This window comes from Paralichthys olivaceus, chromosome 14 (genome assembly GCF_024713975.1).
Source record: "Paralichthys olivaceus isolate ysfri-2021 chromosome 14, ASM2471397v2, whole genome shotgun sequence".
Lineage (NCBI taxonomy): Eukaryota > Metazoa > Chordata > Actinopteri > Pleuronectiformes > Paralichthyidae > Paralichthys > Paralichthys olivaceus.
In genome coordinates this window covers 3,373,293-3,445,381 of record NC_091106.1, presented here as the reverse complement: position 1 = coordinate 3,445,381, position 72,089 = coordinate 3,373,293, and the positions used below count along the sequence as shown (strand labels likewise).

General features: G+C 40.5%; 1 protein-coding gene, 2 long non-coding RNA genes and 1 pseudogene across 5 annotated transcripts; 1 reads left to right on the top strand and 3 right to left on the bottom strand.

The window, feature by feature from the left end:
- The first annotated feature begins 2,272 nt into the window (after positions 1 to 2,272).
- LOC109630469 (intraflagellar transport protein 80 homolog pseudogene) lies at positions 2,273 to 5,913 on the top strand (annotated as a pseudogene).
- A 5,370-nt stretch (positions 5,914 to 11,283) lies between these two features.
- On the bottom strand, positions 11,284 to 12,336 carry LOC138413693 (uncharacterized). The gene is made up of 2 exons (XR_011246111.1): positions 12,003 to 12,336; positions 11,284 to 11,787 (listed from the first exon to the last, which is right to left on the bottom strand). It is a non-coding gene; the product is annotated as an uncharacterized lncRNA (long non-coding RNA).
- Positions 12,337 to 12,584: 248 nt separating this feature from the next.
- LOC109631957 (uncharacterized) lies at positions 12,585 to 19,356 on the bottom strand. Its single transcript, XR_002202884.2, has 4 exons — positions 16,951 to 19,356; positions 15,235 to 15,333; positions 14,846 to 15,102; positions 12,585 to 14,637 (listed from the first exon to the last, which is right to left on the bottom strand). It is a non-coding gene; the product is annotated as an uncharacterized lncRNA (long non-coding RNA).
- Positions 19,357 to 44,991: 25,635 nt separating this feature from the next.
- On the bottom strand, positions 44,992 to 71,785 carry LOC109630460 (coiled-coil domain-containing protein 85A-like). Of its 3 annotated transcripts, none has more exons than XR_011246073.1 (4): positions 71,066 to 71,785; positions 68,531 to 69,622; positions 54,646 to 54,703; positions 44,992 to 52,174 (listed from the first exon to the last, which is right to left on the bottom strand). XR_011246073.1 is itself a non-coding variant. In XM_069538907.1 (4 exons), exons 1-4 carry the CDS (start codon positions 71,300 to 71,302, stop codon positions 52,159 to 52,161), a joined length of 1,392 nt encoding a protein of 463 aa, XP_069395008.1. In that variant the 5' UTR covers positions 71,303 to 71,785; the 3' UTR covers positions 44,993 to 52,158. The 3 variants fall into 3 exon arrangements, 2 of the variants coding, with proteins under 2 accessions (XP_069395008.1, XP_069395009.1); XM_069538907.1 differs by having other exon boundaries at positions 44,993 to 52,174; positions 68,542 to 69,622; XM_069538908.1 differs by lacking the exon at positions 54,646 to 54,703 and having other exon boundaries at positions 44,993 to 52,174; positions 68,542 to 69,622.
- Positions 71,786 to 72,089: the final 304 nt, after the last annotated feature.

Below are 72,089 nucleotides of genomic sequence, written 5' to 3'. Positions count from 1 at the left end.
TCTATCGGCTGTAATTGATTGGTACATGTTAGCAGTGTAATGTATCAATAACTTAAAGGGATATGAAATGAAAGTTTGTATCCTTTTAATGATGCCATTTAAAGACGAATTTGAATGTCTATGGGAACTTAGACGACACCACAGGAAGCCACAACAGTATGTAGGCATTTTATTTATATTATTTTAAACCCATTTGCTGAGGATCAATGTGTGTTTCAATGTTGAATTGGGGGATTATAGATTACACAATGTGAATGTTAAAGTTCTGGGCAATGATGGTGTGTAATATATAATTATTCATATTTAATGTCATAACGGTCACAGGGATAACAACTTAAATGTTGCCCTATATTAACTGTTTAACTGGAGTTTGTCATTGAGGCTAACCTTATTTGTTAATGTCAATGCTATTTATATCTGGCAAGGGTAGATGATAATAATAATTATTATTTGTACTATTTAATCATAATGTATATAATGAAAACATATGTAATATTTTTTTCACTTGATGTGTCATTATGTGTGGTTTCATTGAATACTAAGTTGTTCTGTTGCAATGTTCTGAATTGTCCACTTTCACACAGTAACACCTATTAAACATATGGCACTTGTGTGTTACAAATGTGAATATACCATGAAATAGTATCCATTTGAATATGAAATAACTTCAAATAGTAAGAAAGTGTAAGAAATAAGCCCAAACTAACACAAAAAGAGGCAATGCACTGTGATATCTACAAAAAACTGAGTTATTAATTATTGTTTTATTGATTACATATAAATAAGTCTGTGAAGAAGATAAACTGACAGATAAATTATTTTACATATTTTTTGTCTGTGTAGTAGTCCTCTGGATGATCCTGAGAGGTTTGACCTGTGGATCCTCAGTATGAAGAGACAGAACTGGACTCCACAGAAGAATTCTCATCTCTGCAGTGAATTTTCAGAGAGATCACTTGAGCATTGACACAAGGGTACACAGAAATGTTTTAATGACTTCTGAGACAACAAGCAACTTGATGGTTTAAATTGACTCCGATGATAAAAAGCCCAACTTTAGAGAAGAATTACACCTGTTTACAGTCTGGTTCAAAGAACAGTTTTAGTCTCAATCACTAAGTTCTTCATTTTTTCTAACTCACTAATTTAAATTGTATAGAGGTTTGAAAATATGCATAATTAGGGATGTGGTCTCTTGAGTGACACTGTCCATGGATGCTGCGACATTTGTCACTAGCTGCTAGCCAGTAGCCACCTGCAAGCTGCAAGGCTCACTCATCGGTTCAAAATGACTTCATGGCTTAAGTGCAAGATCCTATACCTGATAATCTTTTTTTTCACCCACATGTCATGTCATGTTTGTGACATTTTGTTTCTCCAAGTGAGACAGCCAAACACTGTGCAAGCCTAAGTAATATTTGAAAGTAATTATTAATATTTACATAGCAACTACAATTTTAGCATGAACTGTGTACAGAGATTTTTATCTACAGAACTTGTATTAATGACACTCACTCACACCCTACCGTTTTCTTACACTCCAAGGGCAAAGAGGACAACCCAGAGGGAGAGGTTTGTTTATTTGTAGGTATGAATGAGGAGGTAAATGACATTCCTATTTCTGTTGGAAATAACACTAAGGAGGTTGCAGATATAGACAATGGCAGTCGTGGAAAAAATCTTACTGCCGATCAGGGCAATTTTGCTATAATGGCAGACACAGCTCAACAGGCTTTTTGTAAACAAGATGAGACTGTAGCATCTCTGCAGATCCCGGATTTACTGCTGCTTCATTAAAAGATCATGTTGCTGAGCAGAAGAAAGAAGGAAAAGACACAGTTTGTCCATTAATGATGGACGAAATGTACATTCATACGCAAACAGAGTTCAGGGGAGACCAAATTCATGGCTATGTCGACATCGGTGCTGGTGAGATGGAAAATGTTGTGGCAACACAAGCATTAGTTCTTATGGTTGTTGCAATCAATGAGTCCTGGAAGATTCTGATTGCTTACTTTCTTATCAACAGCATGACAGGAGCGGAGAGAGCAAACCTCATCCGAGAGAGCCTTTTTAGGCTCCATGAAATTGAAGTTAGGGTCCTTGACATGTGATGGTCCTCACTCAAAACATCAAAATGATCAGAGAGCTTGGACATGAGATCTTACTTTATCCATCCTCAGGATAACACACAAAGTCTTTGTGCTCTTGGATCCATGTCACATACTTAAACTTCGAAATGTTTTGTCAACAGATAAGGTTCTGGTTAGAGATGGCCAGCAGATATAGTGGCAGTACATTTGAGGAGCTCCACAAACTTCAGGAGAAGGAAGGCTTGCGTCACGGCAACAAATTAAAAATGCCGCACATTCAGTGGTGCAATCAGAAAATGAAGGTCCATCTTGCGGGCCAGCTCTTCAGTCGCAGTGTGGCTGATGCCCTTGACTATTGTGAGCAAGAGCTAAAATATTCACAGTTCAGTGGATGTGCTGCCACCGCTCAGTTTGTGCGCACAATTGATGCAGCTTTTGATGACCTTAACAGCCGTAACCCACTTGGAAAAGGACAGAAAGCCCCCATTAAACCAGCAACAAAACACCATGCCAGAACCATTCTTGATGAAACTGAGTCACTTCTCCGAGGGCTCAAAGTTAAAAACAAATGCAACAGACTAGTTCACTTGTATTCCACCTAGAAAAAGACACCCATCTTTGGGTTCATTGCTTGTTACAGAAGTGTCATGGGCATCCACGAAGATCTGGTAGAGCAGCCAGCTGCCCCGTGCCGATACATTCTTACCTACAACCTCAGTCAGGACCACTTGGGGCTTTTTTTTCTGCTATCAGAGCACGTGGAGGTTACAACAACAACCTCAATGTAATGCACTTCCGAGGGGCATTTAAGCGCCTCCTTGTGAGGCACCAGATAACTGTCTCCTTCGTGACAATACCACCATCCTTGACTCAACACCTGCAACCATTAATATTGCACGCAGGGTGGATGTGGAGCACATGGAAGTGCTTGTGCCTGAGAATGATGTGTTTTCTCACCTTCCAGATGTGGACACACTGTCTGAGTTCAAGGAGGCAGCCATCGCTTACATCACAGGCTTTATTGTTAAAAAAATGAAGCAGAGGATCACCTGTATGCCTTGCTCAGAAGCACTCACCTCAGGGCATCAATTTGTGACTTTGAAGGACAGAGGTGGTTTACAGAAACCTTTACCAAGCATAACCGCAGTTTGTCAAGCTACAGAAAGATGCTTCCTGTGGCTTCTAAAAAGCAACGAGGGCAAGACTCCACATGGAAAGGGAACAACAGCATCAATTTTTACCCAGGATTGTTCGGAAAAGAATCTCTTCCCACAGCTGCACAGCCACATGCTTGACATGTGTGTTGAAGCTAATCATGTGCATGTTCTTGTGAAGATGGCTTCTGCATGGTATTGCAAAATTAGATTGAATCACATAGCAAGGCGAGAGACAGAGAAAATAAAAGAAGGCAAGGTGGTTCGCAAAACACGGACAAAATTAATCAATTTTTATCGAGATTAAGTTGGTTGGCTATTTCTGAGGCTGGTGGCTTGCATCTTAATGTGTGATTGAACCATATAATGTATATAAATGTTGTGATATGTATGTATGTTGAAATGATAGAACATACAAAGGATATTCCTTATCTTGTCCTAAACTGGGACATCCTTTTACTTATTTGCCTGAGACTTTAGTGATTTTAACATGTCATATTTGTTGCAAGGGACATCTGAGTTAAAACATTGAGGCCAACATGATGTGTACCTTAGGAAAAGAGGTTGAGTGCATCAATTGTTCCAGAAGACATTGAGATTTAATGTGGAAGAACTCCATACTGTACATTCATTGTCTTGGTGGGGTGTTTAATCCAAAAACATATTCATATACATAGGCGTATATCCACAAAATATAAGTTGATATATGATATATGTTGATCTGTACGCTACAGTTACTCTGCTGAGTTTCTTAGTGGGAAGTGACGTTTTTTGTTCTGAACAAGAGCAGTGACTTTCGTAAGAATTCATTGCAATCCAAGGGCACATCAGGGGGATGGTTATTTATTAAGCCTTTGCAATCCAGCAAAAATGTCATACGGTGGAAGGCTCATAATGGGATCGTCCTGAAGGTGGACTGGAATTCAGCCAATGACCTGATACTATCAAGTGGAGAAGACTCTAAATATAAAGTATGGGACAGCTTTGGCCATCTGCTTTATTCCTCGTCAGCTCATGACTATCCAATCACCTCTCTGTCCTGGGCACCAAATGGAGAAGTGTTTGCCGTCGGCTCCTTCAATTCCCTGTGGCTCTGTGAAAAGACTAGATTGTGCTATGGGAAGGAGAGACACAACATGGGCAGTGTGATCAATTTGGCTTGGTCTGCAGACAGCACCCAGTTGGCTGGGGCTTGTGGTAAAGGGCATGTCATCCTTGGTCATGTGGTGGAGCAGCACTGGGAGTGGAAGAACTGTGTGGTCACTCTTACCAGTAAGCACACCATGCAGGTGAGGGATGTGATGAACAATGCAGTGCATGCATTGGAGTTTAGAGATCGAGTCATCAAAGCCTCACTGGCATATGGTCACCTGGTTGTCGCCACATCCCTCCAGTGCTATATTTACAATTCAAGTAACTGGAATACTCCCCTCATCTTCGACTTGAAGGAGAGAAGAGTAAGGCTCATCCTGCAAGCGGACAAACACTTTCTGCTTGTGGATGGAGCAGGGTTGTATGTGTTCTCCTATGATGGTCAACTGATATCTTCCCCTAAAATCCCTGGTATGAGAGCTGACAGCCTAAATGCTCAGTGTATCTCACTGAGTAATGACACAATTGCCATCCGGGACCAGAGTGATGAAAAAGTCATCGTTCTTTTTGATGCCCTGAACGGAAAAGCCCTTGGCAACAAGAAGCCCTTGACCCACAAGGTGGAGGTGGTGGAGATCGCTCTGGACCAGTGTGGCCCATCCACCAAGAGGATGATTGCCTTCATAGACAAGCACCGTGACCTTTATCTGACTTCCGTTTGTCATACTGGACCAAAGAACAAAATCTGCAAAATTGGCAGCATGGTTCACAGTATGGCATGGAATGATAATGCTAACATCCTGTGTGGAATCGAAGACAATCAGTTCAAAGTGTGGTACTACCCGAGTGTTGTCTTCACCGACAAGGACCTGCTGCCAAAAACACTGTACACGAAAGACAGCAGTGAGTTCAGCCGAGGCCCCCGCATTCTGAGCTATGTTGGCACCAAGGTAACGTTACGCCAAGCAGACGGTTCACTAACGTACAGTGCCGTACCTCCATACCCAGCCTTGCTTCAACAATACATCGCATCTTCACGCTGGGAGGATGCACTGCGCCTCTGTCGCTTTGCCAAGGACAAATCTTTGTGGGCATGTCTGGCTGTTATGTCCGTGGAAAACAGGGAGCTAAACACAGCAGGCATTGCCTTTGCTGCCATTGGAGACTTACCAAGGGTGCGGTACCTTAAATTCATTAAGAACCAGCCATCTAAGGAGTTATCCATGGCTCACTTGCTGTTGTTCAGTGGTCATATCCAGGAGGCTGAGACCACTCTGTTACAAGCTGGACTCATCTCCCAGGCCATACAAGTCAACATAAACCTGTTCAACTGGGAGAGGGCCATGAACTTGGCTCTCAAACATAAGACCCATGTGGACACTGTGATGGCCTGTAGGGAGAAGTCTCTTCAGAAATTTGGAGAGAAGGAGACAAATGTGTTATTCCTGCAGTATGCTAAAAAGACTTAGATAAACTGTAAGACAATCCAGGCGAAGAAAAAGATGGAGTTGTCCAAAGAAAGACAAACAGCTGCAAATACCTCTGTTGGGAGTGTTTTGGCCACTCAACATTAATGTTGATGTTATAGTCTCTGTTTAGGGCTCACTCTCTCTGTGTGTGTGCATATAGATGTATATCATAATATGACAACATACAATAAACATTTTATAATAAATGATATTTTTACAAGTTTGTAATAAAAATCTGTTCTGATGTAAGCGTTTTGTATGAATTCCGGTTTTGTGTTGTGTAGTATTGACTTCAGCTCTACTTCATCCCTCTTAATGTTGGCTAATTACCAGCCCTGCTTGCACACACTTATATATACTTATATATTTCTACCTCTTTTAGGGAATGCTCGCTAATTCAATGTTGCTTACACACTCTTCTTGTCTGTTGTTAGCTTTGCTAAGCTTGTTTATAAGATGTTTTGACCTGCTGTTGATGGGCTGCACCAGGGTCTTTGTACAGACTTCATGTAGGGAGAGCGTGTACCTCCAATACGTCCCTCTCACAACAGAGCATCAGGAAGGGGAAGATCCCCAAACGTGATGCAAATCTGCCTACTTGCCACTTATCGCCTCCCTTACTCAATACTGAACTATTCTCAAGAATTGTTGTCCCCATTAGTGATTAAACACTAAAATGTCTACAACACTGTCCAAGTTGTAAAAAAATTGTTTTATAAAATATACAATACAAAGCCGTAATTACACTACAACAGACCAATGAATTACCAAAAACACTTAAACCACTGGTGAACAAGGGGCTTTTATAACAGTTACACCTGGAAACCAGTCACTTCACTGACCTCTGCTGGCCTTTGTTTATAGGGGCTTTTTTCAGCTTGTAGTCTTCCACTGGTTTCCAGCCATCATAGGCTTGAAAACTAGTGCTGTCAGGTGATTAAAAAAATTGATCTAATTAATTACAGGATTTGCAATTAATTAATGTAATTAATCACATTTTAATGTCATATCTGCTAAAGATCCCCAAATAAAGTATTAGAATTCTAGGACATTAAAAATTTGTAGTGCTGACTAATCAATTGAATATACTAAGAAGAGAAGATTTGAAATCCAATTTTTTATTGGTCAAGTCTGCTGCTTCATAAATGAAATTCAAAAGTAAAAGGTCAAGCACATCAGCAAACCAATTAGGCCAGGTGCGTTCCACTGTTACAAATCACCACGTTCTTATCAATAGTCCCGTCTAAGTTCTTTTTAAAAATAAACTTGCCTCAGTAACAGGAGATTGTATTGTGACATGAAATACCATGTAAAACAGATCCAGTCAGTGGTTGTATTATAGTTGTGTTGAAAAAGAATATTGTTGAATGAAAATGTATTTGTAATACACAGCTCCCTTCATGTTTGTGTATTTGTGTACTTCAGATTTAACTAGTACTAACCACTACTACTAACAAGTAACCAGCAGGAATGTGGGTCATAGAATGAAACACATTGAAAGGCAAAGATAAATAAATCAGAAATATTGTCGAAGTTTCAATGTGTTGCATAAAGTCACTTAAATATCATCAACCCATCATAAACCCACCATTTCCGCTCCACCAGCTCCTGAATGTGTTTTTATGTTGACCTGGGGTCTCGTCACAGTCACAATGAAACTACTGAGCATAAAAAAAAGTTAACTTCTGACAACTGCTCATTTGATTAATTCATGAATCGAATCTATTTCTTTTTAAAGCTTCTTTCATCAGTTGAACGTCACCAGATGAGGAGCCTTTGGGGATTTTTGGGACCTTTGTGGCTCAGCAGGTAGAGGCGGGTGTCTGCTAAGAAAGTTTGTGGTTTGGTTCCCGGCTTATCCACCCTGCGTGTCGAAATGTCCTCGGGTAAATCAGTGAACCTGAACTGGCTGCTGTGTGAAAAGGTGTGGTACATAAATGCAGTGTATGGTATGTATGTGTGTGAAGGAGTGAAGGGCACAACTGTTCCGTAAGGTGCTGTGAGTGGTCATCAAGACTAGAGAGGCTGCTCTATAAACAGAACATTTCCTCAGGACTCTCTACTTTTATCAGTGTCCCCATGTTAAACAGCTCTACCTGCTGGACAGTTTAAATCATTACACTTGATGTTAAATCTCAGACATGAAACTGCACATGTGATGCAGGCGTGTGAAATGAGACATGAAGGAAACATGTATGTTAACAGTGTTCAGTAAAAACAATGAGATATTACTGAACACGGCTGATATGAATAGAATTTGTTAAAAGTATGAAGGGACAAAGTTTCGGTCTATGCAGCATTTGGTTTGGATTGGTCAGTGTTGTTCTGTCAACAGTGTTTTTAAATATCACATAAACTATATTTCTCCTCACAGAGAGGGCCAAAGTTGAAATTGAAAAATATATAAAATAAGTTTGTGAGGGAAAAAAGGAAATGGCACCAGGGTGGAGGGTTCATGGGGAATATTCTCATTCATCTCATGTCGAGAGCCAAACAGGGTCATCATTTATTAAACAGGATAGACAGGAGATTGTAAACAGAGATGAGTTTGTCATCATCTGTAGTTTAGACCAACATCAGTTGCATTTGGATGGAAGTTATTGGGATTTTGACAAAAACTCAGAATTACAACAGGTCTTAAGTTTAATCATGACTTTTCAGACAAATTGTTTATTTCATATGTTTTCATTCACAATCAAACTGTTTGGGAAAAGTTAATAAGCAACATTTCAAAATGAATACATCAATTAAAAAAAAGGGCAGATAAAAAACAAATTAAGTTCTTGACAGTCTCCTCACTCCAGTCTTGAGGTTTCTAGCCAAGTTCCACCCTCTTTCTCCTCCCAGAGCAGGTTTTGTGCACCTCCTTTTCATCCCTCCTCCTCTTCTTGAGGGAATGAGCCATTGAATTGGAGGGGGCAGACTCTGACTTGTTGCCTCTGACAAGGTCCATCAGCTCTTTTTTGAGGCTCATGTTTCTCTTCTTTGTTGAGGGGTTGCCATCGGGTGTGGGATCATGCCTCTTTCTCTTCCTCTGGCACTTTAGTGGGCCCGTTTGGCCACTTGTGCCTTTTTGAGTGGCTGCCAGTTGTTCACTCCTGATCTTGGCTTGGGAGTCGTCTGAGATGTGGATAAGAAAATAGTTTAACTCTTGATGTTAAAGCAGTGGTTGGACATTTTAAAAAATGTACTTGGTTGCAGCTCCATAGTTAATGAGAGTTTTATCATTCTTCCCATTGAACTATGAACAAAATAAAAATAATATAAATCATAATGTTGAACTATTCTAATGCAATATAAAATGATCAAGACAGGGAGATATTTCAAAGACCCACCTGTAGCCACACTCTGCATTCATTTTCCTTTTTTTGGCCCCGGTGATGGTGGAGGTCTGCAAGAAGGAAGGCTTCTCATCTCTCATCCCAGCGGGGCTGCCCTCCTGCCATCAGGGTCAGAATGGGGAGTGAGCCGGTCGTCAAGGAAAATTATTCATGTAGCGCTTATTAGATCTGTGCTAGACTATGGTTGTAATGACAACACGTTACGTAGATACATGGTTACGTAGATACGTGGCACTCCCATCCCGTATCCCATTCTCTTGCTTTTTTTTCCACGCTCTGTGCAATGCCCATGTGTGTAAGTTGGATTTTACGAAACATTTTACTTCAGAGCAGGGGTCTCCAACCTTTTTTCCTTCTTAGAGCTACTTTTACAAAATAAAAATGGCCGAGAGCTACTCATGTTTTGTAACATTTCGAACAAACAAACTCAATAAGCTTTGTTTCCTGAACATTTACAATATGTTACTGTCCACATCTCACATTCTGTATTGAAACATCACAACATTTTATTATTATTATGATCATTATTATTATTACTACAAATACAAAAACAGCCAGCTGGGCTGTATCACTGCGGTCCACAGACTCATCGCACTGAATAGAGAACCATTTGCACCTGTTCATGTCCGATTCCAGCTGTTTTACCGCAGACAGCGCAGACACTCTCCTTGCCATGGTATTGGCACCAAGCTGTACATCGGCAATAGCAGACATAATTTCCCCTTTATTTTTATGGTCCCTGTTTCAGCCACCGCGGTCATGGCCTCTTTTCCGATCACGCCATCGGTGAACGGCTTTTTCCGGGGGCGGGACAACTGTGAATTTTGATTGGACATAAATTTAAGTAGATTTGCCGAGGGACCAATTAAGTTTTCAAATTTATGTATGATTCATTTGCCCTTTGGCGAGCTCGCGAGCGACGCGTTGGAGACCCCTGGTTTAGAGAGTCTGCATCATCGTGTAACAGTACTGAGTGTAAAATGCCAAAAATGTCAACAGATGTAGTTACAGGACGTTAGCCTAAAATGACTAGTATATGTATGTTTTCCTATATGCCCAATTTTCTCTGTTCATACATACGGGCTCTGTCTGATGTCCATTCAACCCCCCTATAGTGAACAACCTCTAGTTATTCTCTATATAGGGATCAATAAAGTATCTATCTAACTATGTATTGTGCATGGGTATTAATGGAGTTTTCAGACATGGCTATTGACTCAGAAGGAATTTTAGTTTAGCCCATTGACCAGGATTATTCAATTACAAATTCAGAGAACTGAAATCACAGAACTGTAGCTGGGCCAGACATTTTGAGCGGCCAGTAAGCAGCAGGTAATGACACATTTTTAAACCAACACAACTGAATGTATAGGAAAAAAAAGTCATATTTATTCAGTTTTCTACAAAATTAACATTTTAGTCATATCTGACCTAGGCACAACTCAAACTGCATTAAAAAAAAACTGTGCTCAGTGTTGGCAATAACTTGTTTCCATTTAAAAATTCCACTCTAGTGAGTGGTCATCAAGACTAGAGAGGCTGCTCTATAAACAACATTTCTTCAGGACTCTACTTTTATCAGTGTCCCTGTGTTAAACAGCTCTACCTGCTGGACAGTTTGAATCATTACACTTGATGTTAAATCTCAGACATGTATCTGCACATGTGATGCAGGCGTGTGAAATGACACATGACGGAAACATGCATGTTAACAGTGTTCAGTAAAAACAATGAGACATTACTGAACACGGCTGATATGAATAGAACTTGTTAAAAGTATGAAGGGACAAAGTTTCAGTCTATGCAACATTTGGTTTGGATTGGTCAGTGTTGTTCTGTCAACAGTGTTTTAAAATATCACATAAACTATATTTCTCCTCACAGAGAGGGCCAAAGTTGAAATTGAAAAATATATAAAATAAGCTTGTCGGGAAAAAAAGGAAATGGCACCAGGGTGGAGGGTCGTGGGGAATATTCTCATTCATCTCATGTCGAGAGCCAAACAGGGTCATCATTTATTAAACAGGATAGACAGGAGATTGTAAACAGAGATGAGTTTGTCATCATCTGTAGTTTAGACCAACATCAGTTGCATTTGGATGGAAGTTATTGGGATTTTGACAAAAACTCAGAATTACAACAGGTCTTAAGTTTAATCATGACTTTTCAGACAAATTGTTTATTTCATATGTTTTCATTCACAATCAAACTGTTTGGGAAAAGTTAATAAGCAACATTTCCAAATGAATACATCAATTAAAAAAAAGGGCAGATAAAAAACAAATGAAGTTCTTGACAGTGTCCTCACTCCAGTCTTGAGGTTTCTAGCCAAGTTCCAGCCTCTTTCTCCTCCCTGAGCAGGATTTGTCCAACACTGGCACCTCCTCTTCATCCCTCCTCCTCTTCTTGAGGGAATGAGCCATTGAATTGGAGGGGGCAGACTCTGACTTGTTGCCTCTGACAAGGTCCATCAGCTCTTTTTTGAGGCTCATGTTTCTCTTCTTTGTTGAGGGGTTGCCATCGGGTGTGGGATCATGCCTCTTTCTCTTCCTCTGGCACTTTAGTGGGCCCGTTTGGCCACTTGTGCCTTTTTGAGTGGCTGCCAGTTGTTCACTCCTGATCTTGGCTTGGGAGTCGTCTGGGATGTGGATAAGAAAATAGTTTAACTCTTGATGTTAAAGCAGTGGTTGGACATTTTAAAAAATGCACTTAGCTGCAGCTCCATAGTTAATGAGAGTTTTATCATTCTTCCCATTGAACTATGAACAAAATAAAAATAATATAAATCATAATGTTGAACTATTCTAATGCAATATAAAATGATCAAGACAGGGAGATATTTCAAAGACCCACCTGTAGCCACACTCTGCATTCATTTTCCTTTTTTTGGCCCCGGTGATGGTGGAGGTCTGCAAGAAGGAAGGCTTCTCATCTCTCATCCCAGCGGGGCTGCCCTCCTGCCATCAGGGTCAGAATGGGGAGTGAGCCGGTCGTCAAGGAAAATTATTCATGTAGCGCTTATTAGATCTGTGCTAGACTATGGTTGTAATGACAACACGTTACGTAGATACATGGTTACGTAGATACGTGGCAGTCCCATCCCGTATCCCATTCTCTTGCTTTTTTTCCACGCTCTGTGCAATGCCCATGTGTGTAAGTTGGATTTTACGAAACATTTTACTTCAGAGCAGGGGTCTCCAACCTTTTTTCCTTCTTAGAGCTACTTTTACAAAATAAAAATGGCCGAGCGCTACTCATGTTTTGTAACATTTCGAACAAACAAACTCAATAAGCTTTGTTTCCTGAACATTTACAATATGTTACTGTCCACATGTCACATTCTGTATTGAAACATCACAACATTTTATTATTATTATGATCGTTATTATTATTACTACAAATACAAAAACAGTCAGCTGGGCTGTATCACTGCGGTCCACAGACTCATCGCACTGAATAGAGAACCATTTGCACCTGTTCATGTCCGATTCCAGCTGTTTTACCGCATCCGCAGACACTCTCCTTGCCATGGTACTGGCACCAAGCTGTACATCGGCAATAGCAGACATAATTTCCCCTTTATTTTTATGGTCCCTGTTTCAGCCACCACGGTCATGGCCTCTTTTACGATCACGCCATCGGTGAACGGCTTTTTCCGGGGGCGGGACAACTGTGAATTTTGATTGGACATAAATTTAAGTAGATTTGCCGAGGGACCAATTAAGTTGTCAAATTTATGTATGATTCATTTGCCCTTTGGCGAGCTCGCGAGCGACGCGTTGGAGACCCCTGGTTTAGAGAGTCTGCATCATCGTGTAACAGTACTGGGTGTAAAATGCCAAAAATGTCAACAGATGTAGTTACAGGACGTTAGCCTAAAATGACTAGTATATGTATGTTTTCCTATATGCCCAATTTTCTCTGTTCATACATACGGGCTCTGTCTGATGTCCATTCAACCCCTCTGTAGTGAACAACCTCTAGTTATTCTCTATATAGGGATCAATAAAGTATCTATCTAACTATGTATTGTGCATGGGTATGAATGGAGTTTTCAGACATGGCTATTGGCTCAGAAGGAATTTCAGTTTAGCCCATAGACCAGGATTATTCAATTACAAATTCAGACGGGCCAGATTTTCAAACCAAGAAATGTAGCTGGGCCAGACATTTTGAGCGGCCAGTAAGCAGCAGGTAATGACACATTTTTAAACCAACACAACTGAATGTATAGGGAAAAAAAGTCATATTTATTCAGTTTTCTACAAAATTAACATTTTAGTCATATCTGACCTAGGCACAACTCAAACTGCATTAAAATAAACTGTGCTCAGTGTTGGCAATAACTTGTTTCCATTTAAAAATTCCACTCTAGTGAGTGGTCATCAAGACTAGAGAGGCTGCTCTATAAACAACATTTCTTCAGGACTCTACTTTTATCAGTGTCCCCGTGTTAAACAGCTCTACCTGCTGGACAGTTTGAATCATTACACTTGATGTTAAATCTCAGACATGTATCTGCACATGTGATGCAGGCGTGTGAAATGACACATGACGGAAACATGCATGTTAACAGTGTTCAGTAAAAACAATGAGATATTACTGAACACGGCTGATATGAATAGAACTTGTTAAAAGTATGAAGGGACAAAGTTTCAGTCTATGCAACATTTGGTTTGGATTGGTCAGTGTTGTTCTGTCAACAGTGTTTTTAAATATCACATAAACTATATTTCTCCTCACAGAGAGGGCCAAAGTTGAAATTGAAAAATATATAAAATAAGCTTGTCGGGAAAAAAAGGAAATGGCACCAGGGTGGAGGGTCGTGGGGAATATTCTCATTCATCTCATGTCGAGAGCCAAACAGGGTCATCATTTATTAAACAGGATAGACAGGAGATTGTAAACAGAGATGAGTTTGTCATCATCTGTAGTTTAGACCAACATCAATTGCATTTGGATGGAAGTTATTGGGATTTTGACAAAAACTCAGAATTACAACAGGTCTTAAGTTTAATCATGACTTTTCAGACAAATTGTTTATTTCATGTTTTCATTCACAATCAAACTGTTTGGGAAAAGTTAATAAGCAACATTTCAAAATGAATACATCAATTAAAAAAAAGGGCAGATAAAAAACAAATTAAGTTCTTGACAGTCTCATCACTCCAGTCTTGAGGTTTCTAGCCAAGTTCCACCCTCTTTCTCCTCCCAGAGCAGGTTTTGTGCACCTCCTTTTCATCCCTCCTCCTCTTCTTGAGGGAATGAGCCATTGAATTGGAGGGGGCAGACTCTGACTTGTTGCCTCTGACAAGGTCCATCAGCTCTTTTTTGAGGCTCATGTTTCTCTTCTTTGTTGAGGGGTTGCCATCGGGTGTGGGATCATGCCTCTTTCTCTTCCCCTGGCACTTTAGTGGGCCCGTTTGGCCACTTGTGCCTTTTTGAGTGGCTGCCAGTTGTTCACTCCTGATCTTGGCTTGGGAGTCGTCTGGGATGTGGATAAGAAAATAGTTTAACTCTTGATGTTAAAGCAGTGTTTGGACATTTTAAAAAATGCACTTGGCTGCAGCTCCACAGTTAATGAGAGTTTTCTCATTCTTCCCATTGAACAAAATAAAAATAATATAAATCAAAATGTTGAACTATTCTAATGCAATATAAAATGATCAAGACAGGGAGATATTTCAAAGACCCACCTGTAGCCACACTCTGCATTCATTTTCCTTTTTTTGGCCCCGGTGATGGTGGAGGTCTGCAAGAAGGAAGGCTTCTCATCTCTCATCCCAGCGGGGCTGCCCTCCTGCCGACAGTGCTGCTGGAGGAGTCCTCGTTCAGGGACATTTGCAGGATCACCTGGTCTCCCTGTCCTCCGTCATCAGAGCTCTGATCCTGGAAGAAGTCCATCAGATCCTTCACACGATTTCAGCACAGCTTACACAGACCAAACTTTTGACTGAAATGAAGAATTGTTTCATTGAGATAGTTTGCTCCAGGCAGTGGATGGCACAGGGTAAAGAAACACAGACTGAAGGAAAGACACCATAATTAGTGAACTAGTGGAGTCTGCTGTAAACTAGTTTCCCACCATAAACCTTCCGTCCATCAAGTGTCTTGACCAGAACGCGTGTGGTCAGAAATATCCTTCACACAGTGGATCTCTAATGGCATTCCCAATTTGACTCATCTGTGGAGAAAACACAAAATTGTGAGAGTAAGTTCAAGTTTACAAACACATTGTTGATCAGGTGCACTTATATAACTGAGACATGGAGTGTCTCTACTTTCTCTCATTAGTAAAATAGTAGAAATCAGTGAAGTTTTACTGGAAACTCTCACTATTATAAGCAAGTGTGTGGATTTAAAAATACAAAAACTTCACAGCAGAAGTGTGTTTGTTGTAATGCAGGTGGAAAGGCAGGGACCAGCGGTCTGCCCATAAACAGCTCGGCAGCAATGCAGCCTAGAGACCATAGGTCAATGGACTCACTGAAAGGATTTTCATACAGAATCTCAGGAGCTTTTAGACGAGAAACACAAACGTATTGGTTTTAAAATCTTCTAAACCCCTTGTTACTGTCAATATGTTACTGTCAGTTTCTGGGACATAAGCCTGACATGCCACACTGTGAGAAAAAAACCGTGGTTGCCAGAATAATATTGTAAAGAATACAGCAGAGTGTAAAACACATTACAGAACAACCTGTAAATTGTACTATTTCAAACTGTTATCCTTTACAAAATAACATTATAAAAATGACATGCTAAACTGGTACATTCAACATCCATTTTCAGCCATATTAGCATGACCATGCCTTTATTAAAGCCATGCTTATTTGATCTAATCCCATTCAATTTCACTGAAAAACCTGAGACACAGAGCATTATTAAACAGTAGTCATTTGACTGAATTGTTCTGCTTATTTTAGTAAAGGTTGTGTTTCATGTAAGATATGTTGTAGTATTAATAGCAATGTTTTGTGGTCAACTAAACATCTACATGCTACCATTGAATTCTTTGAGGAATGTCTTCAGTAGTTGAGTATTAAACTCACAGACACACCAACACAAACAAAGATTTCCATCTGTAACATTTACTGTTAAAACTTAAAACAACTAAGCCACCTAAAAGAAAATGGCCTGGACTCAGATAAAAGGTTTCTAGATAGATTGACTGCTTCTATATGTGATGGTTACATTTAAACTGCACTTTCTTTTTATGTGTGACTTCTACCATGTGAAGAGAACTGTAGAATAAGTAAAATGATGACACATGAAAATATCTTTTCCAAACTCAAACTGTAACAACACTGTGGTCGTTGTATTGTGTTGTGATTAAAACGCTAATGTTCAAATGATTTATATGTTACTGATGAACGTAGCTAACTAGCGCTAGCTTCACTTAAGCTAGCTTAGTTAGCTTGTTTGCTAAAAAAAACATCACTGACAGACGTGCTAGCGTTAGCGCGCTAGCGATCTTTTACTGGCATGATAATCCAGTACTTTCACATAATTTCATGTCGCACCCCCCCCTCTCTGAAGATACACGACGTGATCGAACCCTTGCACAGCAGCAGTGTTACTGAACCTGGCTGCTCCTCTAACAAAGCGTCCTGGCAGGGTTGTCTCCTATGATTGTCTCCTATGGTTGTCTCCTGTGGTTGTCTCCAGACCACTGCTAGCAGCCTGAAGCTGTGGGCTTCAGACTCATGCATGCAACACAATTTCAGATGGGATTGATTCACCTGCATTAGCATAGATGTTATTTGGATATTATAAGTTTGTGAATTAACATTCATCTTACATATAGTGGAGTGGATGGACAGCCTGTTGCTCCTCTGCTCTCATGTCAGGATTCTCTTTCAAACAGCCTCATGCAACACAAGCCATATCAACAGTACTTGACTGTAATAGGCCGGGAGCCAGGTCCACCCCTCAGGATGTAGTTTGCTACCTTTTATTCACTATTATGTGAAAATATTACTATTTTTGGGAAAAGCTTCTGGCGAAATGATGTACTTGCAGATATTAGGGTACTGCAACTGCACACATGGTCAGATAACTCTGAAATGTTGCATGGTGTATCCTGACACATAGGGGAAACTATCAGAATAACATTCTGGGGCTTACTGCCTTTCTATTTTCAAATATCACCCTCAGTTTATCCCAATTCCCAAGATCATTTCCAAGCATTTGAGTATACATGTCACTGCCTTAGATGGATATGAAAAACGTCCCGCATTTGTAAGCCTCAATTTAAGCCCAAGATGACCTTTCTATCTAGAAGATTACACCTGCTATGACCAAAGTCCTCCAGTGTCCCACCTCAAATCAGAAAACGGAACTTTCAGCATTACCATTCCAAAAGCATGATTTCTTAAACAAGATTGGAGACTTAAATTATAGGCTACTACTGTACTATCTGAAGTTAATTACATGAAAAGTGAATAATGTTTCATCTGTGATGATCTGTTTTTGAGTATCTTCAGACAAATTGGGCAAAGTCTTGAGGATGATGACCTTTATTTCATCACCAATGGATGACATGAATCTAAAATGTTGGGACAGAATGATGAAGAGTTAGCAAAGACATACCCTAAACTGATACTCAGGCAGTGGGTAGTGATCAAGGAGCTCTGCTTGACTGACACAGTAGTAGGCATATATATATTAAGAGACAACTATGAGTTTGCATGTGCCTGACATGTGCAAATGTATTCCTGCAGGTTTTACCACATATGTTGCAAATAATCATTGTTTAACTACAGGCCTTCACAGCAAAAAAATCTTTAAAATACTCTCTCAAGAAAAAAAAAAATCATTACATCAACAACTGGTCAACTTTAGCTACTGTATATTACATTAGTGCATATTTGAAGCTACTTTTTTGCTTTTTGCATCAACCTGCATAACAAGCTTCTCCCTATAAACTCTCATAAACCAATTTACTTGAAAAAGTAAAACAACAAATGTTAAAATACAACCTTGTAGCCCACCCTAATTAGATCTGACAACAAATCAAATTCCCAAGCCAACTTATGCTTATTTAAGTAATGTGCTTCAACAGAAAGCTAAACTTTTGTTTACATGGTTGCGAAATGAGAGTAACTACGCTAGCGTGCAGCACATACTTTTGACCCAATCTTTTCGGCGTCAATAAAATGTTAATCCAACACAAAATCACATCAGCATTATGCTGACATTTGCAAGATTATATTTACCTTCTTAAGAAAGCCACGGAGACAGGATGGATGAGGGTGCGCTGCGCAGTGGATGAGAGAACGGTGAGGAAAGCAGCAGGTGATGCCTCTTGTGCTCCATCCAGTTTGGTGCTTTCAGTTTAAGAGTCAGGATGAAAACTAATTCTTCATCTTCTTGTTATTGTGTCCTCAATCTCAAATAAAAACACTGATGTGTAGGCCTATTTTTAATTTCATTAAATGTTTTATTTTGCTCAGATGAACTATGAAACGGACCGAAGATCAAGTCTGATTTAAAGTGAAACTGAAAAAGAAAAAAAATACTGTATTATACCGTAAGATTACAGGTAGCTTGCTGTAAAAAATAAATAAATACTGCTTTTTACCGTAAGATTTTACAGGAGCTTGCTGTTAATATTTTGTTCCTCAAAGACATCAGAATTTACAGTATTGTGTGCACGCCTCCCGTTCACTTCCAATCTTTGATTGCGAGGAGGCGAATAAAACACTTACTGCCTTTGGCAAAGAAAATCACAGTTCCCACATGTCTGTTGCACTTGTAGTTTGATTTGCTTTCACCTTTAGTCCAGTTGTTCCTAAAGCAGCTCCACGAGGTTCATGTCTGGACACTGAGCTGCTGCTCATCATGTGAAGCCTCCATCTGTTTGTCTTCGCATGTTTTCTGTCATAATGTTGCTGTAGGAGGAAGCTCTGAACAGCTAGAAATATACAACACTACTTCCTGCAGTGCAGTGTTGTGCTAATAATACATCAGCAGGTGCAGCAACACATTTTATTGACACATGCAGAATGTTTGTCATGTGACTTTACCAAGCAACCAGTGCACACTCACCAGCTAAAACGATCCAATACAAACCACACATAAACCCGCAACTTAATGTTTATACATCTTGTTTGTGTCCAAGCCGGCTCTTTCGTCCTAGTCCTTGTATTGAACAAAGTGAAACATTGTCCGGAAATGTTTTGCTGTCTTTGGAGGGACAATATTCTAGACAGATACCAGTTCAGTTGTGCATTCTTATCTGCAGAGTGTTATTAATCATATGCTGCTCTGCTATAAAAGCTGCCACATCCCAGGGCAGTGCGTACTCCAGAGTCACCAGTCCTCCCAGGTTGTACCCAGGCGTACATGGGCGGCACCCACAGGCTGCCGTGACCGTCCAGCTTCCTGTCTCTGGTGCTGCACCAGTCCAACACGGCAGTGATGGCCACCTCACAGAGGCATAGTGTACAGACATAGAGACGGACCAGAGCAGAGAGAGGACAACTGGAGCTTCTGCCAAGCTGCTCTGCTGGGGATTCAGTTTCAACACTTGCTCCTGTCTCATGGAAACAGAATTAATGTACAGTTTATGCCCACATGAAGAATTTTATCAGCGAGTCCAAAACTAAAATTTTTTGATTGGCTTTTGCAAAGATTCTTCACTAGTTTACAGCGATTAAAAAAAAATCTGGGATACATCTATACACATAATTGTAATAATTAAACAACAATAATAAAAACATTTAATACTATTTTTGGATTATAATAATTGTCTGCTTAGTTTACTGTATGCAGCTGATGTATAATTTGTTACAGTAAAAAAAATAGACAACAATAAGTGGGACTTGCATCGGAATGGTTGCAACATTTGCAAAACCTTCTTTCTTACGCAAACATTTTTTTGCGACATGTTCAGTCAGACTTTGTGTTTCACAGGAAGAGTGGACAAGTCATAGCTGATCATCACACCTGTGTTTCAATAGCTAGGAGACTTCAATTGCCATGAACTCTGAAAACTATGAACTCCATGCTAGAATGTCACTGTGTTAAATTATTGATGTGTATGGATGTGGATGTTAGCTGGACTTACAAGATAGTTTGATCAGTACGTCAATGCTATTAGAAATAAGTCTGTTGTTTATATACTTTGCATACGTGTAGCAAATATTTAGGCTGTGTCTGAAATCACTCACTACTCACTATATTGTCCACGATACTGTGAATTGGACATTTTGTAGTGCTGTCTAAATTTTGAATTTTATTCACTATACAGTGGAGTCATTGTATCCCACAATGCATTATGAAAAGTAGTGAATGACTATCCAAGCAACATATACCTTCCTGAATTTTGCTCAAACTTAAAGAGAGAACAACAAAGAGACGAAAAGTGATAACTGACTGATGTAAAAACTTATTTTTTGCACGTCAAACTTTCCCCAGGAGGGGGCATAGTCTGTTCATAAGAATCACTAGGAGACACTGGATCGGGCTGAGAATTCAAAATTGATGCATGTATATGTATGTATTTTAAATATAAATTTACATGCTGAGCATCATCTTCATCTTGTCAATTTGACAGCGTCTTGTTAGTTTTGCAAGATCAGCACGTCTCAGCTTTCGCCGGTATTCTGTTTCTAGTCAGAAATATTTGAGTGATTGTGAGAACAATGACTGACATGATATTATATATATAGATATTCAGGTACAATTGGAATCCTCATTATTGTTTAGATGTTAGAAAATGGAAATAAACTAGAATGACAAGGATAAAATATGTTAAGTTAAAAGTTACAGAGTGAATAAAAAACTCAATTGACAGCAAATAGAAAATACATGATTTTAAAGATCTGAAAGGGGCAGCAGAAATTATGTTACATATATTATAGAAAAGTTAGATATGTTTTGTTATGTAAAATACAACTTAAATGATATTAGTCATGTTGGAGTTTGTTCATTTAATACTTTATTCATACCATAGTCCTCAACTGGGGCAAATGACCCTTGCACCTCTCCTGACAACTGTGAGTCTTTCTGTTTCCACCATGTCTTAATTGTACTTCTTTGTCTTTTACTGTCATTTGAAAGGTGTCCACAGTGTGAAAGCTGAATGACCAGTGTCAACAAAGTGGAGACCACATGTTCGGAGCTGCGAATTTGGTGCCATTCATCTGGTTTTAGAGAGAGATACTGCATACTTGAAAACATCAGTAGTTCCCCAAGGGGGTTGGGATGACAATGCCAGAAAACAACTTCCAGTTCAGCTTCCTTTCAATAAATCACAGAGCAACTTTTCAAATATTATTCATATATATTATTCTCTGTCCTTCATCTGTTCGGGTTTGTGCCTTTCAGTTCATTTATTCTTATTCAGTTGTCACTTGAAACATTCTAAAAACCAGAATTGTTTTAATATTAAGCTGTGATTAAATGGTGGACCAACTCACAAGTGAAAGAATTTCCCAGAGTGACATCAAAAATGCCATCAGCATAAAGCAGCAGGAACGAACCAGAAGTTCATCCAGGAGCAAAATGTGATATCTGCTGCTCTGGGCTGTTGCTACGTGGATTAGCTGTAAGAGTAGAACAGTTCACATATACATTGGTAACTAATTATCGTAACCATGAACCCACTGAGAAACAACTGAGAATCCTGAACAATTAACTTATGAATGTGGAGCTAAATAACCTATTTACATGTTTTTAAAATGAAGGTTAAGGTGGCGCAGGTCCTCCTTCATTGTTGCAACAGGTTTGACATGTGGGCTGAATCCCATTTCACCCCTTCTCCCTACCCCTTGTTTTCAAGGAGCTGTTACATCATCAGTGGTCGTCACAAGGAACTGTTATGTCATCTATAGTCGTTGATGTAAACAGACGCAACAAAAGGTTTTGGCGGGGAAGTCATTGTAATAATATTGTTGAGATTCAATTCAGTTCAATTCAATTTTATTTGTGTAGCGCCAAATCATAATATACATTATCTCAAGGCACTTTACATAGAGGACCTTACAATCAAAATATAGAGAAACCCAACAGTTCCCACAATGAGCAGCACTTTGGCGAATGTGGAGAGGAAAAACTCCCTTATTAACAGAGAGAAACCTCCAGAACCAGACTCAATATGGGCGGTCATCTGCCTCGACTAGTTGAGGTGGAAAAAAGGGGAGAGAAGAGAGAGGGATAGTGGGGAGGGGGAAGTAGGGGGGGGGGGGGGGGGGGGGGGCGAGAAAGACCGGGGACACTTGAGCGCCATCAGGTATCAGATCTGACTAGTTAAAATGTAATCAACAGTGTAAAGACTATTAATTATTACTGATAACAGACACAATTGATATCATAATTAATTACTGCGATAATATAATTAGTATTAGTATTAAGTTGTTGTCCTGAGGTTCCAGGGTCAGAGATATCTGAAATCTGAGATCTTAAGTAAACCAATGCAATTCTTGCAGTTACTAAAGTGACAAACCTATAATATCCAAATAACATCAATGCTAATGCAGGTGAATCAAATTACCAGGTAAATGCTCAGGACGTGTTTTCCTTTTTTCCCTCCGTACTGTGGCAGTAATGTTATAACCTATTACATATTCAGACCTTGATGTCTCCACATAACTGAACACTAAAACAAAGTAAATGAAATGTATGTACTAAAAATAAATATTAGTCAGAAAGTTTTTATTGAACAAGTATCTCACTATTCCACAAGGTTTAGAGTAACCCAAAGTTTTTAGACACTGTAATACAAGTAAAATCATAGCTAAAGTTTACGGATTGATCTGTCAATACCTATTCTATTACCCATAAGGCCATGGCTTGCTGTCTGCATGGTCCCACTCTGTAACTAGGCTAAAATGTGGCATAGGCAGTGAATGAAGATAAAAATATCTGAGTCAATCTGGGTCACACCAGACGTTTTCAGGATGGATCTGAACCTGCTAGTGTTCCAGCAGAGTGAACCTTCAGACGTCCAAAGCCTGACTGGCCTCACAATAACACACTCACAGGCAGAGTTTTGCCCAAAGTTGTGGGCACAAAGAGGAGAACATCATGTGGATTGCATTTACCACACAACAGCTCTCTCCCTCTATCTCCCCCTCTCTCTCTCTCTTTCTCAACTTTAGAGTTGCAGGAAATTATTATTGTTATTATCATTTCAGTTATATAATCATCAGCTGTTGCTGCTATCATTAATGACATCTTTACGTCTATAAATATCACTCATAACAACTAGTCTGTCAGAGCTGAAACTTCTTGGTCTCTCTCTCTTCTCCACCTCCTCTCTCTCTCTCCTCCCCCTCTTTCCCCCCTCTCCTCTCCTCCCCATTGCTCGTTAGGAACTGTTGAGTTTCTCTGTAATTTTTAAGCTCTCAACCTTCTATGTAAAGTGCCTTGAGATAATGTGTGTTGTGATATGGTGCCATATAAATTACATTTAATTGAATTATGTAGATTTCCTTTTAAATATATGGATTATGGTGAAATTCATCATTGAATGTAAAATGTTTGGACAATATTTTGTGGATTTTAAGGAAGCTTGAGATAATATTGCTTGTTGGGGTAAGAGGCTGCACAACAGGCAGTCAATCCCCTCCCCCTTAGAATCGCTGTTAAAACAAACATTCCAAATATGTGATATAGCAAAGGAAGTTAATTTAGGCTGTTTTAACAGTGTGATTTTAAGGCTAGAACTCAGGGTAGCCGTCTTGCAATAATGAAAATGGCATTGAATTCAGTAATTCAGCTGAAGGTGGCTCCAGTACCAGTGATTAAAATGATGTAGTGAAGTCAGACACTTGCTGATGCTTTGTTGAAAAAAAAGTGAGAGTTCATAATTAACGGGTTTGAAATGGAAGTGACAAGATGTTGACACGTGGATGCTTGTTAAAAATAGTGTCTTGTGTTAACTAGACTTTTTAATTGACAGGCACTGAGACTCTGCAACAGATGTTTTGCTCCTGTTAAATCCCCGGCATGCCAGCTATTTATAAAGTGCTAACAAAAAGCAATGATGTGTCATTAAGACCATGTCACTTAACTCGATTGCACCTCCAAAAAGTACTTACAGAGAATGGCGTGTATTTCCCTATTTACTGTCTCTCTGTGTGGCTCAAATCACCCACTCACTCACTAGCCCACTCACTACTTCATCATACAGGGACTTCTATGTAGAGGACTATAGTGAGCTGGAGTTGTCGCAGGATTATGATGTAACAATGTCAACCAGTTTAAAATCCAACAATGAATTAAAATTAGTATTTGACACTTAGTGTAAATACATTTAGGAACGAAACATGTAAATACAATTGCTTACTGCAGTTTGTGCTGCAATGCTCATATTAACATTTCTCCTCTCGTCTCACTGCTGCAAGCGCAATGCATGATGGTATATATTGCTTGGTAAATGACCACTACTTTTCCATTGTTACAATTACCATTGTGGGAATCAATGAGTGCACTATAAGGGGAATAAAAAGCTTCACTAAACATTCGGGCAGCACTACAAAGTCGTGAACTCGCTATATGGTGGACTACATAGTGATTACTGTGTGATTTCGGACACAGCCTCTCTCTCTCTCTCTCACACACACACACACACACACACACACACACACACACACACACACTTAAAGTCATTGTTGCCATTCAATTAAAAAGACGGATTTCATCATCCACAACATAGTGCCATGTTGCCTCAAGGTAGGGGGAGGGGTGTGCTCCTACCCCTGAGTAATTCAGCCTCACAGTTAAGGTGCTAATTCCAGCCTCATCAATCAGGTCTAGCTGGTGTATGCCTGCAGAAACCACTGCATTAATGTGTTAACGATTCCCTGAGGGACGGGAGGAGAGCACTATAACATGCCAATGGTATATAGGTGGTTGGGTTTCCTCATGGGTCATTTATGTATGGTTTTTGTATTGTTGACCATTGAGATTAGTGAGGGCCTCTGATAGACCATTGTGTATGATACTGTGTGGGTAACATATTTATACTTACCGTGTATAGTGAATGTTACTGTTTTTTTGTGTTTATTTTAGCTAACTTAAGTTCTTTAATTAAAGTCACCAGAATCTAAAAGAGTGTATTATCTGACATTTTTCTTGTAATTTATTGTCTTTTTACCCAAAAAAGTGAGGTGACATAATTAAAACCATCAAATGAGGGAACTGTTTGATTTCTAGGTAGATTTCCAGAGAGTAGAGGAGTAATATAAGATAAGATAATTATTTATTAGTCACACAATGGATACATTTTCAGTATTACAGGAGCAAAGGACATGGAATGTAAAAAATAAGTAACATGCAATCTCAACATTTCATTTGTATGTTAAATATAGGAAAATGGGAACCGTATGAACAAGTGGAAATATAGAAAAATGAACAATACGGACATGAGGCAATAATAGCAACAATGTTAGCTCAAGGTTAAGTTTAAAATGACACAATATACATGTATATTGCACAATACATATACATGTATATTGTGTACACGTGTGTATACAGTAAACAGATTCAGTAGCTGAATCTTCCAATTGCACACAGATATATTGAATTTGCACAGACACTGAAATGATGTATTGCACAGTTGAAATTAAATTACACCTGAGTGAATGTGGGTATTGCTCAGTCTGTGCAGTCCCATAACAGTGCTGTCTATCTTTGTCCATTCTGGTGCAAGAAGCACTGGAGCTGTTCTTGAAGCTTGTGGTGGATTTTCCAGGGGTTTGAAGTTGGCTGGAATATCAAACACACCATTACACATAGCTGTTTGCAGGATGCATAGTGATGAGGTAATGTATTTTAATTCTCATTCATATTTCATCCACCTGGTTTGTAAGAGACCTTGAGTTGGTGAGGAACAGACTAGGGGGCACTGGTCTGTACGGGTTAGCCTAGCATGTAGCCCGGCTCGCTTCCCCAACCTCTGTTTCCTCTCCCTCCACCTCAACATGGGCTTTTCCAGCCTGGCTGCCATAACTCGCTGCTCTGACTTTGCGGGTAAACCGTCCCACCACAGACATTGAGAATAGTTCATAGAAAAAGGTGATAAAGAGGCAGCAATATTAAAATTAGACCGTTTTTATAACTCCTATGTATAGGGGCTTTAATTTAAAGCAACTGTTGGTGGGCCTCGGTGAAGGTATGCACTCTTATGAGTGATATTCTAATTACCTGATGTTTTGGATGGGGTCACTGGTAGGACAGCAAGGAAGAAATGTTCTGAAGTAAGCCAATAGTGAAGTGTGAAGTTTAAGTTAACTAAATAAATATGTATATTTTTCATGAGATTGTGTGAACTCTCTTCATTGTGTCAGTATCCAGCACCTGCGTTTCCTCCAGTGCCCAAGCCATGAGCAGAATACTGTGTGGACTCAAAGATTGACCCACGAGTAAATGTCTTCATACATGTAGCAGCAGAAGCATTTATCACCTTATCTGGCCATTAAACATTAGCTCAGGTAATCCATGTTTTTGTAATTGCCTCAGTCACAACACCAGAGATAATCCATGAACAACAAGCACAGTGGTTCTCTATAATATAGACATACTGTTCTGTTTGTTTAGGTTAAGAAACAAGAACAGGTGAAATTTACTGGCGTCAGACGATAACCTTGCATTTCACAATTTGTATTTAATTATTGCACACATTGTTTTCTCTTTCATTCTCAGTATTTATTGCCATACAGCTCCATGTTTGAAAGTGAGGCAGTTACTGTATACTGTAAGACTCGATGTCATTGCTCCCTCACACTGGGATTGTTAACCCTCATTGAACATGTCCTGTCTGTATCAACAATGACAATGCAATGCACACTGAGGGGTGGAGTGATAAATGGATCTAAGGAGATGCAGTGCCATTTGTTTAAAGCATGATGGGAACCATAGCAGATTAAGTTTTAGTTGCCTGTGAGATCATTTCGCTGTTTTAAAATGTAAACGTAGTAATATAGAGGTAGCCTGTAATTAACTGCATGTGATGAGAAGACATATATACAGCAAAACTCTTAATGTTTTTTGCAGGGAGTTTACTACAGTATTTGTATCATGGAGGAACAGCTTGACAGGAGTCTAAAGAGCATCATGACAGGTAAGGACATTTATGAAACTGTATCAGCTGCGATTAATGACGTGAAGTTCCCCTGTGACAAACTGTGTGGAGAAACAATGGATGAGGCTCCAGCTATGACAGAAGAAGTGGAATGGGAGGCTGTTCAAATGCAAGAGGCCAGGGCAGCCGGACTCAGCAGGGTCACATACTGTACCTGATGGAAACAGAAGCCCGATGGTTGGCAGACCAGGGCCTTTTAGCAGATCTGATGTGCCAACTGGAGACACTGAGCAAGAGTCTAAAACAGCAAAGATCAGATCATTCCTCAAGAGTGCACACACCCAAAAGAAACACAGTTAGTATTTGACAATCCATCAATAAAATGTGATTTGAGAAATGCATCTAAGAAACAGCTGTAACATGATGATTCTATTTTCTCCCATGGAGCTGCACCAATTAACTTCAATGATCTCTCCATCTGTCAAACCGTCTGCTGGACCTCATCCCAACTAGGCTGCTAATCAATGATCAATCTGTCTTTCTTAGCAGGAAATTAATAAAGTGGCTGTAACCTTTTCCTAAAAAGCCTATTCTTGTGTTTCAGCCAACTATAGATTTTTATGTAACCTTTTCTATCTAAGATCTTTAAAAGGGCAGTCATCAATTCATCGTGGGGTTTTCTACAATGGTTAATTTGAGAACTCACAGGCATGATTTAGATTAAATTCAATCATAGCACAAGGACAGAGAGAGTTACAAGTGACTTTCTAATCTAACCTCGGACAAAATTATAGTTTCTTGTCTTGTTTGATCTTAAGCTGCATTTGATAGCATTGACCATCATATTCTATTTCAGGGACTAAAGAAACCCTTTATAGCTGGTTTGAGTTGTAATATCAGCTAGTTTGTTATGTTAAGGTAATGATAAATCCTCCACCTAAGCAAAAGTTCACTCACAGTCACTCACAAAATATTCGGTGATTGTACTTCCTTCAGGTGATATTATTAGGAAACATTAAACTTTCATTGTTATAAACCCCAGCTTTCCTCATCAATGAAGCCAGAGTAGTTAATGAAACTTCAAGCACAACTCAAGTAAATAAAAACCTCAATGACCTCCATTGTAATTTTCAGCTACTAAACAGAACTTATTGCAGCTACTTGGCACCAGACACTTCAGAGAAACACTATTTAATGAGATAATTAGTCTAGATAGTGTTGGCCTCCAGCACCACCATGAGGAATCTCTTGATGTCTCATCCAGATGCATCCTTTAACTACCACAACAAAAACAAAATCCATGTCTACCTTTTTCACATCCTGGCAGAAATATCCTGATTTACTTATACACACTCTGAATTTTGGCTCAATTGGAGTTATTGTGCTATCCTAATAAGGAAATGCAGAGTATCAAGTATGGACAGAAACTTATAACACAGATATTTTCTCTTGTGTTAAAGATTTTCAAAAACCTTCTCACATATGAAACCCTTTATGGTCAGCTGCTGCATTTAAAGCATGTGTGACACCGCCAGCCATTCAGAAAGGCCACCAAGCAGATTACTACTGGAGAGTAGGATTTCCATGCTGGTGGTTCGGGCTATCTGTGCAGATCCAGCTATCAATCCTCCTGAGAGGATTTACGCTTAATGACTACAAATTAAAGAATTGTACAATGAGCATTTACAGCAGGTCCTCTTGATGTTATCTTCCTGCTTTGTCTAGAGACAGAGGAAAGGAGAGAGATAAGCCTGTTAGACAAGAAGAACAGCTCTTAATAGTCTGTGTGTGTGTGTGTGTGTGAGAGAGAGAGAGAGAGGGAGAGAGAGTGAGAGGAGCTTACAGTATTGCTTGGATAACGTACACATACTTAATCGATTTATGTTTCCTATCCATATGCTGTACACAGCTTGGCCCACAGACATTGTAGACCCTTGTCTTAAAAGTATTCAGACTGATAGTTCAATCAATTACTCCTCCTGGCTCTGCATGTCTTATTGCTTGCTGTCTAACATCTGGGACACAAATTAAACAATTTGGTCTGTTGACTCAAGATTTTTGCATCAACATAAACATGGGTCACCTCATCCAAAATATCTGTCAAGTCCTCCTCTTGTTCAACGTCCAAAGGACACAAGGACAACTCAAATTTCCAACTTAATCACGTTTATTTTTCTTTTGTCTATGTCAGTTGATTGGTCTGTTCATAAATTAGGTAGTAAACCTTTAAAAACAGAGAAACAAGTTAACAACCATGAATTAACCACTTAAGCGTTTTAAATGGAATAAATAAAAATCTAATTTCATGAATTTTCCACATTTTTAGTAAAGTTTTAACATTTAACAGAATTTTAACATTTTTAACTTTGTATTATCCTTTTGTATCTTATAGTTTTAATTGTTCAAACTCAAAGTGAAATATTTCTTAGCGCAATGCTGCAGTGTGTTCCTTAACCAGTCTACACAGCACTTAAACATAAACTTGAACATATTAAGCAGCATTGCAAACACCATGAAAGTAAATGAAACATTTCATCTACCATTGGCGTCTTTGGACTGAAGTGAACTTGGATCTTCTTCTCTCTGAAGTGTGTTTGTCTGAATGACTGAGAACCTCCATTCCTTCTCAGGTGCTCCAAATCAGTGACAATGATTGATCAGGTGACTTGCAGCCGGTTTGCTGCTGCTGGTGCACTCTGGGAAGTGTAGTTCTTTAAAATCCCATTTCTGAGATTCAGCTTAACAATATCAGAAGGTCAGACAATCAGATCTACACATCAGAGACAAAAACCTGACCTGAAGTCATGCACTTTGGTAGAGTAACTTTTAGCAGTTGTCAGGCAGTGTGTGCTCATATGGCCGTAGCTTTGACAAGAGGGCTGATGGGAGGTGGTGGGATTTATCGGCAGCATTTTTCATAGGTGTAGCCTGCTCTTGCTAGGCTTCCAGGCTTAACACCTTACCACCCCTAGCTTTAAGTATGTGTAGCTGTATGTGAATGCTGGGTTGTCTTAAAACATAGAAAGTAAACCGTCTTTTTCAAAAAGTCCAATAAAAGAAATATTGAGTTGAATGTGGGATTGCATCGGGTAGCAGAAGCTTGTGGAACCTCAGACAGCCTGACTGAACCGTCTAATTGTGTCTCTTTTCCAAACCCCCTGCTCTCCAAGGCAATTTCTAGAGCTTAAAGCAACCCCAAGGTGTCATTCAGCTAATTTCCACGGAATTGGAAGTCTGACAACAGGCTGCATATTGTGGGCATGGATCAATACCAGTCAACAGGCCGCCTCACTGGATTGGTCCCTGCCAACAATGACTTTCCTTTGGCATAAATTGGCTGAATGACATCAGATCAGTTACAAGTGTATCACGCTGTGATCCCCCCACTCTGGAACACAGGCACACACACACACACACACACACACACACACACACACACACACACACACACACACACATACAAGATAAACCATCAGATATGCTGCCTAAGTTGTTTTCCTTGGTTACTACACTGGTAACCTTTTCATATCCCTGCCTCTCGTTTCCCCCCCACAATCCCTTGCAGCTTTTAGCTGTCAGCATGGGGTCATCAGGAGCTGTCAAAATAATTCACACCAATAGTCATTCTGCTCAGACCAGGGCTGACATGCGTACATTAAGTGAAATGGTGGCGTAGCATCTCAGTTGCTTAAATGTTCTCAAACTGTAAAATGTCATATATAATATGTGACGCAGGATAGCATGTAACCTGAAGCTATGTGTGTTATTTTTAAATGTCAATACAGCTATTAGTATTCCTCATGTTAAAGCTCACACTGCATGTGATACAGAATTCATTTTACCTTGTCATGATGATCCCCATTAGAGCAATAAGCTGTAGTCTCTGGTCAGAGGTGAAAAGACTGTGCAATATGCAAATGTGTGACGTAGCATATGAAAATAAGCACAACTTCAAACTGTCTGTAGTGCTTTTTACGAGCTGCCAATTCAAGAGGGAAAGAGACAGAAAGAAAGTGATGCCCTGCACTGCTGCCAACAGATTAATAATTAATAATAATATAATGTGCACATGTTTTATTTATAGCAGCTGTAATTGCAGTTTGAGTGAGAATATAACCATGTTTACCTTATATAGTTTTGTTATATTGGTGGTGATGATGATACCATCTAAAATATCAGCGTCACTGTCACACACGCAGCTTTAATCAAATGGGAACTGGTTGTGTTTATATAGAGCCTTTCTAGTCTTGATGACCTCTCAGAGCGCTTTACACTACAGTTTGCCATTCACCCATTCACACACACATTCACACAGTGCATCTATTAGCAGCACTTTTTTTGTTCCATGGGGCAAACTTGGGATTGAACTTCTGACCTTCTGGTTGGAGGACGACCACTCTACCCCTCAGCCACAGCCACCCCTATGCACTGAAAGAAAAATAATGGGAAGACAGTGTCCATCTTCTCTTGTGTTCAGTTTCCAGGTGTGTTACACACAGAAGCTCATTAGAAGTGATTTGTTTTTACAATCGCTTCGACACTGGTGCTTGTGACACACTTATTACAGCTACTAACTCAGGTCGTCCATCTATTGACCAAAGCCACAGGTCTGACACACACACAGGCGATTTAGGGTCACCAGTCAATCTAGCCTGCATGTCTCTGGTCTGTGAGAGGACAACATGTAACAGCAATTAATGCAGTTCACTTATATAGCAATTTAATTTATCCTCCATAAATGTGCCCATCAATCTTTTGCTGTCATGAAAAAACAGATAAGGAGCTGTCAGTGAGAAGATAATTGTTGAGCACTGTTATGGATGAAAAAAGAAATTGCTGTAGAATTGCATGATTTAAAGTTTTTAAACGATTTCCTGAAAGAATTCCTTTGTAATATGAGAGCGCTGTGCGTGTGTGTGTGTGTGTGTGTGTGTGTGTTTGTGTGTGTGTGCTGTCTAACACTGAGAGCATTTTACCTGGCTGGTGGAAATCTGTCTGAACATCCGTTGCCTCTGTTGACACTTGTTGTTTTCAACACCTCGCTGCGATGGCCTGAGGCTACAGACACACACACACAGGAAGAAAGAGCAAAGGTCCTGCTGGAGATTCAGAAAAAGGCAAAGAGGTGGATAAAGAAAGCAATTACAGGGAGGGAAGGAAAGAAACCCCAGCTAGTCTGTGCCGTCCCTCATCAATCTCTGCAGGGATTCAGTCAGAGGTTGTTGGTGACTTGTTCACGCTTGTGTGGTTGCCTCTGGTGTCTGCTCTATCCTGCTGTTTGATAAATGTAACAGCAGGCTGAGGATAAACAGGCCAATGGACAGAAAAAAATGAAAAAGGTTGTGAAATTAACTGATGTTCCAGTCTGTGTTAAAGTACTGTGAACATCCTTGGCTTCATGGAGCTTAACATTCAAGCACAAAAAATACAGAAGAAAATCTAAAACAGGCCAGTCCACAAACTGACCCTCACTTCCACTTTGTGTTAAGAAGGGATGGGGGGGATGGGATTGCCATGGTAACCAACAGGCAAGCAGCCAGACTGAGCCTTTAGGTGGACTCTAGCCGAAAAAGATGTATGGGTGTATTCCCCAGAGGCCTGGCTTCTCATGGCCAAAGCAAAAGAAATAAATCTTCATGTGTTCTTTAGAAACCTGACAATTTATTTACTGTAGATAAATTGTGGTCCCACACTGTATGACGCAAGAGTGCAACTCAGTGCTGGTGTGAATCAGTGCTGCTAGCGCATGTTGAGCTGTTGCTATTAGAATGAAATCACTTTTTTTTAAAAACATCCCTGCAAATGTTGCCTGACTGAGCAGATGTTCACGGCGACATGAAGCGCTTTGTGCCTGTGTCTATAATAAACCAGACAAACTGCCCGATTTTACAGTGTGATTTCCCTTTATACATGAACGAATGGAAAGCAGGTGGGCGCTGTGTTTCGTGATATTGTGCGATGTTGTTAATAGGATACACCAGATGGTTCCCGTGACATTTACACAAGCATTTCTCTGACATCACTCTGAACCAGGATCAGGCCAGGTAGGACTTTCTCTTCAGCGTAGTTGTGAGGAGAGCCTTGTTATTTTTTATGAGGTCTGTATCTTCACACAGGAAATTAAAGCTACAGCAGTTTTAATTAGATGAAAACAGACAACAGGATATAATACAAATGTCTACAGACGTTAAGCTTAACTCGTTTATGCTACACGTTTTTTTCCTCATTTTTTAACACTTATTGATGGTTAAAAAACAAGCCCCAGATAAGTGTTAGATTTCTGCTGATCGGCAAATCAATGTCACTATTTTTGAACTGTTCAAAGATGCAGTTCTGAGAGTTGCTGGTGCATCGCAATAGATACTTCATTTCACCTTAGCCAAAAACCAAAGGAGCTCATTTGAAACAATGACAGACATTTACCTCCTCCATGGAGGTTTGTTTGATGGTTGGTTTGTCTGTAAGCAAGTTTACATAAAAATAACAGATTTCCCAAAAAATGGATGGAAGAATTCAGAATGGGTCATGAAAGAACTCATAAACTCTTGGTGCAGATCCTGGATTTTTGTTTTCACTTTATTTAACAGTGACTTATGGCATTTGAAAAAAAATTTCACCATTTCCTGAAACAATAATTCATGGACCTTAATGAAAATTTCATGCAATTAGGGAACTGATATCTATGAGTGTGTACCTTGAAAGAGGTATGTGCTCTACTGAGTGCTACTCCAAATATTTTGCAAATGAGTTTCTGAGAAAAAGATTCAACACTGATGAAAACAACTGTGTGATTTGTGATTCTGATATAGAAACCGTGGAATATTTGTGCCTTGTTGGTAATAACACAAATTCTTCAGGGGAATTCTTTGGTTTCAATCACCAAAATTAGACTGATATATTTTTTAAGTTGGATTCAAAACATACAAAATGATGTACAACAGCCTGATTATTATGGCTAATTAATGTATGCATTGGTGTTGATTTACTTTTGTCAGACAACCATTGTAAGTGTTTATAAATGAGTTATCACAAAAAGAGCCTCGGTTATTTACCATAACATTCATATATTGATTTCTGATTGGACCCCCCTGTGTCTGGGGACTGTGTGTTTCTCTGTGATTGATTATTTTAAATGAAGCTTGGCTCAATGCGCAGTAGAGTTGTAATAAGACTGACCCCGTACCATTTGTATTGAAATAAGCCGAAAGGACAGCAAGATTACAGATTCTCAGGTGATGCTCAGACAGAAACAGCACTGTGTGGGGAAAAATCTCAGTGAGCCAACACACTTTGACTCAAAGTTTTATCTTGAAAACTCCAGGGCTGCATTTTAGTCTGGACGGGCAGAAACATATGTTTGGAAACAAAAACGTTGGCACTCTTAACCACTTGCTGATTGGGCCTTTTCAGCTATGAAGTAGCCTTCACTGTTTTTGGACAGGAATCGTTTTACTTTGAAAATGCTATGGATGTACCCAGAGAAAACAGGATTAGAAGTCTAAAGAGTTTTCTGCTTCAATATACTTTCCTGCTGTAAAGTACAGTATTTAACAACTTTGCAAATGTAATCTGAATAATATTTTCCTGAGCACCTGCTTCTTCTACATTACACAAGCTGCCACCAGTTCCTGGCTTCTCCTACACCATCTCACCTTCAGCGCTATCCCCACACTCCATTGTTAAGTGTGAACAAGACACCTCTGCCAAGGTGACATCCCAGCACGTCACATCTCCACAGCACAGTATATAACACAAAAGAAGTTATTGCTATTGAACTGTAGACATTTGCAGCTACAATTGTGTAATTTCCTCGACCGCAAGAGCCCCAGCTGAGCAGAGACTGACACACATTAAAATCCAAATGGGAAATTACATTACAGCAGCTAAGTTATGCTAACTTCAGCGCTGGGATTTACTATCCAATTCTGTTAGATTGGTCTCATTTGCAAGCTTCTAATATTGCGTTTGGAATTCAGCACAGGCCTCACTGTCGTCACATACTGCACATGTCAGACAGACTCAAGAGAACAATCCCTGGGTGACCTTGTTGGCAATATATTTATACATTTACTACAGATTATTGATATTTTCCACTTCAGTTTTAATAAAACTTTCTGACAAAAATGATTACAAATGCTGGCAGACGCCTTTTGAAATTGATTTGATGTGGTGCAGTGAAGCTACATTTAGCTGCAAACTTGTAATAAGAACTAGCAGTGCTCACCAAACATGGAGAAATCATCCTATAACTGTTGTTTCTGATGCATGCTCGTTCATAAAAGCAACAGTGGGCTTGTGGGAAGTAAACTGTGATGTCATTCATTCCCGAACATGTACACACAGATACACAAAAATTGGAAATTACTGGATTATCTTTGCTGTTCGTTTGGCCAGTGTCCCACACCATGAAGTACATGTATTAAGACAGAAATTAATCTAATACAATTTGAAAACAACTTCTAATGAATGCTCACAGATGTTTATGGTCAACCAGGTGCATTGTACGTGTAAACAATTATCATAATTACAATTTACAATTAACATATGTTCAACAGCGTCTCCTATTAACAAGCCACCGCTCTCATCCACTGATTTAATCTTTAACACCAGGCTTTCCATTCCCAGGCGCTGTTTATCCAGTGAGCCATCACTGTCATGTGGGCCTCCATTTGTTGAGTGGACCACATGTCTATTGTGAAACAGAGAGCCTAGCACTTGCTTGCTTGATAAGTCTGCATATTTCTGTCCCATATGTCAGTGGGCCTCGCTGTCAGTGCATGAGAGATAGCCAGGTTCCAGAGTTTTAATCAATTGTTTGAGTCCCTACCCTTCCAAGATATTAATGGACCTCACATCTAGAGCAATGACTCAATTTCTCTGCAGTGGAATGGGATTTACCACCACGGAGTCCAGTGTTTTCAGTTTTAAGTTGATGCACCTACAACATGACATTTAGCCCTGGCTGCTAACTGTTTGTTAGAGACATAATCAGCCATATCAGAGGAGGGAAATGGTAGTTGCAGTATAGCCAACGCATTACTTTCAGTAACTGCTTAGACCGGGTCCTCCGACGGATGCAGCAGCTGAATTGAGACACATTTTTTTACTGAATAAAGAACTTTGCTTCTTTACATGAGGGGTTTTACTTCTTCAGTGACATAGATATGCTCGGTTCTCTAGACATTTTTGGCCATTGTTGTAAGTTGTCAGCATCTTAAAGTCCATTAAGGAAAGCCGTTTTCATTTTAATTGCTTCAGCCTGCAGTCGTAAGCCTCATTCTAATACATGAGATGCCCATATAAATAAAACATTAAATAACAGATTTGCATTAATATAAACAACAACGCAATTATGTGGCTGGCTTAATTAAAATTATGCAGGGTAAAATAACCTGTGCTAGGGTTCGGTATGGCTGCACAGTTTTGTTCACTCGATGGAGCTGGATCTCAGGAGCACTGACATCAGAGGCACAGGGAGAATGTAGTCCCTCCAAGTCCAAACCACAGTTATTACCAAGCTGAAATACAGAGGAAAACAACTGTGCAGTATCTTATGCATCATTTCACTATACTATACTTTGCAGTAACTGTTGGGTTTAATATGACAGCTTCTGACACTGCTAGGTATTTAGTTAAATTTAGTTTAAAGACTAATAAATAAATAGAATAAAACATTCACAGAGGTAATGCAGCTCATCTACTAAGCAGGCCACATGGGATACAAGCCAGTAGCCAGTCAGATTTACTTTTACCCTCTCTCAACGTGATTGTGATTAATAGGCTGAAATACTTGATTACACCAAGGTACAATTGAAGTTATTATTTTCATTACAACAACCACAACAACCTGCTCCGTTGCTCAAAACATTTAACTGAATTACCTTTTCATTATAATTTATCACACATCAAATAAACAATAAAACACACAGCGCACAAACCTGCAAAGAAAATAATACAGCAAGGAAAGATAATTAACAGTATAATTAAATTGTGAGTTAATTATAAAACAAAAACAAAAGCACCAAGATATATTTGAATGAATGTTTATGATTAACCAGAACTGACTGCACAGTCCTCATTAAAGTCCAAGATTTCATGTGCACAAGCTCTGGGCCTTTTACGAAATGTGTCATGTCCTCAGCTCCGTCAACAGTTGAGAAAAATAAAAAAATAAAAAATATTTATAGTTATTTTGGAATTGCCGTGAAACCCAATTGTCTACAATAATAAATTATTTTACTTTTATTTACATCAACTGCTGAAGATAACAGGATTATATAAAGGCATGCAGGCCTTTAGTTAATTAAAGTAATTTATTACAAAATACTAATAATTAATTGAAATGTCACTATAGTGTTAATTATAGCTCTAGATTAGTAAGGAATTAAAAATAGCATTACAATATTGTTAAATTGATTTAAAGTTTAACTTTCACATGGACGTTATCCACCTTTATTTTTATTCGAGACAGAGACCTGGCTTGAGAGACCAACCAGTTTTATCTGACAGACAAAAACAGGACTGAAAATGATTACATGAAGAATTTTGCTTGGCGATTATAAAGGTCATTGACACTCCACAAATTATGAATGATTTCCAGGACAATATGGGACAGAAAGCATGAATTAGTTTTAAACTCAAAATGACCTTTACTCTAAATATGTAAGTGTACTCAATTACACAAGCCAATAAAAAAGTCTGAATCCTCTCCGCACAGTAAAGGGTCTGTTTTGGAGAGAGCGGAGTGGTTACCCAGTCTGCAGGAGCAGAAAGAGCTTCTGAACAGGCTCAGAATGCTTTCCAATCATCTTCTGGTGTCTGAGACAAATCTGTACCCTCCTCTTGAGTCCATCTTTGTCAGTCTCTATATTTAGAACTTTGGCCAGTTTCCAACCATTTCATGGAAGAGCATCCATCATCATGACTGCTGCAACCTTCAGGTCCCTTTACTCGCCTGTTGCCAATGCTTGATAGAGATTCCCTTTTCCATTGACTCCAGAATTGTTCTGCAAGATGCTGAACCTAACACCTGATACAAGCATACAACTCCTCTTCGTGAACCTGCCAGGAGGTGGTGAGGCTGCAACCAATTTCATGGTAAGTGATTGGGCGCTAATGGTCCGGGGCTATCTGGGTCACTCAGGCTATCAACAGTGAGTGGACAACTGTTCATTATAGCTACTGCCTCTTAGACGAATGTCGCAGAGAGGCACCATCCAGCCTGCCTGATGAAAACAAAGACCGGAGTGAAGAACATCCCTTAATGTTCTGATACGCCTCCCACATGGCTCGCACAGGGAGCGTTCATATTGATATGACACTGCTTCTCAGACAGAAATGTAGTGGTATTGCTCCCAGTCTTCTCTGTCAGTTCATATGTTCATCTCCCCAGTTTGACCTTGTGCTTCAGTTTCAATTCTTTTATTTTACTTGTGCTCCTTCCTTTTCTCACAGTGTTTTTGATTTGTAATTTGTACCTGCTTACTGAAGCATATGTTCTTTCTTCACAGCAGCTACCTGCCTTTGTCATTAGTCTGCAAAAACCTAACCTCTAACACGGTGAAACACAGTGAGGTGCTGAACGGCCTCTCCACCCACTGCAAACTGTAGGGTTTATCATCACATCCCAGAATTACTTGCTGTGGTGGCAGTACCCTTCAGCAGTTGTTGCCACTACAACATAGTTATACACCAACATCACACTCATGGAATTGTACCTATTGTGCTTTAGATAGTTCCAGTGCCTTAAAATATGACATCTCACAGGCAACAGAAGACATGTGTTCTCACCCTGATAACTGCAAAGATGCCAATACAATTTGTTCTGTGTTGTATTTGCAGTCATTTCATGTCGACTGAAATGATGATGTATGTTTGCAGTATATACTGAGACTCCAAACATTGTTGGTTATTTATATTTTCTTTGAATATGGACTGGGAAGAGCAGTTGTCAAGGCAACAACTAACGGGAATACCAATAAACAATAATTAAGAGACCTTGATACCATGATCCAAAATGTCAGCCAGTATATTTTAATTAAAGTTGCTCACTTGGTACAAACACTGTAAAGCTTTTAAAGGCATGCACACCTTTAAATATTCAAGTTAGAGACACTATTCATTTAATTCAATTGAATTTTATTTGTATAGCGTCAAATCATAATATGCATTATCTCAAGGCACTTTACATAGAAAGTCAAGACCTAAAATCTGAACAGTCAATTTACAATATTTGTGTCACCCACAAAAATGTACTAATCATTTTAAAGCCCTTTTTATTTGTCATGAGAGGTAATGGCAAAGGCAAGCTTGAGTATTCCCCTTTAATTCAGCTGAACTCAAGTGAGACACAGCGGTTCAGTCTGATTATTAGTGTTAACAGTGCTATGCAAACAATAACTGTTGATTCCGTTAAGGTCATTCGAGCAAACGCAATAATTACTAGTCCACCTACTTCACCTACAACTCTTCACCTACTCCACCTTCTACCACTTACTATTATCTAGACACTCACTGATCCACCTGCATTATAACTCCGGTGTGTACACATCCTCAATCCATAACCTTGCAAAGTCTTTAAATGAGTTTGTATTTCATAACATATATGTGTGACATTGTATCTCATCTCATGCAGTGATACAGAGTTCATCACAAGATGTTTATCGACCTCTCACCGTCCCCGCTGCGCTCCCTCAGCCTGCAGCTCAGCAACAACACACAGGATGAGTCTTGTGCACAGGTGTTACTTTGTGTACGTGTGCTGTTCTTGCCATGTGTGGTGCACCATTGTTCTCAGCCTAAAACAATAGGACTAGAGTCACAGGAACTGAGGCTCTTGTTGTGGGGGTGATAAATAACTTTGTCATCAGGAAGCTAAGACGTGTGTAAATAAATGTGGAGTTCCATTGAGGCGTGTGGGTAAGTACATTTTCTAACAGCTCAGTACAGAGGTGTTTATTCATTTGGCCTGCAGCTACACTGGGGTCCAGTACCAGACCATCACCTTGTCAACAGCTTGTGTTTGTGACGCTGTTTATCTTGTTATGTGTTTGTCTGCACTGACACAATGTAATGCACAGCCACTAGGAACAAATAAGTGTTAGCGTGCCAGGTTGTAAGGCCTGTGGTCAGCACACACTCTGACAATATAATCACTCAGTGAATCACTGAGGTGTGTATAGAGCTCACTCTCACTGCCAGAACCTCCGCCGCTGAAGTAACTCACTCTTTATGATGTGTGATATAACTGCTCAATTTAGGTGACCACATGTTGGACAGAAAATACACCTCTGCCCGAAATACACAACAATCCATAAATGATTGAACACATATGTATTAGTCGTCTGCCTGCTCCATGAAAATAAAAAGGGGATGATACAGTTTGAATGGAAACAGCAGCAGACAAGTGCTTCAACGATCCCAGAGCAGCTGTCACTAACCATGACAATTGTAGTACGCAATGTGAATGTTTGTGGTAGATCTTTATAAATTCATCGCATTAAAACAATTGCCAGCAGTGATAGAGATAAAATCATCGCAAATTCGAAACATAGCGCTATGATGATTATTTAGTTTGTAATTTAATTTAGTGCTTCAGAGTAAATTAAAATAAAGTAAAATTAACATAAAGGCAGGAAAGCAGAATCATTTCCCTCGGTAACTAATTAAATAAAACTAAGCTCTCAGAAACTGATTAATAACCATTAACATTTCGAATGCTTCAAGATGTGATGAATAAATTCAAATCTAATTAAAATGTAACATTGTTTTAGTTTTTGTAGCATATATATGTATATAACTTATGTATTACACAATATATGAATACTGGCTACTGAGGAACACCTGAACAGTGCACTCTGTTCCCAATCTCTAACCCATCAACCCCCACCCCCCACCCCACCCCGTCATAGTGATTGTTCCATGCAGCTATAAAACTAAACAGGCCGACCCTCCTCAGTAGTGTGTGCCAATGGTTTCTGTGCCAGATGTATCACCTGAGCCTATTAGCATGAGATGGATTGTGAAGGTATACGGTGCTGGAGAGACTGGGAAAGTGTGGAGCAGGGAATGTGTCTCCATGGGTCTTCAGTCACTCTGTTTAAATAGCAGGGAGACTGAGCCCATCCATCACTGTGGGACTCTCATTTCCACCGTGTGTCCAATGCAAATGAACAGCACTTGCAGTAAGGGGGGGCTGTTGTTTCGCCAACGGTGGCAGAGAAGCAGGAGGAGAGTTTGCTCATCTGTCTTGGCTTTGAGTAAACAAAGCGTCGCTCAGATGTGGAGCTTGGTTTACATTTGCATCGGCGAGCTGGGAACATTTACTGTTTGTCATTTATCGGTGTATGTTAGCAGCTGAATGATGATGGTGCTTTAATGAAGGAAACATTTGGATTCAACAGCATTCATTCTGCGTCTTGTGTCTTAATCCGCAACATTGAAAGACAGAGGGATTCATGCAGGTTTGAAAGACAGAGAAAAGAAGAGCGTCTTATTGTTTTAGTCCAAACCTTTTCATCGGTCATGACAGTCCCCTTCATAACTCCTTCCTACCAAACAGGAAAGAAGGGGGTAAAAAGAAGAAGCCCCAGGAAGTGTAGTTTGCCCATTTGGTTTGAAAGATGTCAGAGGAACTGGAGCCAAGCAAGGGGAAAATAGTCTTTGTTTTTACCCTGTCTTTTTCTATCCCAAAAATCTAAATAACAAATAAATAAATATTCTTGTCCATGTCCAAATTGAAAGCATTTCCTGGTCTGATCTCTGTCAGCATTACATCATTTCTCTGTGCCATCCAAAGGCATTATTAATCCAGTGTATGCTGCACCTGCCTCACAGTATAGGTAGCTGATTTGGGACCGTGTAACCTCCAGTCAGATGGTCTCTCCCAGCGTCAAGCTGCCCAAGGCAGGTCAATGTTTCTGTTTTGGGTTTTGTTTGCCATCCCATCTGGCATTTGCATGATTTTTACTTTTTCCAGTCCAAGCCTGCAGAGTTTGATGTTCATATGAGCCAAAGCATTGAATCAGAGCAACTGTGTGACATGCTCAAAAGTGATGAATCCACATAAATGTACATCCCCACACATTAATGTGAATATGGAGAGCGTACATAGAATGGACAGGAAGAAAAACAGGGGAAGTTGTTTTACATAGTGCAGTTTTCCCTTCGATGGGTTTGTGAAAAAGTCTGAACCACCCTTTTTTGAAATGTACCTGCTGGTTTATTCTGATTGAGGATTTACATGGAGCTTTGAAACTATTAAAAAAATGAGGCCCTGTGTATTGTCTCATTCTTTACTGGAAAGTCTTGTTTACAGCATTTGTCGCCCTCTCTATGAGGTGGATGTAATCCACTCCAGTTTTTCATTGGTGCTTCTGCTGGCTCTGTTTGTCACTTCCTTCCTTAATGGGTGTCCTGCAACTTCCTCTGGGACTTGTACATGTTATCTGTGTCCCAGCGATGCAGCCAGCCCTCTATGGCTCCACAGGTGAAGAGGAAGAGGACCCATGGGGTGAAGAGAGATCCTGCTGCTCTCATGCACTAATGCCCACAGGTTTGCATTAAAGAATCTTAGTGGGAGATATGTCTCTGCTGTTATATCAGTTTTTTTGTTCAGGTGTGGGAGCCACAGTATATCCATCCTTGTCTATAGTACAGGCCTCATGTGAGCAGAATATTTCCAGAAAGTACATGTTTATCATCTGATGCAGACGTCTTACACTGGGGCTCAAAACAATGGAATGCTATTGTCAAGTCTGTATTGGTTAAAATGTGTATTCCTTGTCACTTTAGCCAGCAGTTGTTCACATATGAGCATGCGATTATGTAAGGGCAAGCAGAACCATTGAGGCAGAACAGTGTGTGTCTGTGTGTGTGTGTGAGAGAACCACCTCAAGCATCGCTGTCATCCTCGTGAGAACCACTCAGCCTTACAAGCTGAGCTCTGCCCTGTTATTTATGCCATGTGAGAGACTAATGTGGGCAAGATACAGTTGTATGCAAAAGTTTTAGGCAAATTCCATATTTCATGGACTGAAAACATTCCAAACACAGAATGCAGCAAAACGACTGTTTAAGTGATTTGTTTGCTTGTAACATTATCAACATCCCACCCCGTCAGTCACTGTTTCACTGCCACAGGCCACTACATCCATATGGAATATCTCAACTGTCATACCTCAGCCAACCTCAGACTTTGAAAAAAAATGTTAAATGGTATTTTAAAATTGTAAGAATCTCTTTTCAAGTATTTTAGCTCTGTGTCAGAAAAACACTGCATGGTATGGTTCGATACAAGGTCACCAGGGTCCTCGAGGCGTAAATGTCATCATCAACATGATACACACTTATTGTCAAAACAATTATGCAGCCCCAGCCCTCTAATTCTGTATTTGTAGCATTTATACAGAATGGCGAGGCACAACATTCTCTTCTTGAACAGACTGCTCATTTTAGGTGTCAGTTGTTTGTACGACCGCGTGACCAGGGCCTGAATTAAATTCTAGGGAAATGTTTTTACACCCTCAAACATCCGAAGGAGAGTACTTCAAGAAAGTACAGGAACGTTTGTGTTGGGCCCTGCAGCACTGACGCCTGATTGGTTGAGCACTCCAGCATTTTTTTTTTCAGTCATTCTCCAAATAGTCCAACATTTTAGACGTTTTCAATATGCTTGATTATGCTTTGTTACTGGAGCTCATCTACTCAATAATATTATTTTCAAAGCAGGACATCGCCATCAACAGCAGCACAATCTGTATCTTCTCCATGGCTGTATCCGAAATCACCCACTCATTCACTAACCCCTAATTCACCATATAGAGACTTCCTATACGAGACTATAGTGAGATCACCTGCAAAAGAAAAAGACATTTTCAAATGCTACTTTGCACATTTTCTCTGCACTAGTAATAACGTCGTTGTCACAGGATTATGATGAACAACAACAATGTTGGTCGCTAGAAAATCCCTCAAATACATTTCAAATGTTTATTTTACACTTAGTATGAATAGTTTTAGGTCAAAAACATGATGGATGACTAAATGTATAAATGAACTTGTAAGCCTCAGTTTGGGCTGTGATGCTCTGCATACATTTATTAGACAGGCCAGGCTGTTCCTGTTGCCCTCTCTCCTCTCGTCTCTCCGCCTCAAGCACAACGCATGATGGAAGATATTGCTCAGTTTGTGACCATCAGTTTCACGATGCATCGAAGAAACAATGTGAGTGCACTAAATAGGGTGTAAAAAAAAATCACTAGACATACGGAGAGCACTTCAAACTGGCAAACTCATTATATAGTGGACTATATTTCTTAGTTCTTTGAAATAGGTTCCTAAACTTCCAGGGTCTGGTTGAAACACTGTTTCAGAAACAATTGGTTTACACATGTGAAAGCAGGTGAATGTATTCAAACAAAGGAACAGAGACAGACAGACGAGAACTCCCCCAGCACAGCGGTCACAGAGGCACTGGGTATACTGGCGCGCTGACAGAGACTCCAGGAGCCCGATACTGCTGCATTGCAGAGTGAACCAAGTACTTTATACTGTATGTGTGTATGTGAGAGAGAGAGAAAGTGAGAGTTTGTATTTTCTGTAGTGCTGACAGTGACACCTCAATGAGAACGTCACCCCCTCTACTGTGTGTGTGTGTGTGAGAGAGAGAGTGAAGCAGCGAGCAGGAGTGATGACTAAATAGCTTGGTGTGTGTGTGTGTGAGAGGGAGAGCGAGAGAGAGAGAGCGAGAGAGAGAGGGAGCAAGCATGATGACTAAATAGCTTGGTTGTGTGTGTGTGAGAGAGAGAGAGAGAGAGAAAGAGAGAGAGAGAGAGAGAGAGTAATGCATGGGTTGCTCATATACAAATTAGTTTGATTCTTTACCATCCCTGCTAATAAATAATAGGGCTCCCTTTCCCCTGGCAGCAACTGAGAAGTGAATCTATTCACTGCACACAGAGCACACACATGCAGGAAACTTCACAGATACCACTGCTGTAATTGAATGAATAAATGAAGAATGCCCAATCTGATTACCATACAACAGCAAGTGATGTTATTGATAGGCCAGCACTGTGTGTGTGTGTGTGTGTGCACCATAGGCAAAGAGGTTTTCTGTGGAGCAGTGAGAGGGATCACCATACACTGCAGCAGTTGGGTCATGAACCGACCACATTTTCGCAAATGACACAACAACTTTTATTATTTGACAGTTTTCATTAAAAAAAAAGTCCTTCAGTGTCATCTGGAGTCTAACATGTTAAAAAGAAATGTAAACATCATGTTGACTATCTGGATATACCATCATACCTTTTCCTGATTTTGGGATATTTTCTCTTTTCATTCTGTCTTTCACCCACTGTCCTTCTCCATCTTTTCATGCATAGCAAATGATTCCAGCTGAGGGAACAGGCCACATTGTAGACCTAACAATATTCTGTGATATTTTCCCCCTTCTTTCCCATGACCACACATATGAATGTGAAAACTGACTGTCCACATGCATCATTATGTCGTGAAGTGGAAAAATCAATGCAACAGTAAAACCAAACAGTGACTTTAACAAAAACAATAATCCATGAGGTGTCCAACACTTCAGACTGGTACTGTGTTATAGCCCAGTCATTGACAATTATTGATCTATATTATTTATGTATGTCTTTGTATGTCAAATAATAATAAATGGATACAATGAAGACCTTCTGCAAAAGGAGTTGTTTTTACATAAAGACACTTTATTAGCATATACATACATCTCTGGATATAATAATTAGTTATATAATACCAAGAAGTCAAAAATAATAACTGTAGATATATATATATATGTGTGTGTGTGTATATATATAAAACTAAGCAGATATACTACTCTTGACTTTTAAAAACAATTATATATATATATATATATATATTATCGTTCCATTCTTGTTTCGTCACCAAATCTAGAAAAACAGGGTGAAGAGGTTATACAGTACAGCTTAAGGATATGTATATTTGTATATGTCTGTATGTGTACATTATTTTCAGCCACTGTGTGGATGGATCAAGTAAAATGGTCACATTTTCTACACAACCAAGCATCCAGTTGTATTGGGACACATGTCTCGATCATTTCATCTGGTGGAGAATCTAATTTCAAAGAGAAAGTCAACATTCCAACCGTAACCCTGCAATAATGGAAGGATTGAAAAACATTTTTGACATAAACCTCAAGTTCTGCTTTCATAAGTTTCCAAGTCATTCCTTGTTAAATATTGACCTTGGATTCAGTACATCTGTGCTTGAGTGTGTGGGAGCTTTTATTCAGAAGTCCTCACCAACCCACCCACATGTAAACAGAGCTTTTGTTCTGTCAATAACTCAAAATCTACTACCAATGAATATTCAAGCAGCGGTTTAAAAGAAGGTAGGGCTGAATCATGGCTATATCTTTTTAGAGCTGCTCCTGATTATGAATTTTATCAGATGAATCAGATTAGGCTGCTAAATGTGAATATGACTTGTTTTGTTTTTTCATACAGATTAATGCTGTTATTGCATTGCCAGGTTTTTGAAAAGGTTATTCGTGAGATGTTCAGAAGCAATGTTCATGGAACATAATTCAAGTTAAATCTCCAGGCTAATAAAAGATTGGAACTGTGTGACAACATGTTTTGTTGACACTTGATATCAAATCAAAAAAGCAGGAGACACTGTATTATGTTGCTCTCTCAGACTTGGGATCTGGTCCAAACGTCCACCGCTGCCTGTATCTATCGCAGGATGACTTGACGAGGCGGACTTTTACCTCAGAGAGCAGAGTGCTCACTCTGCAGCTACTTCTGGGGACAGAAAAGCAAACTGCACACTCACCCATCATGAGCCCAGAGGTCCCACTATTTTATTTTGATACGCTGATTGAGGAAAGTGTATGTTTGATTGTCAAGAAACTGCATCACTTGTTGTCCACTATCCAGACACTGTAAGATGAGACATGACTAATTTTTACTCTCAACTGGCCAATATACTGCAGTGATCAGTCAATGCAAGACAACTCTTATAATACCACTGTGGTAATAATGTGGGTTATATTGTGCAGTTTTTCTTTGTCTTTGAATGACTTCGACAACACTGGATCTTTTTCTTTTTCTAATAATGCTTTGTGCAACAGCATCTTTGAAGCTCAAAAGATATTGTAGCAATTGCAAGTTGATATTTTCCTCTTATTATTTTGAACTAAATGAATGTTCACTCTCTGTTGTAGATATGACCAGTCTTAACATTTTAACTTTAACATTAAAGCCACAAGAAAATACTATTTGATTAAATGAGATTTCTGAAACATAATATCTTGATAAACTGAAAGTGATAAGGATCAAACATTTCCTGATATATCTGTGTTTTCAGGAATATATAATTGTTGATCTTGTTAAACATCCACAGAAAGACATGCAGTCCATGACTAGATGTTTGGGGGTGTAGAAAATGCTAAACACACACAGGTACCAACACTCATTTCAACACAACACTGTCAGTGTAGGAACAGACCTCGACACAAAATCTGAAGGAGTAGAAATTTAGCAAACCTTTTCATCTCCCCTTCACAAGAAGCTTTTCACATCCCGAACTGTTCTTTCTGGACCCTGGATAAATTCCATTAAATGATTCACTAGAAAGGAAAAAAAAGTTTCACACAGAAGTTCACAACAAGCAATATGGCTATGGGAACTTGCTGACTTCTCTATTAGCTTATTTTCTTCAGACAGGAGGTACATGCTAGCCCTGGTGGTAACAGCTGTGTCAAATTGTGTTATTTTGTATTACTTTAGCAGTTGCAATTCCAAAAAAAAAAAAAACCATAACCATAATATAAACGTAAATAGCTCCTTATAAGATAATTCCAGTTTAATACAAAGCTGTGACTTAAAGCTGTGACTGTGAGTTAATTGTTGAAATCCGAAACAATTAGTAAGATTTTGTTTTGGGTTTTAAATTAAACCCTTGGGTAGCAGGACTTATTTGAAAGAATACAAAGCCCAAACTGTTCGAGTTCAGTGGTGCACCTCTGGCCTTGGATGCATGCTGCTTATACTTCTACTTCCCTCTAGGGTTGGGGAGAATTGAGTCACGCTACGCCATCAGAAACAGAAGGTTACCTATGCAACCCTCATCCTCAGAGTGAAGAGATCTTTCTACCACACTTATTCCATATGGGGACAGATGCCCATATGGCAGCCCATCACCTCGACCCTCATTCATCTCCACTAGCTCCCGATCAAGGCCTGCATTGACTACAAACTCCTCCTTCTCACCTATAAATCCCTCCAAGCCCTAGCCCCACCACATCTGACTGACCTCATCCACCCCTACACTCCGCTCAGAAGGCTGCGGTCCTCAAACACAGGTTTGTTCTCAATTCCCACCAATAAACTATGAACCTTTGGAGACAGAGCCTTCTGTGTTGCAGCCCCTACTCTCTGGAACTCTCTCCCCACCGAAATCTGCAGTGCTGCCTCTCTGGACAGCTTCAGAAAACTCCTAAAACACCACCTGTTCACTAAGGCCTTTGGCCTCAGTTAATGCTCCACCCTGTCATTAGTGCTGTTTATTTCTGTCCTGTTTTGTGCAAATGACTTTTCTTTTCTTTTGTCACCACTGACACATGTAAAGCGTCCTTTGGTATCTTGAAAGGCTCTTTATAAATTCAAGTTACGATATTATAGGGGCAGCTAACATGGATACTTTTTAGGGCCCATATGGTTGTGGTGGTAACACACTTATTAACAACATGAATAGTATTCAAATCACACAAACCTTGATTAAAACCAATCTCGGAACAGCTTTTAGCTGAGAGACTGTTGCTACACTCAGAGAACCAGGCTAACACATTTTATCTTTTGCTATCATTATGTTGAGCTTACAAATTCCATGAACTAGAAGAAAAACAAGCAGAACCTGAAATGACAGCTGGATTTGAACGAAATTGTCACCAGAATGCTGACCCATGTGCACAGATAAATAAACTATTGACAAACGTACTCTCCACAAATGGAGAATGTGCCAGACGCGACCAAGGTTTGGCTGGTCCCACCAGGCGCTAAGGGCAGATGTACGTATGTGGGTAGAGGGCCATGGAATGTCAGGTCACTATACAAATCTAAGATAGGGAGAAAACCTCGCCATGAGGCACATGAGGTAACGAAGGCCAACATAGAATGTGCACACACGTCTGCCTTCTTATACACATCTTGGATTCCATTCACAACCACAATGAGATCTTGGAGACTGGTTGCCAAGAACAGTTTGTAAAATACAAAGGCCTGGTCTGTTGACTTGTGGACACATGTCAGATGGAGATACAACATTAAGGCCCGCTCAACCTTACTTCATCATCCTGTGCAGCTCAAAAGTCGGACTGGTATGGGAATTGGGCCAGAAAGAAGGGTGGAATTCAGAGTTTGGGCATAGCACCAACCCAGCATCACCTGGTATTAAGAGATTCTCAAGCACTAACAATAAACATAGATCTCCTATTATTTTATCTTTGACAATGGTTAAAAATAATGTGTGCTTGAGAGAAAGCCCAACTGTTTTCAGGGGCTTCAATGGCTCATACTTGAAGCATATTGCACAAGCTTCCAATCCCACAACAGACAGTTGACTTGTGGTAGGGAGTAGTCCCATGAGGAACTTTAAGAAACAAACAGTAAGGTTACATCAACACTGCCAATTTCTAAGGGGCAACACTGACTGTCCAAAGTTGCACCAGGATGGGAACAAATGACTGGAATGTGGAGCCTGGGCTCTCTGCAGAGTGCAAACCACAGATTAGGGAAAACCCATGTCTAGGAACTCAGCCCTCTAATGGGTGAGACCCAAAGCTTAAACCCCTGGTGAAGAGGATGAAAAACAGTCCCATGAGCCTGGGGCAGGAGGTCCGACCAAACAGGGAGCTCCTGAGGCATCCTCAAAGGGGGCATGCAGTTGCCAAAAACCAGATAATCTGGGGCCATTTGAGGTCACCAGGTAGAAGCTCATGAGAATTGTCACCTTGTCCATGTCGATCTCTACATCAGACCCCTCTTGCACAGTGATTTCTACTACATTGATTGAAGCCATTTTGCCTCCAAATGGAACCTAAAGCCACAGGGATGAACTGGTGTGTCCCGAGCTGTGAGGCTGAGACACACTGTTCAGAGCCCTGTTAGATCATCCCCAATATCTCATAGGCTGCCCTTTCTTGAATGCTACACTCAGAGTATGAAATGATTGTGTCCAGGCCCTGGATTGCCATGCATGCATCGTCCTAAGCAATGATCAGGATCATCTTCTCATGGTATACCATAGCCCAAAGAGGTGTGGTCTACAGCAAAAATAGATTTTGCAGTACACAGTAATGTGTGTGTGTGTGTGAGAGTGAGAAAGAGATACATGCAGTGGCAATATTCAGCTCTCCAAGATCCAACATGCTGACACAGAAAGCTAAAGGGGGCCATTTTCCTGAATTACCCACAACTTAACAGATCACATCCTTGGGCAAGTTCATATTCAATGAGGGAATACTGTGGGCGTCAGACATCACTAAACTATTAACTAAAATGTCAAGATACACACACGTTTGACTGTTCATGGAAAACAAGGGATCAGAGATGCCATGCACACATGGTCCTCATATAAACTTGTGCTGCCGGTCACTGCATGACCATCACAGGTTATGTGACTTAAAGAGTATCCACATCAGCTGTAATTATGGGGGTCAGTCTCTGTACATATGAAATAGAGCATGTAGGGTGGAGAGGTAGTTTTAATACAACTGAGAACTGGGACCTTTCACAAATGGTTTACCATAAAACGAGAGGACGAGATGAAAGGTGTGGTTTTCTCTGACGTGTTGGAGGTGTGCTGGTTTCACAAAAATACACGCAGGGCTTGTCACCTGCAATTCATCATGTAAATCTTTCTTCTCTTTTTTATCCATGAGCTGTGGATATAGAAATAGCAAATGTGCAAATGTTTAGTTGTGTAGGCCAGTTTTAAAAAATATGACTGCTGGTCATATATTTGATGCACTTATCAAACGGTTTGAAAATAAAAGACTTTTGGTGGTTTGACAGTGAAAAACATATTAGCAAGAATATGTATTTGACCACTCTGATGGGAGTACTCAATAAATTGCTAAAAAAGAATGTTTCAGAATGTTTGAACACAAGTTTCATGTGCAGTGAGGAGTTATTTCTGTCATTTGGGCTGTACTGATTTCAAGTTTTTCTTTTCTTTTCACCTTGATATACCTGGTTTAAATAATGTAGCTTAATGGCTTTGTTACAACCAGTCAGGTCTCTTGCGTTTCTTGCCAGTACTCAGCAATTACAGGTTGTAATAAATTGAATTCATCTTTCAGTCTTTCTTGAAGTTAAAATTACTCTGTAAATCCTTTTGTGCTTCAGTTCCAGAAAGACAATTACTTTTGTTAAGTAGTTGATATAGTTAGCTACATGTTGTTGAGTTTAAAATACTCACTGGCACTGTGATTGTGTAGGGCGGAGGCTGTAACCTCCCATGTTAGCAGGAGAGATTACATGGCATTTACAGCTTCTTTCATTCCGTCTTTCCAAAGAGGTAGGACTATATTGTTGGCAACACAAAAAAAAAATCTCATTTGTCTTTTCACTTTTCTGCTCTTTGCAATGCAGGGATGAGCCTTTGCTCATTCCACACAATGACATTCAGTCTGGTGGTCCACAGGAAATGCATAGCAGCAGAAGACAGGGCAGAGAGAGTGTTCAAGTGTTTCCTGTGTTTTTCCACTTTGTCATCTTGTTATATTCGCTCCGTTGCCCTTCATGGCCTAATTTTGAATTCCATGTCATATATCCATCTGGTTATGTATCGATCTGCTCATCCCTCCATCCAATAACTCAATAATAACTTGTTTTCTCCCTCGACGAGGAGGTGGGTGGGGGGTGTTGTCACAGCAGCATCTGATGACGAGGCATATCATGGTCAGGAGGCATCAAAGCTGAAAGACATGAAGGAAACGTTGCAATTACTGCATATCCAGTATCTTTGTGTATTTACTGCACGTATCTGTGTGTGTGTGTGTGTGTGTGTGTGTGTGTGTGTGTGGAGCCTGTACTCAGCAGAATACAGGGATGTCGCATCTCCAGGTAAAGATGGAAGCTGATTTATTCACACAGTAAGAACCACTTAATCATTAAATATTAACCAAACCCACCCAACGCTCTATGGAAGATAGTCGATGCCTAAAGGAAAACTTGCAAATAATGTGAAATACAATACACGTTGTTATTCATTTTGGACTTTTGTGAATGCATTCCCTTTCATAGTTAAATAAATATGTTAAATGACACTCATTTTGCATTTTGTAATTCTAAATTGAAAGTGCAATTGTTTTTTACTCTGATATGAAATTTTCATTACACATTTGAATCAAAACACTAAACAAAGTCAAAAGCTATCTTGCATTTCAGTGTTTCAGCAGAGGGTATTATAAACGTGTCATAGTGGGGGGGGGGGGCTTCCTGGGTCACCTGTATCAATCCCTACAAAAAATGGTTTACTCCTTGCCGCACACAATCGAAGTGAGTGACTGACTGCTGGAGAAGTGGTGTTGTGTCAGTTTGTTTCATTATTGGAAAGATGTAAAAAAATGAGAGATTACACCCCATTCATAAATGAATACTTTAGGTTGATGGTTTGAAAGCTGTATTTTAAACATGACTTAGGGGATTAGAAAACTAAGATGGTATTTTTAAGGTTTGTTTTATACTTTAGGAAATACTTGAATGAATGTAGTAACTCTAGGCAACAGTCTGAGAAAGGAGGATAGAAATGCAGCAAGATGTCATATAGTGTAGTATTACGCATATCAGATCATTATTACTTATACCAAATTTGGTAAGTACTGTTCATTAGTGAGACAGGATGGGGGCCCACTGAGACTGCTTGTGTATAGGGCCCGGAATCTTGTGCTACGCCCCTGATTATAAACCTGCCCAAACAAAATGCAAACGATGGAGTAAGAGAACTTTTCCTCCAGCTAAATCTGGGACATGAGTTCATTACAGGTATCCAACAGTGTTTCTACTTACATTTGATAGTAAACATACACACAACAGAAATTAAGTTAGGGATGAAAAACGAGGAATGCAATTAATGATTTACAAAAAAGTGAAATTAGGTGAGGGCATGTATTCAACATCCATCCTTTCATTTTTTATACCACTTTTTCCTTCACAGGAGGAGCTATAGAGAGTGAGTGGGCTACACCCTCTGTCACAGGGCCATCAAAAAGAGACAAACAATTTGCACCCACAGGAATTTAAAATTATCCAATTAACCTAACCCCAATCTCCATGTCTCTGGACTGTGGGAGGAAGTCAGGGTAGCCGGAGAAAACCTACTACTTTTCTGACAGTGGCCACTACCTGCTGTATGTCTTTTGTTCACCCATAACCTTGCATGCAGAGTTTCATTATCATCAGAGCAAAGTTAACTTTTGTTGTGTTCTATGAAAATGTGACTCAGGGGCAGCAACAGAACAAAGGTGGACCGAGGACCGATTCCTATGGAACATATATTATTATTTGTTCTACTACTCAGAGAAAGACTGAAGCTATAATATTAAGTAAGTTATCGGTCAATAGGGACACTCATTATCGTTTGAATCAGAAACTGGACTAAAGGTCACAAAAAGCTTATGTCATGATAGATGGGCTGTGAGCTGGTCAGCGTCCACCTTTTCTAGCAATTAATAGAGGATTTTTTCCCTACTGATTTAATGTTGGATGTCCAACAGTAATTGGTTCCAAAACAGACTGAATGTTAAAATACCTGAGGGATCAATGGGCTCTGATTGCTTGACAACATGCTAAAGGTCAAGATTTGATGATGGCAACATCATCTGCAATGAGCAGGGTCATGTCTGAGGTTCCCTCACTCTGACTACACCTTCATATTGATAATCATCAATTTCAGAAAAACAATGGGCAACCTTGGTCGTGTCCAACAATCATCGTTAACATGTTTGAGCTCTTTGTGGACAAAGCTCTGTCTCTGGTTATGCGAGGGCCTTGATGGTCTCAAGTGGCCCCAGTACCCCATACCTTGGTAGTAACACCCACAGACTCTCCCTCATCCACAGAAGAGAAGTTGGATGGGTTCAGCTCCTCAGTGTTTTTTCCATCACCCAACATTAACCACTTTAAGCCGTCCTGTTCCCCTGCTGAACCCAGTCTGGTTGGAAAACTAACTAAGGTTAAAGTAAGAGGCTAGGGAATGCACTGTGTCCATAATGACTCCTCACTAATATGGTAAGGCAAGGATTTGTGTGTTTGTGTGTGTACTGTGCATGTCCTTCTATGGTGTGTCACAAACTGTTCCTTTTAATGTTACAGTGAGGGACTAGAGAATGCATCTCTAGCGTCCTCACAAATATAACATATGTACATGGGTATGTGTGAGACTCACCTGTCCCAAAGTTTTACACTCCTACAGGAATTGGTGCAGCAGCCAGCAGATATCAGAGCTGCAAAGGAATCAACAGAAATAACCAATGAACTAATCAATGGCAGCACTCAAAGTCAAATGTGTGGGTGCACTGTAGTCTAAGCAATGTTGCAGCTAACACATTTAAAGTGACAAGTGGATTTCCTCACAGTGAGCTGTTCTATGCCACTGGCAACACTTCCTCTTACCCATCGTCTTCTTGTTTCCAGTCTTTTTGTGATATAGATACAAGATGGCAGTCTGTCTGAATCTGTCATGACTGCAATACCTATTTTTGAAATTCATGTATATTCAGGTAGGCTTCACAGTCACTTACAAACATTGACACGCTACAGTGATTGTGAAAATGAACTGGCAAAGAGAAAGGGAAGGTCTGCTGCTCTATGTTGACAAGGAAAACTGGATTCAACACACTTACAGCTGGATGATGTGACAGTAGAACGGGAACGGAGCCGGCCACGCCAATTATTTTCACTGTCTCACAGACACACAAGTACACAAAGGCAGTGGAATCTAAATAGCTGGTGAATGCTGCTTTATTGTGAGAAGACAATCTCTAGTTCATTGGCAGTTCTGCTCTGCCTTCTACAAATCACACAAATATGAAGAGGAAAATCGTTTCTTCACAATGCGTGTTGTACACATCGGGTTGGCATGAGTGAAAATGTGGATCAATGCAACTTTCAGAGGATAGGACAGGTTTGGCTCTTGCAAACAAACAAAAACAAATTTTCAGCACTTCACTGGAAAAAACGACACAGGACTGCTTACATACATTTACACAAACATTTAAACTATTAACTATTGTATTAATTGTTTGGTTTAAATTTATATTTACATGTAAATCCGCAGAAAGTCTGTTGGCTCTTATTTTTAGCAACTGAGAATGGGTCTATATTATTTTACTAAATAATATCAAAAAATATAAATGATCATTTTACAACATCATAAATTGTAACTTTATCTGTGTATATATATATATATATATATATATATACATATATGTATATAAATATCTATCGTCTTGATGACCATTCAAAGTGCTTTACAGTAGAGTTTTTGCCACTCACCCAATTGCACACACATTCATACAATGCATATATATGTGGAGCACCCAAGGACACTTTAGCATGCATAATGGGGAAGACTGGGATCGAACCGCCGACCTTCTGCTCAGAGGATGACATATGTTGGGGAATGGATGATTCAGGGTGCCATGTTTAAAATGAACATGAAGGGGTATACACTACGCTCTGTGCTGTACATTTACCTTTTTCAGAATAATATTGTAGTGTGCTAGTGCCGGTGTGCATGTCTTGCTCAGAGATTCTCCAGATAACAGGAATGATGTCTCTCCTTCAGCCAAATCACACAGGTGCTTCTGACCAGACACACAGTGGCAGGGTGCACCATTGAAAACAGGACATTGCAGAGAACATGCTGTGCTGCAACTTCAACAGCTGGGGAGACCTACTGAAGCACACCACTGACTGTGGTCATTTTTCGCAAATGAACAACTCTACATCTATTCTAAATATAGAGGAAATACTGACAGTCTGCTTGATCAACCTGTGCTAGTCCACTGCACTCTCTGCTGTAGTTTCTCATGCACTCATGCACTCTCACTGCCCTTGTTACTTCGTTGACCTGCTTTTGCCTCTGGTTGTGTTTCAGAGGTCCAGGCTGTCAGAGAGAGGCGAGCACAGGCCTCTGGGCTGGTTCACAGCTGTGAGCCCTGTCTCGCTTCAATGCACCTCACTGTGTGTGTCAGAGAGAGTGATGGACGGAGGAAGGAAAGTATGTGTCAGAAAGGAGGAGAAAGACGAATGGTCTGTGTGTTTTGAGGACATGTATCTAATAATTTTTGCAGCATTTGATTCTGCAATTTCATTTTTGTCGTTGTTGTGAAAAGATGGACTCAAGAGAACAGAAACTGATGATCCCTTTGAACAGATGCGAGCTGGTCTTCTGTCTACCATCAAAGAGCGCACACACGTACGCACACACACACACACAATATGTGGTTGAGGGACAGAGTGGCAGCTTTTCTGAATTTAAATTAAGCTTAATTTCTGTTACACAACCATAACCACCCACACACACATCCACAAGGTGACTATTACACATTTATTTGAACTGGTGACACTTCAAGCAGGCTTTGAGCCAACACCTGGACACGTGTTTTGTTACGAGTATGCCTCTACAAAGGGATTTGAAATAAATGTCTGTGCATGTGTGTGTCCCTTCGAATGTACGTGTGTGTGATGGTCAGTGTTGTAGAAAGTGAGCTCCATGAATATGCAAAATGTTCCTGTGTGGTAATAAAAGGGAAAAGGGCTTCAAAGCTGAGTGAAGATGAATTGCCAGGGAAGCAGCTGTTGGCCTAGTTAGCAGGCCTGTCCTTAACACAGGACCTCTGATCACACGCACGCACGCACGCACACACACACACACACACACACACACACACAGAGCCTGTATACTTGCACATGTCCACACAAGCTGTCAACTTCAGCTGGACTGTGCCAGAGACCTCCCCTGACCTCCCTGACAGTCACCATTGTCACGTGTATGTGTGCAAGTGTTATTATGCACATATGCATTTGTGCTTGCATTTGTTCATCTGGACCCATGTGTCTGTGTGTGTGTGTGTGTGTGTGTGTGTGGGGGGGGGGGTCACAGATTTTGCACTTATGTAACAATTCACTTGTTCTATCACACAGCGACATTAAATGTGGGACTATAGAGGATAAATTGTCCAACTTCAACTAATTGAGACAATGTACATTCAATTATGGTTATTATTGGGAATCTATTCCATCCACAGGACACGACTAACCAAATTTTACATGGCATAATACAAAAGCGAATAATAATCAGTGGCCTAAATCTGAATGACCTGTAAGCTAATTTGAGTTCTTGTAACAAGGTCCATTGATTTCCACTAAGCTTATGGCAGCTTTTTATTTCAAATTAAGGGCCTAGTTCGAGAATTTACTCATTCACTTGGTTTCTGAGGGTGAAATTAGATGGTTGATACCACTCCCATGTTAGAGATTTGCTCTGTCACAGTTAAGAAACACTATGCCTGTAATAACTCTGAAACAGTTTACTCATGTAGCCAATCTTGCTACTTTAATCCAAAAATATGAAAACAACAATTTGTGGTTTTAAATGTGCTGGAATTGTAGACTGGATGTGATGAGCTTAGTTTGGCATAAAGACGATAAGCAGAAATAAATAAAATATCTCCCAACATCTTCAACTCCCACTGATTGTCCGCAATGTACCCTGCTTTTTTAATGCATACTATTAAATCGCAAAAGAACAATTTGTTGTTTAAGTGTGTACAGTATGTGCCGTTATTATTTCTTGGCTCACAACAGCCGGCTGTAGTGACTGTGTGCAGCCTCCTGGAGTCTTGCTATAACAGTGAGCTTGCCAGATTCAGTGCCATTGTTGTTGGCAACCCTTGCTATAGCCAGAGACACCACAGAGAGGCACTGGACAGATGGATCAACTGTTGTTCCCCAAAATCTTGAAATATTTCTTTAATGATGAGGTGGCAAGGTATGAACGCTCATCATACTTTACTGTAAATGTGAGGATCTTGCACAGAAAATGCTGCACACAGCCATCGTTATCTCTCGCCCCAACTACTGCACTGTTCTTCTCGTGGGCCCCCCTTCATGCACAGTAAAATTCCGGCGCATCTGGTCTTCAATCAGCCAAAGAGAGCACCTGTCGCTCTGCTGCTCATCAACCTCCAGAGGCTACCCATGGCTGCCAGATTACAATTCGAGTCACTACTGCTTAGAGCGGCTTCTGGGTCTGCACCCATCAACTTGAACTGCCATCCTTCCAGGGAACATTGTCTGGCACTGGCATCCCAGCACACAAGGCAGTTACAGTCTAGACTGTTCTTGTTTTTGGCTCCCGGATATAAGGACAAGGACAAGCTGCCAACATTGTTTCACTGTTGCCCCTATCTCATCAAGAACCTCTTGAAAAGTCTCCTCTTCCTAACGTACCTCTCCTAACACCTCTAGTACCCTAACATCCTTAACTTGCACTTATTTCAGTGCATTCTAAACCTGACTTATTGAACCGATTTAGCAGTAAGTACTTTCTTCAGTTGGAATTATGGTCTTCAGGTTCATATTCTATTATCCTCTGACAGTGTGTGATGCTAGAGATGAGCATGCCCTTCAATTCCTGTTCCTCCTCCAATGAGTCCATGCACCTTTTTTACATCTAGTCACCTGCCTCAGAATGTAAGCTCTCTGACCACCGTGTCATTGACAGAGCATTGCTTTACATCTCTTGCCTGCCTTTTTCTATTCCTTTCTGGATCTTTTTTTGTACCTACCGATTTCAGTCAGTCATGCTCAGCCAGCTCCCTCAGCTCCACTGTCTCCTGGAATTCCTCTGTACGATCTCTCTGAGCTGCTTCCCTGGATTTCCCTCAGTTGACTCTACCCTTTGTTCCTCTGGTCACTAGATAACCCCTGCACTATTAACCCTTACACAGTAGTACTTTTGGGTTGTTGTCAATTAGTAATCGCATACATAAATATGTATATACAGTTTGTTCAAATTAAATCTTTATTGCACTCTACCTCCTTGTTCAGTGAACAATAGTCTGCACATTCAGTCCCTTGTCAGTATGAATCCCGATAAAAAGCGTCTGCTGAATGAGTAAATGTAAAATGCTCTTCCAACTGTAATAGTATGATAATGTTCCCACATTTAAGCTTGTACAATTCAGATCTTGAAAGTATGTGTTTTGTGTTATGTTTGGTTTTAAGAAAGACAATATGAATGAATACTAGCATGTTGAATTGGTTCAGACCAAACCTCACTGCTACTTACACCTTTACACAAAGTTGCTGACATATGCATAATGGTACATTTTATGCAGCAGTTTGAGAAAGTGCACGGTAGTGCATACTGGACTCCATAGAGAATACTGTACATCAACCCTTCTCTCTCTTGCTCTTATTAATCCTTCTTGGACACAACCTGCTCTTGACAAGCTGCTTTCCTTTACTAGTGTATTTCATTCATACAAACACACATGAAAAGCAAATCTGAAGCAGGGAATTGCAGCATCATTACTTGTGCAGCCTGGAGAATACACCCACATAGTAAATTCATTATATTGCACAAAGCAACTGCCTCTGCAGGATGTTCACAAAGACAAATAACACAGTACTTACAATACAATATATATAATGCACAAAAAACAATACCAGGTAGGCTCCACTAAATATTTAGCTTACACTGGACAGACTCCACACATTAGAATTTCATATCAGTTATGGTGAGTTCCAGCAGACAAGAGATGTGAGAGGAAATGAAGAAGCTGACAAATAAACAAAAGAAACAGGAATAATAATGGACAAATGACTCTGTGAGGAAGAGGCAAAAATGATTTCCTATCTGGATCTAAGTGCAATAAAATCTAATCTTGACAGAACATTTCTCTTTTAACCAGTGCAGCTAGTGGTTTACCAACCCATGAAAGTCACAGATCAGTTGCATGTGCTGTAAATCATCTCACATGAGCCATTGTGGACGATGAGGAGGAAGTGAAAAGTAAACAAATGTACTTCTTATGGTGTGTTCACATGCTGATTCTTCCACTGGGCAGTTCAAGAACAAGATGTCCAGAGACCGTGGAGATTGTTAAAAGCAGCAATGTGAAATGGACTATCTATGAACCACATTTAAAGGTCCAGTGTGTAAGATTTAGGTGAAAGGAATTTTTGGCAGATATTGACTATAATGCCCAAAATCATCACAGATAAAGTCTGGAGAAGGAGGAGGGACGGATGGACATTCGTGTTTTACTGACAATGATACTGAAAGACACAGCAACATTCAGCTTGGCACATAGCTGTTATGACATATTTCTTCAAACAGACACACACACACACACAGACACACACACCTACATCGGCCTGTCGATATGTGTCACATGATTGTTGAGTTGTCCCACAGTCTGCCTTAAGTCAGATTCAATCCAAGAGTCTCAGAGACATTACAGAGACACAATATGTCGATCCAACTTCACAACTGTGTATGTAATAATAAGGGAGCTCATACTTCAGCCCACACTTTCAGCACCATAGTGATACACACCAAATCTGAATTCCAGTTTTCTATCAAACTCTCACGCAAATATGACAGTTGTCACTAACTAGGGTAACAGATTGCAGGGACTTTGCTGGCCTTCAGGGTCACGAGTGTCCCTTCCAACCACTGCCCCAGGGAATCCAAACTGGGATAAGAGCCAGTGAACTCCCTCAGTTCTGCCTTGTTGGACCTTAATCCAAACAGACCAGGGTGTGATGCCGGAACGAACGTCCACATGCTACAGATGAGACGGGATGACATGTAAATTTAACTTGACAGACACATGATAAAAAAGTGCACCGGGGGGATCAGCACAATATCCAGACTGATAATGAAAAGCGAAGAGGTTTAAGCATGGTGTCCACGTCTTACAATGGACTTTTACCAGCCCTACTGGGTCACATTCTGTTTGCAACCGTGTGGGTTGATGGAGATGAGCTGTTTGCTCTGTTAAATAATTTACAGTGCAGTGATTGTGTCCTCCAAGGTGAAACAAGAAAGACATTTTGAGGAGCCTTTATGAGAAGATGTTATGATGTATTCAGGCTAACAATCCAGATATCAGAGGATCCAGTCCATGAATGAGACTTCTATGCTTTATCTACAGCCCAAAACTGTAACATTCAAAAATAGCCTCTTATCTTTAGTCTCTGCTTTGTGTCTGTCATCAGACATGCTGCATGAGAAGCACAATCTCCTATTCCCGGTGAATTAGGGTCAGGATTAGGATCAATTTGATGACTAATCGTGACCATGCCTTTTCAACCTACCTTATTGCTGGCTCACTGTTAAATCTCCTGTTTGAGAATACAGAATCTAATGAGAGGAAGGTTGGCAAAAGAAAAAGAATGATTTTGGGTTTGACACCAAAGATGGAAAATCACAGATTAAGGTCATATTGCTGCAACCTAAACTAGGGAACCATCATCAAGCACTCATATGTGTTGCTGATGCTTGATGGTGGGTGTGCTTGGCACTTATTGTGATCATAACGTAACAAAAAAATGAAGACAATCACAGATTCCAATTGGTACGCAAAACATAGGCAGCTTTCATGCTAACACACCATGCGTGTTAACACCAAAAATTCATACTTTCGGTAGATCCGACCTGGCCAAAGAAGAACCATCCTAAGCAAATCAGACAGAGGGTAGACCCACTTCCATTCAAACCTGCTCCAGGAATTAGCTCCCTTCCTCAGTTCTCAGTGGCTCGGGGCAGTCTATTTGAAACACAGACAATCCTTAACAAAACTAGCACTCTTTTCACTTTCCTGTACTTCACCTCTTTTCTTTAAGGGGTTAAACTGGGCTCAGGAGTTTTGAAAACGTAACCAGTATTGAAATCGGAATGCGTCACGGACATAAGGAGAATGTTTACGGATACAACAGATGTAGACAAAATGGAGAGTGGAGTGGAGCGACAACTTGCTCTTAAGTTAATAAGTAAAAGCAGATGGTTCAACAAGTCGAGATGAGAAAATGGTTGGAGAGACACTGGAGTTTTTAAACATCACATTAATTCAGCCCCTACACACGACCATGACATTGTTTGTAGGCTTGGCTCTTGGTAAAAATGAGGTGTGTGTGCTAACCACCGGCATTAATCCTGAGCACATCCAACACTGCTGTACTTTAAATGATGACTCAGCTGCTATTGATCTCCTGGTCAACAGTTACGACAGTCTATGTTGGGTAACACTAGATATCCTTGACCCCCTGAGATCAATTTGCAAATCCTCTGTTAATCACTGCTCCAGGATCAATGGTGCCGACACTCGATTAAAAAGAGTGCTCAGAAGCAGAACGTAATATGAAGGATCTTTTAACATATTTTAATGCCTGAGTCACGGATGCTCGAGCATATTATTATACTGCATTTGATTATCTGCATTCAGTCTTACACAACCAACAATGCTCTAGTCAAATAGTCAATAAAGCCTTTTAAAGGGATGTTTACATCATAGCTCTGGATAATCTGTGGAACTGAGATTTTTAGTGCTTGCTTTATCATCAAGGATAACAACAATACCTTATTGTTCGCTACAGCTAACTATTTATTGACTTGGTTTATTATATGGTTTATGTGGTTCTTCCCATCACAGAACTATCATTTATGTTATTAGAGTACAGGCAGCATCTAAAAAAAGTAGTGGGCATCAGGAGCACTGTTTATTTCACCCTTCCTGTATTCCATGATGACGTACTGTAGCAACCTTCGTGTCTGTCTGATCAAGTGTTTTTTGATGACCCACTGTGAGGCAGAGTGATATTTAATAAGAGGAAAGTGTTGCCATTTTTCTGGTGGTCAACTGTCTATGAAGCACCTCTTTACTGTTAGAGTGTAATTCCTTTCAGCTCATTTTAGTGTTCTATTTATATTGGCAATAACTTATTCCATTTATTGTCCATTCTCTGAGGATGCACAGCTCTGAGGCCTGTATCACTCTCATCAGTGCATTTCAACATTGCGAGGATCGGCACAGACATCTTTCCCAGTGGCAATGTTTCTAAGAAACCACATTTCTTGCAGGTGCTAGACAGGTTGAGTCACAGAGGACAAGCACACAGTTATGTCAGCAAGATACACTAGACAGGTGTCTCTCAACATGTTTTGCTTTACTGTCTGGATCCAAAGGCTCTTGCCATGACTGAACCTCTTGATTCTGGGGGGATAAAACTGGAATTTCGTGGACACACAAACATCCACTGAAATCTTTATATGAATTTAAATAAACGTAGTTAAAGTGAGAAAGTTAATTTAATTTGAAGAACTGAAGAGGGGGATGACATGCACATTTCAGAGTCATGAAGCAGCTGTTGATGGCCCACACATTTGCAAAAACAGACATTCATATGATAAAGGGAGCATTATGACTGATGGCAGTACTGGATCTTTATGAGGTAAGACAAATCTCCAAATTTGATTCTCATAAACATGAAAACATGTTTGGGTTACTTTTTTCTGAACAGAGGATGGCACATGAGACAGTTGTTGTGATGAGTGGGTGAACTATTTTACCATTGTCAACTCTTCACCGGCACAGCACACGATATCGTTTACTATAATTAAAACTTCTTTTATACAGTGAAATACGATTCCACTCCTTTTCATCTAAAATGTATCCATTGATATGTTTGGGTTTGAGGACAGCATGTTCACTGTAAAAGGCCTTCATTGTCTCTTCTCATCTTATAACTCACTCTCACTTCCTAAACTGACAAATGGGTTTAATAAGAAATTCAAAACTAGATTCAGATTTCATCAATTGTAAATGAAGCCCAGCCTAATATAGTAACCTACTGTGACATGTGATCATCTGTACTTGTAGTTGTGTTTAAAAAATGAAAATGAATGGCTTCTATATTGACATGAAAAAATAGAGACGAGGACTTGGATTTGACTTGTAACTTCATAGTCACAGCCTATTTGTGATGTGCAAAACAAGGACTTTGTCCCACCTCTGGAAAGCACAACTATAAATCCCTCTTAGTGAATTTGCATTGAAGGAACACAGCCTTCTCCCTGTCTAGTGCAGTAAAACCATCCAGCACTGTCCAAATGTTTGTGTTAATAACGGTAATGTCTCTATCATAATGTGGAAACTGGTGATGGTATCATGCTACGTGACATTTTAAGTGCCAGATCTGTTTGAGTATTTTGAATGGTCAAATGTGTTTAGTTTATTTAAGTGACAGCCCCAAAGCTGCAGGTATCCAGACGAATGTGGCTTATGTTTATTAATAGCAGCAGCAATGTAATGCATTATGTGCTCCCTTGACAGAAACTAGAAGACTGTGTGTGTGTGTGTGTGAGTGAGTGTGTGTGTGAGGGTACTTTGTGCTTGCCATTTAGATACTTTCTGCCTATGCACAATAATGTGAGCTCCGGCCATCTGAGCTCGACAAAAACTGCTGTGTTTTCACTTACACCTTGGCCACTGATACACACACACACACACACACACACACACACACACACACACACTGCTATATACACACAAGCATGCATGAAGGCCATCTGTTGCAGTCAACACCATATCTGACCCTTAGCGCACAGAAGAAAGCACTGTGCACACACCAACTTTACAATACACACACACACACATACATTGGGATTGGGACAGATTGGTTACATTGGCTACAAACAATAGGCAACGAACGTGTGAACCGAACACATATACTCTGTATGAAATGGTGACTTTTAAAGATGCCTGCATGTATAATCTGGGTAAACTGGCCAGCTGTGACCATGGTAACAAGAACTGCATGACAGCGTATGGACAGCTTTGGACTGAGGGAGGGTTCAGATATAAAAAATCAATGCCTGTCAGGTTCAAACAGATACGCACACTGACTCGCAATCTGATGAAGTGTTTTAATGATATGTCAGTACATCCTGTTATCAGTATAAGGTGTGGTTGGAATAATAAAACACATTTGTATATGTTATATATATATCATAACATATATATATCCGAGTAGATGCTAAATACACAAAGTGCCAGACTGTGGAACCACAGAATGTGTCTATCACCACACTATCTATCTGTGGTCATTTTACACAAATGAAAACAACTTTTTTCGACAACTGAAACAAAATTATATTTTAAATCTGATCACAAATTGTGCTTTTGACTCTTATTTTGATCACACGCACCCCTTGTCTTTGAGTAAAGCATGACTTAGTACCAACATATTGGTTAAAGGTGCCATATTTAAGTAGCCTGTTTAGTTTAAAACACTCAAAAATGAACTAAAGCTATTGACAGAATGTGAGGATGTAATATCAGACATCTATTAATTGTGCTGGAGAGATATCACCTTCAGTTGGCATGCTAGTTAGCAAACCCCCGCCTTATAATACCACTTTGTGCATCAAAATGCAAAAGGGAATGACTGTAACATCTACTGTGTCTGGAAATGAATCCTTTCCTTTTATATGAAACTGGAATATTTTAGGTAAATATCACAAAAGAGACCATTTGACAAATCAAGGGAGGTGAGCAGCCACCAGGTTCATTCCTGAGTAAGTTGAGAAATCGGGTTAAAAGTCTTAACACACAGGTGGAGGGGGTGAAGGAGACAACACAAGGGGCTAGTTTATTAGTCCTTTCTTGATCCGGTGTTTTAACAATTTAGTAGGTAATGGGGGCCGTACTTTCCTCAGACCTCAACAACTGCAGAGGAGATTCCTGGAGATGAACATTACAGCTGCATTTGATACACTCAATCCAGAAGATCTAAAGAGAGAAGAAGCATCTCTATTGAAAATGTAAAACTGCTGGCTAGAAAATGCACCACCATGGATGAGGAGGCATCGCTCAAGGAATGGGCCAGTGACAAGGTGTATGTTGCCCAAGGTGAGTAGCAGTAGCAAATAAATGTTTGATTAAATTCTTCATTATGACTTGGATGAAAAATCTTGCCTTTATGAAAAATCTTATTAATATTTGTGCATTATCCTACGAGGACAAGTCACAGTTGGAGGTGATGATGGAGCTGCCGTCTGACTCTGATGAACTGGAAGCCTGTCTATTCAAATCTGGCTCAACTCCCTGCCATTGCATTGACTAGTGTTTGTGAAAGAGACTTCTCTGCCGTGAACAGGCCAAACCATGCTGCTTTAATATATATGCATGTAAGCACTACACAAGGTACATTTTTACTGCACAATTCTAATTGGCAGCTGCTCTACCAATGTGATTTTTCTTTATTAGACCAAGACAGGCCTCAGAGGGGCTGCAGGGGGACAGGCTTCACAGCCAAAGAGCAGATCAAAAAACCCTGGAAGTTTTCTTTGAACAGCCCAGGAGAATGGAGTGCAGTGAGCAAACATGTAATTTGTGCCACAAAAAAATGCCCAACTCATTAGCTCATATTCTCACCTTCTTAAGCACCAATCTGATATGCAACATGTTAGCAGAAACGCAGTGCTTGCTATCACGTACCATTCCTTTTTTTGTATAGTAGGGAACACAAGTGTATTCAATTGTAATCAAATGGAATGCACCAATTGCCCATTTTCCCTTGGACATTAAAGTGATCCCTGTGTGTTAGGCATCAGGACCTAACAACACTTCTATGGAAACCCTCCACAGCTTGACACATTACAGATGTAAGCAGTCCTCAACAACTTGTACACTACCAGCCTTTTTCAGACAAGCCTCTTGTTCCAACTTAAATTAAATTTTTCACGGTTCAAAAGATGGGTAAAGTGTGCTGAGGCCTGTTTTAGCTTCCAGTGTGTCCCTGGACACTTGAATTCAACAAAACTCAAAGAAAATGCCTCGAAACGCACGCACAGAGGGAAACAACTGTAGCATAAACTCCACGAGGGATCGCTTTGGAATATTTAATGGAAGCTAAGTTGAGCTTAAAAGCCAAGCAAATGTATGTCGCGTCCCCTCTGCCGTTTCAAAGCACGGCACGTGTCCTCTGCTGTCAGTAACGGCCTTGTACGACGTGCACGTGCAATAAATGACGTTTTAGGGGAGTTGAGCAGCTATCAAATGTGAGCTAATTATGAGTGGGCAGCTTTGAGATGTCTCTCTCTCTCTCTCTCACACACACACACAAACACACACACACACACACACACACAAGCACTCACGCAATAAAATCTCTTTATCCATCAATACTGTCTCTGAAATCCATTTCCCAAAGGTGTGTGTGTGTGTGTGTGTTGCGCCCCTGAACACCTCTAGTGTACCTACTGTATGTAACCCATACACCCTTGACAGTTGCATCACTCACAAACACACACAGTAGAATATATATCTCCCTCACACTCTCAACACTATTGCCACTGCCAGTGAATCCACATGAGCTGTGTGTGTGTTTGTGTGTGTGTGTGTGTGTCTGGCTCCCATGTTTGAGCGCTTGAGACTTTGTGTGGGTGAATTTGACCTTGTCTTTCCTATAAGTCTGATGTCTGAGCCAAAGACAGACACTATGGAACCCATTTGTAATGTGATTTCAGCAGACAGCTGCACGCTGAGGGAAGAAGCCATTTTGAGTAGTTTGGAAAAAAAGGATTAGATGCAAAGAAGAGTAAAAATCAGAGGGGTAGATAGGCTCATAGAAACTAGTGCTCAATGTGTTCACAGGGCTCCAGGCTAACCTTTCACATTAGTTGCACTGGTGCACCTAACTTTTTCATTAAGGTGCACCAGCACAAATTAAGGTGCACCCAGATCTTTTCACTGTGCCTTTTGGCACCTCAATAATAAACATATTATAACTTTTCTTGACAGTTCCTATATAGATTGGTAATTTCTTAACTAGGCCAGGGTATTACCACTGATTTCCCTAATGGATTTAATGCAGTAAAGGATATTGATTGTACAATACCAATTTTTCCTGGATATGACAGAATTTTTTAGAGAACTAAAGCTATAAACTGAACAAGTTAACCCTTTAACTTGGTGATTCCTTAAAAATGTTCAGGTAGGCCTGTCACACTAACAAATTATCAATATTTTGTCCCACAAATTATTGCTATAAATTATATTATTGTCATCAAAATTGACAACACACCTGTCAGCTGCTCACAACAGTGGCTTCACTAACAGTGTTAGTTATGATACCTAGGCGCTATTATGAACAGTCTGAGCTTTGTATTCAACATGTAAAACCAATTTGTCACTTTATGTCAGTTTAATCAATGGTAATGAATAAAATGAATTGAAATACAAGATAAAAGTTACCCTGTGCCTACCGTTGTACAGACTCTGATGGTGAGGGGCCATCTCCTCCCCCACTGCCGTCCTCTGACCCCCATCCCGGCCGGGGGAGCCACTGTAATACCTCCCCTTGCTCTGCTCCACCCTGGGGCTGTGCTGACAGTGATAGTGGTGCCGTGTAGACTCCGGACTCCCCACGACAACCCGGCCTTTCCGCAAGTGCTCTGGGGTTCCCATTGCTGGCTGCTTGGCCTCGGGACTCCCACGGCCTGCCCCCCCAACGTTAACCTGCCGATGTCTCTGATTCAGCTCTGGGCTGGACTTGGCTGCCGCTTTCTCACAGCCTGCTGCTGCCTGCCCTGACAGTAGCAGCTGTTTCTGGGCATATAGTTCAGAGCTGTAGGGTTTGAGGTGGGAGTCACATGGCAGCCTGGTGGGAGACTTGCTGTGTTTCTCCGGGCTGTGTCCCCAAAGCCTGTTAGGGTCCAGGTTAGTGAGGGACCCTCCACGTGGTCGGCAGGCCTGGGGGAAGGTGTGGTACTCTGAGGTGGAGCTGTTCCTCCTGCCTGTTGATTCACACACACCTCCTGGTTTGTTGGGTTGCTCTGAGGAAACAAATCTCGGCCCAGATCCGGGGCTGGCAGTAGAGCCCGGAGTTGGGGATTTGTGGTTGGGGTTGTCAGGGCTGTTTGTGCTCCCGGCACTTGAGGTGCTGCTCCCATCACCAACGTCTCGCAAGAGGCCAGTCACTGGGACACCTCCACCCAGCTGAGACAAGCTGCTCTGACTGTCGATTGAACTCCTGCAGCTGGAGCCAACCTGCCCACCTGCACCACCACCTCCTCCCTCAGCCACAGCCGCAGCCCTCTCCTCCTCCAGCATGAGGCACACCTCCTTGAACTCCTGGTTCTCCCGAATGATCTCCACCTGCCGCTGCTCCAGCTCCTTCAGCTTCTGCAGGTAAATAGCCACCTCCTTCTTCATCAGGCCGGCGCTGTAGCGGCCCAGACGCTGCCACTCTCGCAACACCCGCTTCCCCTTCTGCCGGTCGTCATCCAGGAAGCAGCACAGGTCCCGCAGCTCCTGGTTGTCCTCCTGCAGTTTCTGGTTCACGTCCTGGTTTAGACAGGACACCCCCCCGCACACACACCCACACACACACGCACACACAGACAGATTACATGCACATGCCTATTTTTTGAATGAGATCAAACATGCTGTCATTTGCATGCGTGTATGTCTTGTAGAGATATGAAATATAAAATAATTCTAGTGTTTCATCTAAACTGTTGTTTTCTTGACCCTAGAATGGGCCCTTTATATTTACATACTTTATATTTACATCAGGAGGGGGTCCTCTCTACAGAGGCAGCAATGTTTTTTACATTATTCCAGACTGGACAAACTAAAAACTTTTTGAGTTTTTATGACAACAGAAGCTACCACAGGTTCTCCTTCATGTTTGGAAGAGGATGGTGAGGTGAGAGGTGCTCAGCTGCAACATCAAAACTTCAACAATTTCACTAAATTCTACACACTGAACCTTTAATTCATGAATAAGAAATACAATATTTTATCTATAATATCTATAATCGATTGCTTTCAGTAGCTTTCAATTAATTGGTAAAAAAAAACATCCATCATAATTTCTCATTTTTTAATTTTTAAATGTCTTTTTTATGCGACAAACACATAAAAATGTTCACAGTTTTATACAACTGAAAAAGGAATCAGATCCTCACATTGATTGATATAATATGTCCCAAAGTTTGTCAAGAAAACATTCTCCACATCATCACACCACCAGCAGCAGTCTGGACTGTGGACAACAGGTTCCTCCACACATTCATGATGTTAACAGCAGATTGTGACTCTACATCTGCAGCCTCAGCAGAAATCCAGTCATCAGACCAGGCTCCATTTTTCAGCCTTCAGCTGTCCAGTGTTGGTGAGTCTGTGTCACTGCAGCCTCACATGTGTGTTCCTGGCTGACAGGAGTGGAACATCTCATTCTGATGCCTCTCAGTTGTAAAGAGTGATTACCTGAGTTACAGTCGTCTTTCTGTCAGCCTGACCATTCTCCTCTGACATGTCTCATCTGGCTTTTTCGAGTTTTTCTCACCATTTAGAGGAAAATCTTTTCTTCTTTTCAGTGAGACTGAAAAATCTCAGGAGATCAGAAGCTTCAGAATTACTCAAAGTAACAATCAGGTCAGACTCACTGAGATCACATTCTGATGCCACAGCATTGGCTCATAGGATAATGCTGTTAATAAGTAGGTGTGCAGGTGTTGTGTTAAGTGAGTATAATGTACAGTGGGTATATAGTATTGAATACTATATTAAGTATTCTGTGTGTATCCACAGCTTTAATGATTTGTCATTCCTGATCACTTGGTGATCATAGACCTGACCTGACACTGTGAATGTGGCAGCATGACATCATGCTTCGTGTCTTCAGGTACAGATCTACGTCATCATGAAACTCCCTCCAGCCTCAGTGTATGTACCTGGAACAACCTGGCTCCCCGGGTCCCCCCCCTCACCCACCCATCTCACCTTCAAACTCCGTATCTCGTTCAGATGCTGCTGGAGTCTCCGGTTCACCTCCCGCATCAGATTGCCGTGCTCCACGATGACTCCCCTCTTCTCCGTCTCTGCCCTCCGCAGCCGCCGCACCAGCTCGTCTTTGCTCCACTTCAGCAGCTCCTCATCATGTATTTTGGAGACGTCCTCCGCTGCGCTCTCCGCGCTCTTGGACAGCTGCGGCTGCTGCTGCTGTGCGCCTTTCTCCATCCTTTTTAAACTCCGGTGGAGATTGACAGGAAGAGGACAAAAAGTACAGTGTCTGTGGAATTTCAGGGAACAAACTCCCCCAACCAAACCCCAAATTACGCACGGGGACAACTCTGATCCAACGGCCACTCGGGTTCTCCCCCCACCCTAACCCGCCCTTCCTATGTCTGTGGAATTACACCGCTGTCATTTTGGCTCTGCCTCTCTCCCACGCCCATGATGCAGCTCCGATATCCACCCGGTCTCTGCTGCTAGATCCCCGCTGATGGAGCATCAGTTTGCAGGCGGCTGTGTCCTCCAGTTGAGCCCAGGGCCGGCGCGGTCGGGCGGTTTCTCTCCAAATGCATGCCGGCCGGTTTGCGCACTAACGCCGGGTGGAGGACAGGAGAAGGAGGAGGAGGCTGCAGGTGCGTATCCACAGAGCCAGGATGAAGAGGTGCGTTATTGGGAACGACAGACTGATCTCGTTCCTGCACACGCTCTCTCTCCTGGCGCATCTTTGTATTGTGGCGCCACCTGCTGGAGTTGGAAGGTGCCTGACCATTAATGCACATTTATTGCTCAAGGTGAAACAAGATAATGGAGTTTGGAGACTTAAATGCTGTTTCTCCTGTTATTTTGAGGAATGTAAATTAAATCATGTTCTACCTTTAGCAGAAATTAAGATGATTATGAGATTCAAAACATATTTTCATGTTAGACGGCAGATCACTCCGAAAGACATGACTGTTCTGACATTGATGCACTATATGCAGAGGAGAGGGGCCTGTCAGAGTGACAGCTGCCC

What these genes read in the sequence shown, in the direction of transcription:
- LOC109630460 (XM_069538907.1), bottom strand. Translation starts at nt 71,302, where the DNA reads ATGGAGAAAGGCGCACAGCAGCAGCAGCCGCAGCTGTCCAAGAGCGCG. An exon ending in ACGAGATACGGAGTTTGAAG is followed by an intron (nt 69,623 to 71,065) that starts GTGAGATGGGTG and finishes TGTCTAAACCAG; the next exon opens with GACGTGAACCAGAAACTGCA. An exon ending in CCATCAGAGTCTGTACAACG is followed by an intron (nt 54,704 to 68,541) that starts GTAGGCACAGGG and finishes ATTCCTTTGCAG; the next exon opens with CTCTGATATCTGCTGGCTGC.